The sequence below is a fragment of the Lathyrus oleraceus genome, chromosome 6, assembly GCF_024323335.1.
Source record: "Lathyrus oleraceus cultivar Zhongwan6 chromosome 6, CAAS_Psat_ZW6_1.0, whole genome shotgun sequence".
Lineage (NCBI taxonomy): Eukaryota > Viridiplantae > Streptophyta > Magnoliopsida > Fabales > Fabaceae > Lathyrus > Lathyrus oleraceus.
Genome location: NC_066584.1, coordinates 112,518,044 through 112,590,132, shown reverse-complemented (window position 1 = coordinate 112,590,132; position 72,089 = coordinate 112,518,044). Strand labels below are relative to the sequence as shown.

The following is a 72,089-nucleotide window of genomic DNA, read 5'->3' as shown; positions in this document are numbered from 1 at the left end:
TTCTCTTGCTCTAGATGCTCCATAATTTTGAGATGATTGGCGCGGGTGTTGTACCGATGAGTCCGCTTGGCTAAAGCACAAAAGAAACACCAATAAGACATATGGCGAAAGAGAAACCTGCTTATGCAAATGATGCATGAAATGCAATGCTTGATTATTTATTTTTGTTTTCAAGGAACTTATGATGCGGTGTTTCGCAAGTATACGAACGCGTCAGAGTAATATAAAAGATTGTCGAATCCACAGAGATCAAATGTCAATCTATCGTTATCTGTCGTTATGGTGTTTATCAAAGGCAATCAAAATATGTGTTTTTTGGAGTGTGCAATGAAAAGTAAAGTGTTGAATAAAGATTAATTAATAAAGACAGGGTCGAATGTAATTCACGTAATCAATTAATAATCCAAGTACTTGCTAATAGAATTACTTATGGGCAGTGTTTCTTACTTTAAAAAGAACTAATTTAACAGGAACTGTCGCTTTCGGGTATTCAGAACCGAGTTGTACTCCCTAATCAAACCCTCTTATTGTCACTTATAAAAAGGCGCACATTGCATTAGAGTAGTAAACCTATTTTTAAGAAATATAGTATCTTGACTAAGTTGAAAAGTATTATAACCTGGATTTCTTTACCAAAAGAGGTTCTTACGAACCAGACTCTAAACTTATAAACGGGTCCGAAAATAGTTTTAAAATCTCTTTTCTTCTTAAATTAAAAACTCCTAATGAACTAAACAAAGCGCTTTCGCTGTTTATGAAATAGTTAAAAACAATTAAGTTTAGATAGACGTTGGACGACTTTCGATCTTACCCAACAGAATTGAAGTGCGGGAAAACTTGAGTTGAAAGTTAAAATAGCCCTTAAGTGTTTCTACGAACAATTGTACGGATTATCGGTTCAATTACGATCCTTACATTCTAACCTTATAAATTTAGTTAGACATGGTAAAGTAAAAGTGCATTAATTTAAATAAAAGTAGTGCGAGTGCGAGAAATAAATAAAGTAAAGCAAGTGCGAGGAAATAAATAATTTAAAGCGAGTGCGAGGAAATAAATAATTTAAAGCGAGTGCGAGGAAATAAATAATTTAAAGCGAGTGCGAGGAAATAAGTAATTTAAAGCGAGTGCGAGGAAATAAATAAGATAAAGACAAGTAATAAAAACCTGCTCCAATCGGAGGGTTGAGTAAATTGCAAAGCGGAAATGAAAATGGCGGCAGGATTAACTTCCTTCCAAAGTGCTCCAAACTCGATTACAGACTCTATCACAGACTTGATTACACAATTGTGGTAACACTCCAATGCGAAGCGATTACCACTTTAAAATACTGAATATATGCCTAAGTGAAACAAAGTTGCTCTGAGTTTTCCTCTGTTCTAAGTTTGGATGATGGTAAAAGTGATTTCGAGTTTCTATTTATAAGCAAGTAAAAAGATGGAAATGACAAGGATGCCCTTCAACTTGAAAATGGGAGGAAAAACTTTTCCTCTTGTGGCGCCCGCCACAAGGCCAATCTGAGGCGCCTTAGTGGAAGTAGTGGGGAACGTGGCAGTTGAGGGAAGTTGAGCTTGGACACGTCATGGTAGGGTCTATGGCGCCAACCATGGGGTAGGCCACAAGTACAAAATGCTGAATTTTAGGGTTTTTAGCTCTTTTTCACTCCTTTTCTCGACCGGGGCTCCGATTAAAGTAAAAACCTGAAAACAAAGGAAAACATGGTAATAACACAACAAAATAACAATAAAACAACTAGAATGCATGTGAAATCGGAGTCGAAAATACGGTAAATTTCAGTGTTATCAAACTCTCCCACACTTAAACCTTTGCTTGTCCTCAAGCAAAACATTGAAAAGCTCATAAAAGAAAAACTGGTGTAAACGAGTGCTTCAGGTAAAAAAATCTAAGTTCAAGTCGGGATGCAGTGATAGGTACTAACTGAGTGAACTATGGGTATCATGATGACACTAATCCGCAAATACGAACATAAACTTCATTCCTATATTAACCAACCCATATTATCCCACAATACCTAGGTCTGCCTCTTCATCTCTTTTCGTGTCCTTTTCATTCAGGCGCAATCACATTAAGGCCGTTATCCATACATGCTTCATAGTAGAGTGACCTGTTAGTGATTATGACCTGAGCATGAGGTTTCTGGCACATAAATATGAGTAAACCCTTTTATTGGACCCAACTGTAGATGTGGGGGATCAGATCGTAATCCGCCCTACCGAGTTCAGTGCCAGATACCTCTGAACCAACTAACAGTGGGTAAGTTTTTCTTTTTCTTTTTTTTCTTTTTCCTTTTTTTTTTCTTTTTGTAGCAAATTTCTACAATTCTTTGGTTTAAATGACTTTGTGAGGGTCACCTATACCGGAGTTGCCTTTTTGCTTTTTTTTTTTTGCTGGATCATTCACTTATTTGCATCGGTCCCCTACGTAGAGGATGTGTAGGCCGGAGCTGACTGCTGAGATAAACTACTGAGGACTTATACGGAAATGATGATTAAGGCCATGGTATATGGGGTTTCGGGAGTGGTTCCTATATTTACGAAGTCTATGGTGCTAAAATAATACTGATGTTTTGCAAAGTTCTCCCAAGTCACCGCATCCTTACTCAAAACATGTCTTTAAAACCTGAAAACTTTCAGAATAACACTATTTTCTTTTGCAAAAAAAATTTCGGTGGGGCTAAAGGTATGGGGAGGTAGGATTGTACTAAAGATCTACTATATTTGGTGACTCGTCAGACTCATGCATTGTACTAAAAGGCAAAATAAACAACTAAAAATAAACAAACTATCTAAAAACAGCAAAAGAAAAGCGATAAAGAAAAGACGAGAAAAACAATAAAGAAAAGACGATAGAGTCTCCTCCCACACTTAAATCGAACATTGTCCCCAATGTTTCGAAATAAGATAAGGGAAGAGTTACTTGACAACCTATTGCTGACCACTAGTGCCCTCGCCATCCTGAGGTGGACGACGGGATCGGGTACGACGACGGTCTCTCTGATCCATCCTCGCCTGCAGGGCATCCTGAGCGGTCCTCACCTCTCGAAGGTTACCCATAATGGAACCTTGAGTGGCTTCAATGAGTGCCATGTGTCTCTGGTGGTAGTGTTGCTGACGGGCTTGTGATCTGTGATCGTTTGCAGGGACTGTAGAACAGTGTCGTAGGACCTGTCTGTCCTCCGCTGCGACTCTTGCATGAAGCTCATGTTATTCGCCAACTGTTGTTGGATGGTAGAGAGTAGGTCGTCACATCTCTGCTCTCTAGCCATGTGGTCACGCCACATCTCCTCCGTAATATAAAAGCCAGGAGTGGTACCTGCAAAAGAAGAAGATGGTGCGGTGTGTGGTGGTGAAGGATGATGGGGGGATACATGGGGTACGGGAGATCTCTCTCTCCGATCATATTCATCATCAGTGTCATGTCCCGCCTCATCAGGAATGTTAGGAGGAAGAGGACCCAAAACAGGTGGAGCATCTAAAACGTAGGTCCAATTCCTTTCATCTCGTACATCTGTACGTCTAGTGCACGGTAAAACAACAGATGGGATGGCTACACCATGATCCATAAGCATATAGCCTTCTTTTCTCCTCAAATGGCACAATTTCATGTCTCTCAGAAACTTTAGGTTAATTGTGCGAGGAGGTAAGGGGTCTAGGGTAGCCATCTCATTGTTCAGGTTAAGCGCCCGAGCAATAGATGTAATCAATCCACCAAAAGAAATCGGTCCCGCTTTATTCAAAGTTAAAGTAATATGAGCAAGCATGAACGGGACCGAATTAATTCGTCTATTTGTGAGGCTTCCTTGTAAAAATAGAAGCTCTATAGCATTAACCTTATTTGGATTCTCCCGGCCAAAAATAGTGCATTTGCCAACAGATATCTAAAAACTCTGATGGTCGGCTTATGGATAGTTGAGGCAAGAACTCCTTCAAAAGAGTTTATGGAAGTGTTTAATAAACGCTCCCAGAAGGAAAATACCTCAACTGACCACTCTGAATCCAAAGGGGCCTCACAAATAGCACCTTCCCCATGAGGGATTGCTAACAAGCTGGCTAGTTCGTCGGTACTAAATTCATATTCAACAGCAAACATTCTAAATCTGACAGTACCAATTGTGCTAGCAGTGTTAGGGTTGACAATATAGATTAAGGAACTCAAAAATTCAATTGTCAGTCGCTCATAGGTGGGTTCTTTGTTGGAAAAGAAATTATGCAAACCTAAGTTATCTAATAAATGAAATATGCTATGATAGATACCTAAAGTGTAGAGACAGTTTTCGTCAACATACGTTGTCGGGAGGATTTCCCGATTTTGCAACCGTTCGATGATTTTTCTTTGTCTATCCCTCGGTTTCCCTCCTCGAAGAATGAATCCATTAAACTCCATTTGGAAACTCTGGAAAAGTGACGAAGAAGATGAAGTGGAATGTGAAAAGGTTGGATTTTTACGAAATCCGACGGATGAAAATGAAAATGGAAATCGGAAAAATGATTTGTACGGTGTGGTGAGTAGAAAGGTATGAGCTTTTTGTGGGTTCAAGGATGTTTTTCCAAGGTGAAAAAATGGGTTTGGAAGGTTGTAAGGTGTGAAAATGGTGAAGAAAAGGGTTTTGCCCCGACCTTTTACAGACGTTGTGGCAGGCGCCACAGGGTCTATGGCGGGCGCCACAAGGCAAAATCTGGCTGGGCCGGATTTTGGTCCTTTGGCTTGGGCTTCTCTTGTCTTTTGGCTTTGAGGGGTCCGGATAGCATTTGTCTTGTGATTTCCTAGTATCATTGGCTTGTATAATTTTTTATAGAAGTAAAAATAAAATAAAACAAAAATTAAATATTAGACAAATAAATAAATAAACAACTAAAATAAAATAAAAAATGCAAATGAAACAAACATAAGACATATATAGATAAAAGTAGAAGTATTAATGTATAGACATAGTTTATATAATATTCCAAATGCGATAATATAAGATGAGTTATGTAAATACGAGAAAAAAATAAAATAAAAGAAAGATAAAATAAGTTGGAATGGTGAGATCATATAGTAGGGATGTCGTCTTCCTGAGAGGATCCACGGAGCATGGCTACCTCCCGCCTGAGCTCTACGATCTCCTCATATAGACAGTCGACTTCAGTAGCATGGGTGAGATCAGACACTCCCATCTGTAAAGTGAGGTCAGCCACCTCCTGTCTAAGCTCTGCGATCTCTCTACGACACTCAGCAATCTGGGTGCGAATGTCGGGGGTCTGCAATGAAAGATTATTAGAGAAAACAGTGATCCTAGGAGATGGTGGTGAAGGCGTGTATTCAGCAATGGGTGGTGATCTCGTCTCCTCGACGGTCTCTCCCTGGCCCTCTAGAGCATAACTCCAATTCGCTGGATCATGCACACTAGTCATCATAGGATCTGGCAATGTGAAATAATGGATAGCCTCGCTGTCGACCAGCAATCGAAACTGACATGGGTGGAAAGAGGCTCTCCTCATCAACCCTCTGGTCAAACAGAAGTCGATATCCATGGTAGTGTACCCACAGTAGATCCGGAGATGTGACAGCTTGCGAGACAGACCTAAAGCGACAGCAATCTGCGTGATGATTCTGCCCACATTGATGACTCCTTCGGTAGATCTGGAGACACCGCTGAGACTGTATAACAAAAAGTTCCCACATGCTACTGGGCGAGACTAGGATGCACAAAATAATAGGAAGATCTCCTCTTCACTCAGTAATGTCTCTGCATCCGGTCTTCCTAGGAAGGAATGTGCTAATATCATCTGAAAGTATCTAAAGGCGGGGTTATGTATAACACGAGATAGCTACGTAGATGGATCTTGGCTTCCGCCACCTGATATATCACTCTAACACTTCTCCATCTCCTTACCCAGAAAATATCCCATAGGTGTCTCCAGGATAGCATCAGGAGTGGTCTGGAAACCCAAAAGGTCGCCGAACTCTTTCTGGCTGAAAGAGTACTCAACTCCAAAGAGCCTGAAAGCAGCATACCAATCTGGTCCAGAGTATGGGTCATAGTCGAATGAACTCAGGAACTCCAATGTCAGGTTCCTGTAGGTGTTACTCAAGTCGCCGGCAAACTCGTCCCAGTGAAGCTGGTGGCTAAGGAATCAGATACTCGGCTCGATGCCTAGTGCCTCCATACAGTGCTGATCAGGATAACGTGTGGGTGCCATAGGGCGCTGATACAGAGCGATGTAGCGCTCTCTCTGAGCATTATCTCTATAGGCCACGTGCATATCATCGAAATCCTGCATCCTGTAAAAGTTAAGAAAGTGATCCTGAAAATGCAAACCATTCAAATTTTTAGTCTCGATGCAAAATATGATAAAATAAAATAAAAATAAAATTAAATAAATACGAAAAAGTAAAATGAAAGAAAAACCATGGGTTGCCTCCCACGTAGTGCTTGTTTAACGTCATTAGCTTGACGATTAGAATTTATACACTTGTAGTAGTAGGAATTGGCGGATCAATCAGGGTGTGACTTGAGTAGTATGCTGGAATGTCTCCTCCTTCGTAGAGCTTCAGTCTTTGTCCATTTACAACGAATGGACTACAGGTTTCGTTCTTGATTTCTACGGCTCCGGATCTCAGAATCTTGGATACTTCGAAAGGACCAGTCCATCTCGAACGTAGCTTTCCAGGGAAGAGTCGTAACCTAGAGTTGAAAAGGAGAACAGGATCGCCTATATTGAAGTTTTTCTTTACTATTCTTTTGTCGTGATAGGCTTTTGTTCTTTCTTTATATATTTTTGCATTCTCGTAGGTAGATTGCCTAAGTTCTTCTAGTTTATGAATGTCTAGGGTACGCTTTTCTCCAGCGGCTAGGTAGTCTAAATTCAAAGTTTTAATGGCCCAATAGGCCTTATGCTCTAATTCGAACGGTAAGTGACATGATTTTCCATAAACTAGTTGGTAAGGAGTAGTTCCTATATGGGTTTTGAAAGTGGTTCTATAGGCCCATAATGCTTCTTGAAGCTTCTGAGACCAGTCTCTCCTAGAAATAGAAACAGTTTTCTCTTGGATTTGTTTTATCTCCCTATTAGATACTTCTACTTGGCCACTAGTCTGTGGGTGGTATGGTGTTGCTACTCTATGCCTAACTCCACATTTTCTTAAAAGTTTGTCAAATATTCTCGATATAAAGTGTGATCCTCCATCGCTTATGACTAAACGTGGTGTTCCAAATCTAGGGAATATATAGTTTTTAAATAGTTTGATCACTACCCTAGTGTCATTTGTGGGTGCAACTATAGCTTCAATCCACTTAGACACATAGTCCACAGCTACTAAGATATACCTGTTCCCTAAGGATGATGGGAAAGGTCCCATGAAATCTATACCCCATACGTCAAAGAGTTCTACTTCCTGAATGTTTCTTAGAGGCATTTCATCACGCCTTGAAATGTTTTCAGTGCGTTGGCATCTATCACACTTGACAATGCAAGCATAGACATCACGCCACATGGTAGGCCAGAATAGGCCAGCTTGAAGAATTTTGGCGTATGTCTTAGAGGTGCTCGCATGTCCACCATACGGTGCAAAATGAAAATGCTCGATAATACTATTTACCTCTTCTTCTGGAACGCAACGGCGAAAAATGCCATCTTTACCCCTTTTGAAAAGGAGCAGTTCGTCCCAATAGAAGTTTCTCACATCGTGGAAGAATTTCTTCTTGCGGTGGTAGTCAAGATCAGGGGGTACTATATCAGCAGCTAGGTAATTAACGAAGTCTGCATACCAGGGTATGTTACTTATTGCTAAGAAATTTTGGGAGTGCTCATAAGGATCTAGGTTATTATCTTCAATGGTTTCTACTCTAGCTATCAGTCTATCATAGGCGAAATCGTCATTTATGGGTACTAGTTCAGGTTTTAGATGTTCTAGCCTAGAAAGGTGATCGGCTACTAGGTTTTCAGTGCCTTTTTTATCTCTTATATCTAAATCAAACTCTTGTAGTAATAGAATCCATCAGAGTAACCTGGGCTTGGCATCTTTTTTACTTAATAGGTAACGAATGGCAGCATGATCGGTGTAAACTATAATTTTTGCTCCTACTAGATAAGATCTAAATTTGTCTATAGTGAAAACTACAGCGAGTAATTCTTTTTCAGTTGTTGCATAGTTAAGTTGGGAAGCATCTAGGGTTCTACTGGCATAATAAATGGCATGTAATTTTTTATCTTTCCTTTGTCCTAGAACGGCTCCAACTGCATAATCACTAGCATCGCACATTATCTCAAAAGGTTCCGACCAATCGGACGGTTTCATAATAGGTGCTGAGATCAATGCTTGCTTTAAAAGATTAAATGCGTCATTACATTTTTCATCGAAAATGAACTCAGCATCTTTCATTAAAAGTCCAGTTAAAGGTTTAGTTATTTTGGAGAAGTCCTTAATAAAACATCGGTAGAATCCAGCGTGTCCAAGAAAGCTTCGGACTTCTCTGATGGTTTTTGGTGGTTTTAGGTTTTCTATAACTTCTATTTTGGCTTTATCTACCTCTATACCTTTTTCGGAAACTATATGTCCTAAAACTATTCCTTCGGTCACCATGAAATGACACTTTTCCCAGTTTAGCACGAGGCTCACCTCCACGCATCTCTCCAGGATTTTCTCAAGGTTAGCAAGACAATTATGGAAATCAAATCTGCAAACCGAGAAATCATCCATAAACACTTCCATGATACCATTTAGGTAATCTTCAAAGATTGACGTCATGCAGCGTTGGAAAGTAGCTGGGGCATTACAGAGGCCGAATGGCAATCGTCTGTAGGCAAAAGTTCCATAGGGGCATATAAAGGTAGTTTTTTCTTGATCTTCGAGGTGGATAGGTATTTGGAAGAATCTAGAGTATCCATCTAGATAACAGAAGTAAGAGTGTCTGGCTAGACGCTTCATCATTTGGTCTATAAATGGTAAAGGGAAATGATCCTTCCTAGTTGCTTTATTTAATTTTCTATAATCTATACACATCCACCATCCTCCTTCTAAACGTTTTGCTACATGTTCGCCTTTATCGTTTTGCACGACTGTGATGCCTCCCTTTTTAGGTACTACATACACAGGGCTCACCCACTTACTATCCGAGATCTGGTAGATGATACCTGCCTCAAGTAACTTAAGAACTTCCTTTTTACTCATTATAGGGTTTATTCTTCTCTGATGTTCCCTGGAGGGTTTTGAATCTTCTTCGAGCGAAATCCGATGCATGCATACGGATGGGCTTATACCTTTCAGGTCAGAGATATTATATCCTAATGTCACATTACGCGAAAAACCGGCGGGAAAACAGAACAACAGAGCCGCCACCGTGCATTATTTATCCCAAAAGAGGGAAAGGAAACGCTCGAAGTAAACCTGGAAAAAGCATGGTCTCGCGACCAAAGAGAATCGGATCGGGAGTCGGTTATGCGAAGGGGAAGGTATTAGCACCCCTACGCATCCGTCGTACTCGACGGGATCCACGCACAAAAGGAAGGAAAATGGTTGCTAAACGCTGCTCATAAACAAACAAACATTGGCTGAAGAAGAGACACAAGAAAACAAACGAAACTGACTCGGCAGGATATCGCATCCTGGGCCTACTTAGTCTATCAAGCATAGACATCAGAGTCGAAGTAGTTCGGACTAGGGAGAACACATGCTCGCTAGGATGTCGCATCCTATCCATACGTATTTTCTTGGACTAAGAAGAATCAGAGCATCCGTAGCTCGGCTCACGCACGCCAAACAAAACAGACACATGCAAACGTGGAATCCGAATGCCAATCGCTGGGCTTACATCAGATTCCAAACCAAAACACACCCACACTGGAAACCAGATGCCACTTGATGGACTTATACCGGACTCCAAGCACACAACAAGAGGATACGGAATGCCAATCGTTGGTCTTACATCCATCTCCTAACACACACAAAGACAAAACAAAAAGGGCGCCCGGAGAGATCAGCTCATCTCCTGCCTACGTACCTCATCTGGTATGAGGATCAGGGCGACGTAGTTCCCCTACGCAGGGACACAGGACTAGCCTAACCAGATAACAGAGGGAGACACAACTAGGGAGACTAACTCGAGCCTAGATGTTATTATGCATATCATCCCTAAGTCAAGGTTGCTATCTAACTTGTTGGATAAATAAATCCAGCGTCACCCTTAGGGATTCGAATGGGCTTAACATCCCAACCCATGGCGCTTAGAGGGAGCTTACAAACTTCGCTTTAGGTGCAGCCCCTGAAAAAGCTCATACTATAAGGAAATAAAGTTGCACCCTCACTAACAGCAATTGCTTTTAGCTCAGTGGTAAGCGCTTGATCCTTCAATTGGTATCAGAGCTCCGGCTCTGTTATTGATTTTCTAATCAAACACTTAACAGTGTAGAGAGATCCAGAAAGAGAAAAACTATGGCCCACACAAATGAAAAGGATAGTTACAATGCTAAGCCTCCTGTCTTTGATGGAGAGAAATTTGATTACTGGAAAGATAGAATTGAAAGTTTCTTTCTAGGCTATGATGCTGAACTCTGGGACATTGTCACAGATGGATACAAACCTCCTGTCACAGAGGATGGAGCTGAAGTTCCCAGAAGTAAGATGTCAGATGATCAGAAACGAGTTTTCAAGAATCATCACAAGGCCAGAACCATACTCCTAAATGCTATATCTTACAACGAGTATGAAAAGATCACCAACAGAGAAACAGCCAAAGACATACTTGACTCTCTAAGGATGACTCATGAAGGAAACTCTCAAGTCAAAGAGACAAAGGCTCTGGCGCTTATCCAGAAATATGAAGCCTTCAAAATGGAGGATGATGAAGCCATAGAGGCAATGTTCTCTAGATTCCAAACTCTGATTGCAGGTCTCAAGGTTCTAGACAAAGGATACACAACTGCAGACCATGTCAAAAAGATAGTCAGAAGTCTGCCAAAGAAATGGAGACCTATGGTTACTGCTCTGAAGCTGTCAAAGGATCTGAACAATATTAGCCTTGAAGAACTTGTCAGTTCTCTCAGAAGCCATGAGATAGAACTAGAGGAAGATGAGCCTCAGAAAAGGAACAAGTCTGTAGCATTAAAGTCCAGACCTGAAAGACGCAAACTTGACAGAACCAAAGCGCTCCAGGCAGAAACTGAAGATGCTGACAACTCTGAACCAGAAGACTCTGATGATGAAGAAGAATTGTCCCTACTAACCAGAAGAGTTAAGCAACTCTGGAAAAAGAGGAACAACAACTTCAGAAGACCAAGACCCAGAGGGGATCGATCAGAATCAACTTCAAAAGATATCCTATGCAGCAAAGTTCAGACACCAGTCATGGTACCTGGATTCTGGATGCTCGCGACACATGACGGGAAGAAAGTCTATGTTCCAAAGCCTGGAACTTAAAGATGCTGGATTCGTAGGTTTCGGAGGAGATCAGAAAGGAAGGATCAGAGGCTCCAGAACTATTGGTAATGGTACTCTTCCCTCTATATCTGATGTTCTTTACGTAGAAGGATTAATGCATAACTTGTTATCCATAAGTCAATTAAGTGATAACGGTTATGATGTAATCTTTAATCAAAAAAACATGTAAAGCCATTAATCAGAATGATGGCTCTGTCCTTTTCACAGGCAAGAGGAAAAACAACATTTATAAAATTAATCTTTCTGATTTAAAAGAACAAAATGTTAAATGTCTGATGTCTGTTCATAAAGAGCAATGGGTATGGCATAGACACTTGGGCCACATTAGCATGAGGAAACTTTCTCAGCTAACTAAACTCGAGTTAGTCAGAGGCCTACCTAAACTGAAGTTTTCTTCAGATGCTCTGTGTGAAGCATGTCAGAAAGGAAAATTTTCAAAAACTTCCTTTAAAAAGAAAAATGTTGTTTCTACCTCTAAGCCTCTGGAACTTCTTCACATTGACTTATTTGGTCCTGTGAAAACAACATCAGTTAATGGAAAGAAGTATGGACTAGTCATTGTTGATGATTACAGTCGCTGGACATGGGTAAAATTCCTAAAGCACAAGAGTGAGTCTCACTCTGTATTCACTAGTTTCTGCTCCAAAGTGCAAAAAGAATTTGATGCTAAAATTGTTAGAGTCAGAAGTGATCATGGTGGAGAATTTGAAAACAAAGATTTTGAAGAATTATTTGACTCTAATGGAATATCCCATGATTTCTCCTGCCCTAGAACTCCACAACAAAATGGAGTTGTAGAGAGGAAGAATAGGACACTCCAAGAGATGGCTAGAACCATGATCAATGAAACTAATGTGGCAAAGCATTTTTGGGCAGAAGCTGTAAATACAGCGTGTTACATTCAGAATAGAATCTCTATAAGACCCATTCTGGAAAAGACTCCCTATGAACTGTGTAAAGAAAGAAAACCAAACATTTCATATTTTCATCCTTTTGGATGTTCTTGCTTTATTTTAAACACTAAAGAACATCTGAACAAGTTTGATTCCAAAGCACAGAAAGGTATTATGTTAGGATACTCAGAACGCTCTAAAGGCTACAGAGTATACAACACAGAAACCAAAATTATGGAAGAATCAATTCATGTCAGATTTGATGATAAGCTTGACCCTGAGAAGTCAAAGCTAGTTGAAGATTTTGCAGATTTAGAAATCACCCTTGCAGGTTCTGATAAAGCTCCAGAAGCAACTGTCACTCAGAACTCTGAAGAAATTAAAACCCCAGAAATCCCAAAGAAAGTTAAAAGTCGTATCAACGTATCTGAAGATTTGATTCTGGGAAACAAGGACGAACCTGTCAGAACCAGATCTACCTTCAGAACCTCTGAAGATACTCTTCTGGGACTAGTGTCTCTGATTGAGCCTACGTCCTGTGATGAAGCACTTCAAGATAACGACTGGGTTTCAGCCATGCAAGAAGAATTAGATCAATTCACAAAGAATGATGTCTGGGATCTTGTTCCAAAGCCCAGAGGCACTCACGTTATTGGAACCAGATGGGTATTCAGAAACAAGCTGAATGAGAAAGGAGAAGTTGTCAGAAACAAAGCTCGACTAGTAGCTCAAGGTTATAGTCAACAAGAAGGTATTGATTATAATGAAACTTTTGCTCCAGTCGCAAGGTTAGAATCTATTTGTCTTCTTGTATCTTTTGCTATTAACCATTCTATTAAATTATATCAAATGGATGTCAAGAGTGCATTCCTTAATGGTTATATATCAGAAGAAGTGTATGTCAACCAACCTCCAGGTTTTGAAAATCCAAACTTTCCAGAACATGTTTTTAAACTTAAAAAATCTTTATATGGACTTAAACAAGCTCCCAGAGCTTGGTATGAACGTTTAAGCAATTTTCTTCTGGAACACAATTTTATCAGAGGGAAAGTTGACTCCACACTTTTCTGTAAGAACCTTAACAATGATCTCATGATATGCCAGATATACGTTGATGACATTATTTTTGGTTTAGTTAACGCCTCTGTTTGTCAAGAATTCTCTAAGTTAATGCAGGCAGAATTTGAAATGAGCTTAATGCAAGAACTAAAGTTCTTTCTGGGAATTCAAATTAACCAAACTTCAGAAGTTACATATGTTCATCAAAGCAAATATATTAAAGATGTTCTGAAGAAATTTGACATGGCTAACTGCAACTCTGCAAAAACTCCAATGCATCCAACATGCATTCTTGAAAAAGAAGAAGTAAGCTCAAAGGTTTGTCAGAAGCTCTATCGAGGTATGATAGGCTCTCTTCTCTATCTGACTGCTACTCGTCCTGATATTCTCTTTAGTGTCTGTCTCTGTGCCAGATTCCAATCAGATCCTAGAGAATCTCATTTAACAGTAGTTAAGAGAATTCTTAAGTATCTGAAAGGAACTCCTAACCTGGGCCTGATGTATAAGAAAACATCAGAGTATAGACTTTCTGGTTACTGTGATGCAGATTATGCAGGAGATAGACTAGAACGAAAAAGCACATCTGGAAATTGCCAGCTTCTGGGAAACAATCTAATCTCCTGGGCTAGCAAAAGACAGTCAACTATCGCTCTATCAACTGCAGAAGCAGAATATATCTCAGCATCACTGTGCACAACTCAGATGCTCTGGATGAAGCATCAGTTAGAAGATCTGCAAATTTTTGAGAGTAACATTCCTATCTTCTGTGATAATACTGCTGCCATTTGTCTAAGTAAGAATCTCATTCTACATTCCAGAGCTAAACACATTGAAATAAAACATCATTTTATCAGAGACTATGTTCAGAAAGGGATAGTAACATTGAAGTTCATTGATACAGATCATCAATGGGCAGATATCTTTACTAAGCCTCTAGCTGAAGATAGATTTCTTTTTATCTTAAAAAATCTGAACATTCAAAATTGTCCTGAATGAATTGTGCCTCTGAGAATGTAAAATGAGACTCTGATGTAAACAAATGTACTTCTGCCTCTGACTCTGATACTTCTACCAAGTTAAGAATATATCTGAGTTAGAAATCTTCAGAAACCAATCCTTTGGTATTCCTGAAGATCAAATACATCAACACGTGGAGCACTTAGCGTCCAACCCTAGAACTTCTAGACAGCTGTCCAGAAGAAGATCAAAGGTGAAACGTTTGAGATCTCCTCGAGCAGTGTGCGTACTGTTGGGATTAGACATTCATTAATTAGCCTTAATCATTTCTCCCCCAAGCGTGCTTACTTGAGCTTTGTGCTAACGCATTATTGTGTGTCGTTTTGCATGTGTTTTAACTTAGGGTATTTAAACACTTTTCTCACTTTTCACACACTTATCACTCTCACTCACTCTCAAACCCTCTCTAAAACCCTAAACCTCTCTGAAGCATTTCTGCAAACTCTTCATCTTCTTCTTCAATCATGGACGCTCAACAACAAGAAGTTTTTAACTTCTCTCAACAAATGGAATCCACCACCACTGCTCAAACTTCAAGCATTCCAACTCCAACTGTTACAGGAGTCTCCATCACCCCAGTTTACAAAGAACCCCATATCCTTGATCGTTTACCTCACATCAATCTATCAACTCCCTTTGAGGGATTGGATGTGTTATGTGAAACACTGGTGGATTTTGACAACTTGAGAAGAAATGGAGTTGATCTCACTGAAGAACTTCGTCAACAAGGTTGGGGAAACTACTTCCAAAGGCTCTATGGCCCTGTTTACCCACTTTTCATCAAGGAGTTCTGGAGATTTGCAGATGCTGATGACCATTTCATCGTCTCCTATGTTTTGGGGGTAAAGATAGTAATTACTGAAGAGTCAATTGCTTCTTTGTTGAACATGGAGAAAGATGGAGGAAAAAGGATTTACAACATCAACCCTAGATCAAGGCGCGTTGCTGAAGTAATCAATCCAACCATCTTCAAACCCAACACTGAAGGAAATCCTTCAAAGAACAAAGAGCTGCATCAGAACCTCAGAGTGTGGCTCAAGATCATTCTGGGAACTATTCACCACCGCCCAGCATCTAACTCCTCTGATTACATCAATGCAGATCAGAAGTGCATTTTGTATTGCATTCACAAGGGTGTGAAGATCTGCCTTCCTGCACTACTCTTCAGATACCTAAGAGACTCTGTCAGGGAGACCAAAAACAACATGAAGCCCAGATCCTACATCCCTCTGGGAAGATTGTTATCTGATGTTTTCATCAAAAATGGGCTGGTAGATCATCTGGAGAAGGCCAAGCTGATGCTAGATCTGGCAATAGATACTGGGAAGCCTCTGAACGCCAGAAATCTCAAGAGTATGGGAATAATAAAGAAGATTCAAGTCAGACCCACGCTGGACACATCCTGGGATTCCTTGAAAGATCAGAGGAAGTTGCCTCATGGTCTTGCTAGGTTCTACAAGAATGAACCCAGAGATGCGATTGCTATCTATCTTAATCGTCTGCTGGATGAAGGTGTTGATATCTCTGACTTCAGCCTCGACGATTGTCTAGATTCAGAAGAAGACTTCGTCAGGTACAAGAGAGGTCTCTCTGAGAAGAAGATAACATCACAGGCAAAGAAGGCAAGACTTGGAGAATCTTCTGGAAGCAGATCTCCAGCTCCTCTGCAAATTTCTACTGGTACGTCTGTTCCTCCTATTTCCTCTGAACCTCTGATGGTTTCCTCTACTCCTTCCTCTAATCCTCTCCCAACACCACCCATTTATACAACCTCTGAAATCCCACCTTCTACAACCAGAACCTCACAACCTTCACCAATTTTAAATATCGCCCGTTCATTCATACCTCCTTCTGAACCTGAACAAATGAACCAAAGCACTTCCTCTTCATCATCTTCAGAACCAGAATCACCACCATACCTTCAAATCTCCTCTGACCAAGAATACTCTGACCCTGACTCTCCAACCTTAGCCCAAATTCAGGCTCAAAACCTTGCTTCACAACAACAAACACAAACACAATCTGAAGCAACTTCACCTCCACCAGAACAAACAACCAACATTACTTCTGAGGACCAACCCTTTGAAACTCAACCCTCTAACTTCCACACCTCTGATATCACCCCTCCAAACACCTCCACTGAACCTGAAACTGAACCTTTAGACTTAAACCCTCTTTACGCTTCACCCCAAAGCTCTGAACCTCAACCTGAAGCAGAATCTGAACCTCTCACATTAAATCTCAGCCCTCCAACATCTCCACCTCATACCTCTGAACCTGACCTTTCTATACCTACCCTTGAGGAAGCCATCATGCTGGTCGCAGGGGCTTCAGTACAAAAGGTCAAGTCTCTGACCACTAACTCTGAAGTCAGTGATGATCCTGACTCTGTAAGGACACACTGGAACAGAGTCATTGGCTGGATGACCTCTGAGGCTTTTAGACTGAAGAACATCTCTGAACAAGTCAGAAATGGCTACATCAGAGATGCTGAGGCAAGACTTCAGGAAAGACTTGCACGAGAAGCTGAAGCCAGAAGGCTAGAGGAAGAGAGACTAGCAAGAGAAGCTGAAGAGGAAGCTAGAAGACTGGAAGAAGAAAGAGCAAAGGAAGCTGAAATCCTAAGGATAAAGGAAGCTGAAGCTAAGGCTCTGGCGGATGCAGAAGCACAAGCTGCTGCTGAAGCTGAAGCGCAGGCTGCTGCTGAAGCACAGCAGGCTCTGACTCTGGGGGAGTCCTCTTCTGTTATCCCTATGGTTCTCCAGACGCTGAAAGAACTTAAGCAAGATCAGAATGAACTCCGTGCCAGAATGGATAAGCAAGACACTATCAACGACAACATTCAGAACATGCTGGCTATGTTGCTTTAGAGAATGCCTCCGCCTCCGAACCCCTAGGCACTTAGGATATTTTTTTTTGCTTGCCTGTTGTTTTGTTTGCTTACTCTGATTCTGATGTTTTCCTGTTCTTGTTGCCTTTGTGCTTTTATCTGAATACAATGTTTTTCTCTTGAATTCCTTATTTTTTTTGCTATGTCTTTTTGATTCTGACAAAAAGGGGGAGAAGTCATTAATAGCTCTGATGAAAATATTTTCTAAATACCTTAAGCATTCTACAACATATTTTTCTTAAAAATAAATTTATCTAACCTGGACTTAAGAAATTGCAGAAGGTATCAAGAAACCTCTTTACTTAGAAGCTCTGGTAAGAACTTCTGAACTCCCTAGCACTATCTCAGGGGGAGCTCTTATCTATCTGATCTGATATTATTCATGTTTCATCTACTAATTAAGATTGTTTTGTCATCATCAAAAAGGGGGAGATTGTAAGAACAAAAATTGTTCTACAACAGATTCCTTGATTTTGATGATAACAAAGGATGAAACCAAAAATGACACCCTAACGAAAAGTTTCTAAGTGTGCAGGGTTCTAAAGAAAGAAGGAAGAAATCTGATGATGTCATCAGATACAGAACCAGATCAGATACAAATTATCAGAAGATAAGAAGCATCTGAAGTAGAAACACGTTCAAGAAAGTCTAACTCTGAGCAAAACAGCAAAGTATCAGAAGCATCTGAACAAGAAGTAAGCTCTAGAAGTTCTGACTCTGATCAACGCTATCTCTAAACTCCAGAACTTATCAGCGCTATCTGAAGAATCCATCAGAACTCAAAAGAGATCAACATCAGAAGCAAGACTCCAAGATTCTCAGATACACGAAGACTCTGATCATGGAAATACTAATGATGAAAGAGTAACGTTAAAGTCAAGTAAAGGATTGCAAATGGATTTCCTAATACAGAAAGAGACGTTAATCTCCAATTTCAATAAAGAAGATACTATATGTGGTAAGTAGTCATTTCAAGGAGAGAAAGTTATCCTGCAGAAGCTATTTATGTTATGGCGTAAATTCATTTTATTACTCATCAGTTTCAACTACTACCTCACTGATCTATATAAAGGACTGCAAATCAACATTTAGTACACAACACATACAAGCAAAAATTATACAAAAACATCAACGCTCAAGAAAGCTCTCTCACTCTCTAAATCTTCACGAAGCTTTTGCTTATAACGTGAATCACTTTTGTTCTTACTATTGTAATATTTGCTTTCTTAGAAGCACTCTAGATTACATAAATCTTTTATCTGTTGTTTGTTTATTTCCTCAAGTGACTCTGTGTAGTCTGTATACTTGAGAGGACTAAGAGATCTTTCTCTTAGACGTTGTTTGTAATCAATCTTTCAAAATTAGTGGATTAAGTCCTTATTGAAGGCGAAATCACCTTGGCCGGGTGGACTGGAGTAGCTTTGTGTTATAAGCGAACCAGTATAAAAATCCTTGTGTGATTTTCATTTTGAAAAAGCGCTTATTTTCCAAACAATTCAAACCCCCCCTTTCTTGTTTTTCTCACCTTCAATTGGTATCAGAGCTTGGTCATGGGTTCGAATCCCCCCGGCTGACACTGGGGGGGAGATTGTTGGATAAATAAATCCAGCGTCACCCTTAGGGATTCGAATGGGCTTAACATCCCAACCCATGGCGCTTAGAGGGAGCTTACAAACTTCGCTTTAGGTGCAGCCCCTGAAAAAGCTCATACTATAAGGAAATAAAGTTGCACCCTCACTAACAGCAATTGCTTTTAGCTCAGTGGTAAGCGCTTGATCCTACATAACTTGCACAGGGAGCAAGCTAAACCTAAGAAGCACAAACAATCACAAATAGCACACACTATATACACACCAAGTGGGGCCCAAACAAAGGTTAGGCTGCAAGAGCAAGCCAACTGTATCAGGGTGACGTTAGCTCTTAACCTTGACATTGAGAGTCAAGGTGAAGCTGATGAAAGGTGAGTGAAGATGGGACTTCACAGCTCTTATCCCTGGCCTGGGAGAGCTTCAGACAATGAAGTGTGGGTCCAGAAAGTGGGAACCCTTCTACACTTATGACACTGACTCAACATAGATCTTGGGGTTAATGTCCACAAGGCATCAACATGTGATGTGAGCCAAGGGACGACTCAACAGAATAGCAGGAGATGGATTGCACATCTCTTGTGTCTACCAATTGCCTTATCAAAGGTCTTTTCCTGCTTGGGGACAAAAATAAACAAGCACAAACATTGCCTCTTAAGGAGGACTTCAGACAGGTGCCTGGCCAAGTAACAGGCCAGGTCTTCCAGACTACATGGAGAAGAGATCATTATACCTCAATGCTCAAGCTAGCAAGCAAAGCAAACACAAGTTCACAAGGGAACTATAGCAACTAAGGTACCTTAATTGAAGATGCAGATCTGGAATCGTGGTTCCTTGGCCTTGTAATGGTGAAACAGAACTTCTTTGATGCTTAGGTTGATGAATGAGTGGAGATTCGAAGCTCAATGCTGCTTGATGATGCTCTAATTCTGATCTGCCATTGATGAAGCTCTATGTAACAGTTCCAAATCTGGCTCGAATGTGGTGATTCCTTGCTTCAATCTTCTTCAGAAAAGCTTGTGGATGATGAATCAATGAAGAATCAATGTTATGTTCTTGGAGAATTCGCAGAAAAATTAAGAAGAAAAGTTGAGAGAATTTGCTATTTTTGGATCTAGATCTGTTTGAATGAAGTGTTAATCAGAAATTCGGTTAGGATTAGGAATATATAGGTGCTGCTAATCATCTTTGTTAATCAAGCTTAGCCAAAACCAAAGGGATTAAGTGAAATGCATTTTTCATGTTAAATGGCCAAAGTAACCTCATGTATGCAATGCCTTGCCACAGTGCACGAATTATTGGCCAAACACCCTCCAAATAACACTTCAGACCAATTGCAAGTGGAATTATGTGTGGAAAATGCATACTCTTGAAAATGACTTTTTTCCCTCCCTTTTTCAAATTCAATTCACCTTAAAAATGCCATTTTTATGTGATGAGTTTTAATGAAATGTAATGAATGATTTGGATAGAGCATGTCAAATGGAGATTGTAGCAAGAAACCCCACTCAATTTGGCCAAATGGTGTGAAAGTTATCCAAGTTTGAAGTTCAAAAATTCTTGATAATGATTTGATCATAACTTGCCAACCACATATGAGAAATGGATGTTCTTGGACTTTTTGGAAAGGTGAGAGCAAGATCTTCAACTTTCATGTTGGACAAAATTTCATTTGAAGCTTGTATGATGATGTAAATTTGGGGAGAAGACCTTTCCATTTTGGGCAATTTGAAATTACAGGTCACTTACTATTTTTGGAAACTTTTCATCTGACCTCAAATTCTCCAATCTTGATCTTTGAAATGTCAAATGAGACTTGTATGGACATGAATGAAGCCTCTCAAACCATCTCCCACCTTCAAATCCATGATTTCAGGCACAGTTGACCACAGTTGACCTTCTAGGGTTTCAGATGAAATTCAGCTTGACTGTTGAGCTTTGATCATCCAATCTTTGGCCAAACCATTTCAAAATGATCCCTAGGTCATATGAACTTGTTGAACCAACCATAGGGCTTTGCTTCAATAGGAAATGCACTTGCTTGCTTGCTTGACTGAATCTCCTGACCAGTCTTGACTGATGACTTGCACTTGGGCAAATGGACAATGCAATGTTGTGCAGTGGACAATGTTAATGTTATGACCTAACATGAAAATGAATGTACAAAATGGTAGGTGCAAATTTGAGGTGCTACAGCTGCCCCTATTCAATCAACTGGGAACCCGAATGGATGAGAGCAACGGCTGTCAGACTTTCAGGGTAAACAAGGATTGAATACCGAAGAACCGTAGAAATTTGCACAATGCGGGGATCCACCAACGGAAACGTCCACTGGGATCTGATCCTTATTACTGAGGATTTTGGTTTTTTTTTCTCAAAAAGGTACAGTCACATCCAGACATCACAAAACGATGAATGGGAATAGAAATCACAACTAGATGCCAACGGACAACTAGGAAAAACTCGACGTTTACCAAAACCAACGGAGAGGTAGCTCTACTGGGGACGACCAGGAAAAACTCGACGTTTACCAAGACCAACGGAGAGGTAACCAGACATCAACGGATGAACTGGGAAGACTCGACCAGACGTCAACGGACGAACGGGAGAAGCTCGACGTTTATCGACACCAACGGAGAAGGAGAAGACTCGACCAGACGTCAACGGACGAAAGGGAGAAGCTCGACGTTTATCGACACCAACGGAGAAGGAGAAGACTCGACCAGACGTCAACGGACGAACGGGAGAAGCTCGACGTTTATCGACACCAACGGAGAAGGAGAAGACTCGACCAGACGTCAACGGACGAAAGGGAGAAGCTCGACGTTTATCGACACCAACGGAGAAGGAGAACACTTCATTAAGGAAGGGATGTAACAACCGAAAACCGAATAGGGCGCCACCGACGACTCTACTGGGGATTCTGGCTGGGAATCAACCAGACATTAACGAATGACTGGGGAATAGGATATACAATCAAACGTCAACGGACGAATGAGAAAAACTCAACGTTTATCGAAACCAACGGAGAGGTAACTCTGCATGGGGAAATATATCACAAACAACAGTCAACAGACGATTGGGAAAAACTCAACGTTTATCGAAACCAACGGAGAGGTAAATCTGAGGGGAACCAACAGCCATTAACAAATAATCTGCGGGGAATAAACAAATATACATCATCGGACGCATAGGAAAAACACGGCGTTTATCGAAACCAACGGAGAGGTAACTCTGTGGGGATAGTGACCCTGTGGGGATAGTGATCACAACCAACCGTCAACGAACGACCAGGAAAAACTCGACGTTTATCGACACCAACGGAGAGGAGGACTCTTCTGGGGAGAGAGAACAAGACTCAACCAAACGTCAACGGACGATTGGGAAAAACTCGACGTTTATCGACACCAACGGAGAAGGAGAACTCTTCTGGGGAAGGAGAACGACGTTACGAACATCGAAAGATGATGTTTACGAACACCAAAGAAAACCAGACATTAACGAATGACTGGGACATACTCGATGTGTACCCCGAAAGATGGTGTTGACCGACACCAAAGAAAGAACACACGCGGGTGCTGACGTGGCACCGACCTGTACCACAAGATGACATCTACACATGTCAAGGCAAGGCTAAATACTTGCTGGGGTCTCACTGGGGAGAAACAAACTTTCCTGTCACCAACGGATGAGGAAATAAACCTCTCTGGGGGAAAAATATCCTGAATGCTGTCAGGAGCAACTGTAGCAAACATGCTGTACAGATGTTGAACAACGATCCGCCTCTGTCGGGGATATGGTCTGACTGGTTTCGAACACCTGAATGCATATGTTTGAATTTTTCTATGGCGTAATGCTCCATATGAATGGAAATGCTACGCGATTTTGAGGATGCAATGATCACTATATGCAAAAATGCAAAATGACGAACTCCGGCTAGGGAGCCAACTGATCAGATACTCCGACTCTGTGGGGAGACTCTGCTTGAGGAAAACTCTGCGGGGAGAGCACCGACTTCTCACTCATGCCGGAGAAATAACGCTGTTGCTGAGGAAAGGATAGACTCCACTGGGAACATCCTTCACAGGACCCAATCCACTTGGGGACTCCGCTCGGGGAAACAAACAATACAAACTTTGCTGAGGACTACCCAACGGCGACTACGCTGAGGAACCAACAATACGACTTCATCGGGGAGGTAAACAAGGCAACTCTCTGGGGAGTCATGACAATTTGCTAGGGATAACCAGGCGACTTCACTGGGGAGAGCCAACCAATCCACAAATAGGATAAACTCTGCTATGGGGAATAAACACTATTCCACTGGGGACGACCCAATCCAATCCATAGGTAGGATAAACTCTGCTATGGGGATGCAAATATCATTCCACTACGGGAAACTCATCCAATCCACATGTAGGATAGCTGCTGGAGTTAAATTTCATTGAACCCGCTCCACTCGGGGACTAGCTGGGGAAAAGCAATCAACACAAATCTCTACTCGGGAGATCTGCTAGGGAAAGCAACTCTATTGGGAATAACACACCAACTCTGCTGAGGAAGAGCATAACTCTGGTGGAGAACGCAAATATACCAGACTCTGTGCTGGGGAGAAACATCCATAACCCTGCTGGGGATGAGCGCTCACGACCACGCTGGGGGATAACAATATTACAAACCCGACTGCTGGGGAACAACGCTCCACTGACAACTCCGCTGGGGGATACAACATCCTTCCAACTCAGTGGGGAACTCTCCTGGGGAAAACACCTGCCAGGCACTCAGCGGGGGATCTCAACTGGGGAAGTACTCGTTGGGGAATACACCCACTTCCAGGCCTGCTGGGGGATAGGCAATCCTTAGATTTGTTGGGATAGAAGGCACCATCCACAGATGTCTCTGCAGGGGAAAATGCAGCTCTGATAGCTCTCAAACTTGCTTGGAGAAGTATTTGCTGGGGAAGCATTCTCACAGACAACGACCTGCAAAACAGCACAACAAAATGCCCTAGGGGATACATGGACAAGATACGCTCAAGTGTCCTCAACATTCAAAATGATTTTCAAATGCTTTATCTTTCTGCAAGTTATTGTTTAGCCTTCATGTTTTTATATGCAATGTTTATCAAAAATTCAGACGTTTTTGCAAACAAAACAGTAAAATAAAAAACAAGAGAGCTATTTATCTGAATAACGACTTTTATTGATTGAAAATGTGCCTGAAAAGGCGAATACATTGGGAAGCAATTCCTAGAAAGAGGTAATTGCGCACAAAAGGAAAAAAACTGTCCTAATGGCAATGTGAACACGGCATCCACTATTTCCCAATTCTGTTATAACTCACAGATCATCAGTTTTCCTCCCACCTTCCTTGCTTTCTAAGAAGAATGACTGGCCCGATCACATCTTTGGAGATGGCAGACGATAAAGCGTGGTGATGTACAGATAACTCAGACTGTAGTCTTCGCTTTAATCCCTCTTTTTCCTGGATCGCCCTTTCGGGTTTTCAATCCACCAGGATACCCATTTTTGCCTAAGCCTCCCTTGCGGGTTTTCGACTTACCGGGTGTACAAATTCTTTTCATTTTTTATCCCTAATTTTTGCCCGAACCTTTTCTTTCTGTTTTTTGGTTCGCCGGGATGCCCTTTTTTGCCTGGACTCCTTTATTCTTTTTGTCCAGCGGGTCCATCTACGCGAAGTATTTTTTGACTACATCTGAGTTAACAGGGGACGGAAAATCTTCACCATCCATAGTTGTAAGCATCAAGGCTCCACCGGAGAAAACCTTCTTCACAACATATGGACCTTCGTAATTAGGAGTCCACTTGCCCCTGTTATCTATACTGGGAGGAAGGATCCTCTTCAAAACCAGATCACCAGTCTGATAGCTCCGAGGACGCACTTTCTGATCAAAGGCTCGCTTCATCCTTCTCTGATACAACTGCCCATGGCACACAGCTGCTAGCCGTCTCTATTCGATAAGGCTTAACTCATTAAACCTTGTTCGAATCCACTCGGCTTCGTCCAACTTAACATCTAACAATACCCTTAGAGAAGGGATTTCCACTTCAACAGGTAGGACTGCTTCCATACCATACACAAGGGAGTACGGGGTTGCCCCGGTCGACGTACGTACTGAGGTACGGTACCCATGCAAAGCGAAAGGCAGCATCTCATGCCAATCCTTGTACGTCACGACCATCTTCTGCACAATCTTCTTGATATTCTTGTTTGCCGCCTCTACAACACCATTCATCTTTGGTCTGTAAGGAGAAGAATTGTGATGTTCAATCTTGAAATCTTTGCAAAGCTCTTTCATCATCTTGTTATTGAGATTCGAACCATTGTCAGTGATGATTCTCTCAGGAACTCCATTACGACAGATGATTTCTTTCTTGATGAACCGGGCAACCACTTGTTTGGTAACATTAGCATAGGAAGCTGCTTCCACCCATTTGGTGAAGTAATCAATCGCAACCAGGATGAAGTGATGTCCATTCGAAGCAGTAGGCTCAATCTTCCCAATCATATCAATGCCCCACATGGCAAACGGCCAAGGTGAATTCATGACATTCAGAGGGCTTGGTGGTACATGCACCTTATCAGCATAGATTTGACACTTATGGCACTTCCGAGCATACTTGAAACAATCGAATTCCATAGTCATCCAGTAATAACCGGCTCTCAACAATTTCTTCGACATTGCATGACCACCAGCATGGGTACCAAACGAACCCTCATGCACTTCTTGCATCAACATGTCTGCTTCTTGTCTATCTACGCATCTGAGCAGAACCATGTCAAAATTCCTCTTATACAGCACATCATCCTGATTCAAGTAAAAACTTCCAGCTAGCCTTCTCAGGGTTTTCTTGTCATTCTTTGATGCACCTTCAGGATATTCCTGACTCTTGAGGAAATTCTTGATGTCATAATACCACGGCTTCTCATCAATCACAACAGACTCGGCTGCAAACACATACACAGGCCTCTCGAGTCGATTCACCGCAACATGTGGCACATGATTCCACCAATGAACATTGATCATGGAAGATAAAGTAGCCAAGGCATCAGCCATCTGATTCTCATCCCGGGGGACATGATACAACTTCACTTTCTTGAAGAACATCAGTATTCTTCTGGTGTAATCTCTATAAGGAATCAGATGCGGCTGGTTCGTATTCCAATCTCCATTGACCTGATTGATCACTAGAGCGGAATCTCCATATATGTCGAGCGTCTTGATTCTCAAATCAATGGCTTCCTTTATCCCCATGATACAAGCCTCATACTCAGCTTCATTGTTGGTGACGTCAAAAGTCAATCTGGCAGAAAAGGGTATATGAGCACCTTTTGGATTGATAAGCACTGCACCAACACCATTACCATTTACATTCACAGCCCCATCAAACATCAATGTCCACTTGTCATCAGGATCCGGTCCTTCCTCGACAAGAGGCTCTTCACAATCTTTCATCTTAAGATACATGATGTCTTCATCAGGGAATTCAAACATCATAGGCTGATAATCATCAATCGGTTGTTCGGCGAGATAGTCTGACAGAACACTACCTTTGATGGCTTTCTGAGACGTGTACTGGATATCATATTCTGTTAAGATCATCTGCCAACGGGAAACACGTCCGGTGAGAGCCGGCTTCTCAAAGATGTACTTCACTGGATCCATCTTAGAAATCAACAAGGTAGTATGGTTCAACATATACTGCCTCAGTCGGCGAGCAGCCCAGGCCAAAGCACAACAAGTTTTCTCAAGCTGTGAATATTTGATTTCACAGTCGGTAAACTTTTTGCTAAGGTAGTATATGGCATGCTCTTTTCGACCAGACTCATCATGCTGTCCCAATACACACCCCATCGAGTTCTCAGTCACTGATAGGTACATTATCAATGGTCTCCCAGGAACTGGAGGTATCAGGATTGGAGGTTTCTGTAAATACTCTTTTATCTTGTCAAAAGCTTTCTGACAGTCATCGTTCCACCTGATTGCTTGATTCTTTCTAAGCAATTTGAATATAGGTTCACACGTGGCAGTTAGGTGAGATACAAACCTTGCAATGTAGTTGAATCTCCCTAAAAACCCACGAACCTGCTTTTCTGTTTTCGGTTCAGGCATTTCTTGAATAGCTTTGACTTTTGCTGGATCAACCTCAATCCCTTTCTCACTGACAATGAAGCCTAACAGCTTCCCGGATCGCACGCCAAACGTACACTTGTTTGGATTCAGCCTCAATTTGAACTTTACCAATCTGTCAAACAACTTCTGCAAATTGACCAGGTGCTCCTCTTCTGTCTGCGACTTCGCAATCATATCATCCACGTACACTTCAATCTCTTTGTGCATCATGTCATGAAAGAGAGTCGTCATAGCCCTCTGATAGGTAGCACCGGCATTCTTCAGCCCAAATGGCATCACCTTATAGCAAAACGTGCCCCAAGGTGTAATGAATGTCGTCTTTTCCATGTCCTCTAGCGCCATCTTGATCTGATTATAGCCCGAGAATCCATCCATGAAAGAGAATACCGAGGATTGAGCCGTATTATCCACCAATACATCAATGTGAGGTAATGGGAAATCATCTTTCAGACTCGCTCTATTCAGATCCCGGTAATCGACACACATTCTGACTTTGCCATCCTTCTTCGGCACAGGAACGATGTTGGCTACCCACGGTGGATAAGTTGTCACTGACAAGAAACCCGCATCGAACTGCTTCTGAACCTCTTCCTTGATCTTCACTGCCATATCAGGACTCGTTCTACGAAGCTTCTGCTTGACCGAAGGACAATCTTCTCTGAGAGGTAGTCTATGAACCACAATGTCGGTATCCAACCCAGGCATATCTTGATAAGACCAGGCGAATATCTCTACATACTCTCTCAGCATCTCAATCAACCTGCTCTTGACCTCTGTCTTCAAAGCGGCCCCGATCTTGATATCCCTTCTGGCGTCCTCAGTACCAAGATTCACAATCTCCAACTCCTCCTGATGAGGTTGGATGACCCTTTCCTCTTGCTTCAACAATCTAGCCAATTCTTTCGGGAGCTCACAGTCTTCCTCACTCTCCTCTTCAGCTTGGTAGATGGGATTATTGAAATCATACTGAGCCATAACAGAACTGTTCATAGTAGATGCTGTGAAATCACTTTTGCATGTTTAATGCTTTGTTTTAGAAAAAAGAATTCAATAAAGTCACAGAAAACAAAAACATTGCCATTTTTATTTTGAAAAAGTGAAGACAAAAATAGAAAGACAGGGATCACAAAATTGTTTGCAAAACGTCCTTTATTAATGATAAAAATTGTAAAACATGATGTGGCCCTACAATGAACCACTACGTCTTGGGCAGAACATAGGGTTTTGTGCAGAATGAAAAAACAAAAGAAAATTACTCTGTTTGAAGGTAACTTGGACTATATCCTCTGCTGTCCAATTGTTGATCTTCTCCCCTGGCGCACACGGGCAAACCCAGTCGTCGAGATCATAATCATTGTCACCATCTTCAACATCAGCTGCAAAGACGTCACCGTGATTCATCAGCCCAACGCTGGTAAAGGTACTTGGACCTGCTGGCACACCCTGCTCCGCTTGCAAAGGTTGATAGCCAATACCAAATTTATCCTCTTTGACAGGCAAGTCCACCATCTTGCCCCAGCCTTCAGCTCTACCGGAGTCAACAACCTCTTTGGCCTGCTTGTACGAAGCAATCGAAGCACCCGGCCTTCTCTGATCAGCACATGCCACACCCTCGAGAGCAACAGTCTCGAATGCCTGGCATAAGGTTTCGTGGATCTCACCATCCACCTCGACATACTTGAACGAGGATAGGTGACTCACCAAGATATCTTCTTCACCGCACACGGTCACGATCTGACCGTTCCAGACATACTTGAGTTTTTGGTGGAGAGTCGACGAGACTGCCCCTGCTGCATGGATCCATGGTCGCCCCAACAAGCAACTGTAGGCGGGCTGAATGTCCATCACGTAGAAGATGATATCGAACACCTCTGGACCTATCTTCACAGGCAAGGTAACTTCACCAAACACAGAACGTTTGGATCCGTCAAAAGCACGCACGATCAGGTCACTAGGAGTAAGCACAACCCCTTCAACAGATATCTTCTTCAGGATTTGCTTCGGCAGCACATTCAGAGAAGAGCCAGTGTCGACCAGCATATGTGACAAAACAGCCCCCTTGCACTCCATCGTGATATGCAAGGCCTTGTTATGGTTTCTCCCTTCAGGCGTCAGATCAAGGTCCGTGAACCCCAAACCATGTCTGGTGCTTACGTTGGCGATCACCCCTTCCAACTGGTTGACGGAAATCTCTTGAGGTACATACGCCATGTTCAACATCTTCAGCAAGGCGTTACGATGTGCCTCAGAGCATAACAGCAAAGAGAGGATTGAAATTTTGGACGGAGTTTGATTTAGCTGATCTACGATCTTGTAGTCACTCTTCTTAATGATTCTCATGAATTCCTCCACGTCCTTCTCAAACGAGCCACCAGGCACATCCGTCTGAGCAGGTTCCTCGTCAACCACGGCCTGTTTTCCCTTTGATCTAGCAGATGCCTCAGCATTGGCATCCCTCAACGGTTGAGGCGCAAACCGCCGTCCACTTCTAGTAAAGCCTCCCGGTCCACCAACATTGTCCACAACAGGACTCACAACAGCGGGAGTTCTACTAGGTGCAGCAATAGTTACTGGAGCCTGATTGGTCGGCCTGACCCGATTCTCAGCCCTTCGATTATTCCGGTAGGCATTGTCGTATCTCCAAGGCACAGCCTTACTATTCTCAACAACAGGTCTTCTACCTGATATGGAAATAGTAGTTGGAGTGTTGACAGTTACTGGTGCGGAAAGGGTAACAGGATTACCACTCGTTGCAGGCGCGCTGACCCTCGAACCACGTCCTTCAGACGGTTTGAAAAAGATAGTGACAGTAGACACTGCCCCACGATCTCTATTATCAGCCCGAATAAACTGGACACAGCCCTCGTCAATCAGCTTCTGGATACCAGCCCGCAATTGTTCACAACCATTATCTGACTCTGCACAGCCCATACAAGCTTCATCACAACCCGGGCAGACACCCCCATTCAACAAACAACCCTTGACAACAAGCAGAGAAGTCTGAATTTCTTCCACCCTGCCAAGAAGATCTTCAGCTTCAACCCCTTCAACACAGTTCACCCGGTGAGCACCATGCGCAGGCATAGGGTTATTCACGACATTCGGTACAGGAGCGAAATTGATAGTCTTGGCATCAATCAAGTCCTGGACTTTATGGTGGAAAGCCCTGTAGTTCTCTATATGGTGGCCAGGCGCACCAGAATGAAAGTCACAACGCACATTGGCATCATACCCAGGTGGTATTTTTGTCAATGACGCCATAGTCCTCAATTCAACAAACCCTAACTTGAGTAGTTCGGGTAACAGTTCGGCGTAAGTCATGGGTAGTGGGTCGAAACGCCTATCAGGCATTCTCTGCCTTGGCTGATACGGACGTTGCTGTTGTTGTTGTTGCGGCATTTGTTGTTGAACCCTCTGTTGTTGCGGTTGTTGACGTTGTTGAGGTGCAGGAATGGTTACCGCGGCAACCTGATGGTACTGACTTCTGTTCGGAACTCGGCGATGTTGAACAGCATTAGTATCACCCTCTCTACGGCGAGGTGCCCCAGAGAACGGTTTCTTTGAAGAAGAGGAACCAGCATCTTGGATCTTACCAGCCTTGATCAAACTTTCTGTCCTCTCTCCACATATGACAACATCAAAAAAGCTTCCGAATGGGCAGCTTCCCATCCAGTCCATAAACACACCCTGAAGAGTACTGATGAACATATCTGTCAACTCCCTTTCCAGCATAGGGGGTTGAACTCTCGCAGCCAATTCACGCCACCTCTGGGCGTACTCCTTGAAACTTTCACTGGATTTTTGGCAAAGACTCTGCAGCTGAGTCCGGCTAGGCGCCATATCCATGTTGTGCTTATATTGCCTTAAGAAGGCTTCACCCAGATCCCTCCAGCATCGGATCGAATCTCTCTTCAATTCCATGTACTAGTCTAAAGAAGCCCCAGAGAGACTATCTTGGAAAAAATACATCCACATCTTTTCATCGTTTGTATACGCAGAGATTTTCCGATAATATGCCTGCACATGAGTGCGAGGGCAAGAAGTACCATTGTACTTGTCAAAAGAGGGTGCCTTGAATTTGTATGGGATTCTCAACCCCTCAACCAACCCTATATTGGTCACATCGAAACCAAGAGAGTTCTGGCATTCCATAGCACGGATCTTCTCAGCCAGGGCATCCACCTTCCGAACCCTATCCTCAATTCTTCCCACATCACCGTCATCTTCACTCAGCAGTGTGAACATGTCCTCTTGTCTGTCGACAATAGGAGCTGGATGACGAACAGGAGCCCGGGTAGCTCTGACATTGACAGTCTCAGCAGCAAGAGGTTGTCCATTAATTCTTATACCCCTGAGTTCATCCCCCACAGCATAGTCATGAACGGGAGCAGCAGCAACATTCTCAGGCACAGGGATACCAGCAGGTGAACCACGGTTAGACGCCTGAATCACGGTCTCTTGTCTCTGAACCAAGGCTCGAAGCTCCTCCTGACCTTGCGCAACCCCTTGCATCATAGTCATAAACTGGGCCATGTTCGCCCTCATCTCAGCCAACTCGGTCTGAACCTGATCCATACTTCTTTGTTGATTGAGTCTGGTTGAATACCGGTGCGGTCTCTGATCAGCTATCCTGCCTGACACAGGAACCAGAGTGAGAAGTCGGGAACGAGAACACCTGTCATGCAAAATGATATGTGTATGATGTGCGTGATGTGTATGCAGGTTAACTTTTTTTTCATGCATTATTTTTTTGGAAAATAAACATGCTATGATGCAAATGATGGAGCCAAGACTGGTCGACTGAGTATCACACGGCACAGGATCAAATCTTCGGCTTGAACTCTGGTATCACAACTTCATCTGAAACCCAAAGTCATCTGAACCAAGTCATCTGAACCATATCCATATCTGAGCATCCTCAAATTCAGCCCAGGGATCCGAAATAAACGGAACCCTCCGATCAATACCAGGATCAAACCTCCGGTGTCCAAAAATAAATCCATAAATCCGACTTATAAATATGACTCTGATCAACAGCTGTACCAATAGTCACCAACAAAGTCACCATCAGAACATGCATCAGTAAGAATCAACCCTCCCCTCACAGGTAAATTCTAATCAGGTCATCCTAAGGCGGATAATGGTCTTGACAATCGGGCCAAGATACTCAACGGGTTTGCCCTTTCGGGTGTGCCGTTGCAGCTCTCTTAAGATCGTCTCAATCAAAGATCCGGGAAAGAACGGTCACCGAAGTCAACAGCTCAGATGAGATCATCCAACCTGAGTGGAATAACTCCAAACAGAAGGACTCCCTCAAATGAACCTCGTCCGGCTGTGGTGACACGTTGCAACAACATGCTGATACAGCAAGTGAGGAACGCGAGACCACACTAATCCTAGGTGTATACTCGGGCCTGGTTTTTAGCCCCACCCAGAACACCCACCCCAAACAGAGGAACCACCTGTACAGAAGACAGCTCAATGACAGTATGATGCATGCAAACAGATATGCACATATATACAACATAATAATCATGAATGCAATAAATAATAGCAAATAGCAACCAAAATCATAACCTAGAGAGCGCTAGGAGAGATTCGCTTAGGGAAGATAGACCAGCAAGAGGTCAACTTCTCTTTATCCCCAGCAGAGTCGCCAGCTGTCGCATTACGCGAAAAACCGGCGGGAAAACAGAACAACAGAGCCGCCACCGTGCGTTATTTATCCCAAAAGAGGGAAAGGAAACGCTCGAAGTAAACCTGGAAAAAGCATGGTCTCGCGACCAAAGAGAATCGGATCGGGAGTCGGTTATGCGAAGGGAAGGTATTAGCACCCCTACGCATTCGTCGTACTCGACGGGATCCACGCATAAAAGGAAGGAAAATGGTTGCTAAACGCTGCTCATAAACAAACAAACACTGGCTGAAGAAGAGACACAAGAAAACAAACGAAACTGACTCGGCAGGATATCGCATCCTGGGCCTACTTAGTCTATCAAGCATAGACATCAGAGTCGAAGTAGTTCGGACTAGGGAGAACACATGCTCGCTAGGATGTCGCATCCTATGCATACGTATCTTCTTGGACTAAGAAGAATCAGAGCATCCGTAGTTCGGCTCACGCACGCCAAACAAAACAGACACAGGCAAACGTGGAATCCGAATGCCAATCGCTGGGCTTACATCAGATTCCGAACCAAAACACACCCACACTGGAAACCAGATGCCACTTGATGGACTTATACCGGACTCCAAGCACACAACAAGAGGATACGGAATGCCAATCGCTGGTCTTACATCCATCTCCTAACACACACAAAGACAAAACAAAAAGGGCGCCCGGAGAGATCAGCTCATCTCCTGCCTACGTACCTCATCTGGTATGAGGATCAGGGCGACGTAGTTCCCCTACGCAGGGACACAGGACTAGCCTAACCAGATAACAGAGGGAGACACAACTAGGGAGACTAACTCGAGCCTAGATGTTATCATGCATATCATCCCTAAGTCAAGGTTGCTATCTAACTTGCACAGGGAGCAAGCTAAACCTAAGAAGCACAAACAATCAAAGCAAACAATCACAAATAGCACACACTATATACACACCAAGTGGGGCCCAAACAAAGGTTAGGCTGCAAGAGCAAGCCAACTGTATCAGGGTGACGTTAGCTCTTAACCTTGACATTGAGAGTCAAGGTGAAGCTGATGAAAGGTGAGTGAAGATGGGACTTCACAACTCTTATCCCTGGCCTGGGAGAGCTTCAGACAATGAAGTGTGGGTCCAGAAAGTGGGAACCCTTCTACACTTATGACACTGACTCAACATAGATCTTGGGGTTAATGTCCACAAGGCATCAACATGTGATGTGAGCCAAGGGACGACTCAACAGAATAGCAGGAGATGGATTGCACATCTCTTGTGTCTGCCAATTGCCTTATCAAAGGTCTTTTCCTGCTTGGGGACAAAAATAAACAAGCACAAACATTGCCTCTTAAGGAGGACTTCAGACAGGTGCCTGGCCAAGTAACAGGCCAGGTCTTCCAGACTACATGGAGAAGAGATCATTATACCTCAATGCTCAAGCTAGCAAGCAAAGCAAACACAAGTTCACAAGGGAACTATAGCAACTAAGGTACCTTAATTGAAGATGCAGATCTGGAATCGTGGTTCCTTGGCCTTGTAATGGTGAAACAGAACTTCTTTGATGCTTAGGTTGATGAATGAGTGGAGATTCGAAGCTCAATGCTGCTTGATGATGCTCTAATTCTGATCTGCCATTGATGAAGCTCTATGTAACAGTTCCAAATCTGGATCGAATGTGGTGATTCCTTGCTTCAATCTTCTTCAGAAAAGCTTGTGGATGATGAATCAATGAAGAATCAATGCTATGTTCTTGGAGAATTCGCAGAAAAATCAAGAAGAAAAGTTGAGAGAATTTGCTATTTTTGGATCTAGATCTGTTTGAATGAAGTGTTAATCAGAAATTCGGTTAGGATTAGGAATATATAGGTGCTGCTAATCATCTTTGTTAATCAAGCTTAGCCAAAACCAAAGGGATTAAGTGAAATGCATTTTTCATGTTAAATGGCCAAAGTAACCTCATGTATGCAATGCCTTGCCACAGTGCACGAATTATTGGCCAAACACCCTCCAAATAACACTTCAGACCAATTGCAAGTGGAATTATGTGTGGAAAATGCATACTCTTGAAAATGACTTTTTTCCCTCCCTTTTTCAAATTCAATTCACCTTAAAAATGCCATTTTTATGTGATGAGTTTTGATGAAATGTAATGAATGATTTGGATAGAGCATGTCAAATGGAGATTGTAGCAAGAAACCCCACTCAATTTGGCCAAATGGTGTAAAAGTTATCCAAGTTTGAAGTTCAAAAATTCTTGATAATGATTTGATCATAACTTGCCAACCACATATGAGAAATGGATGTTCTTGGACTTTTTGGAAAGGTGAGAGCAAGATCTTCAACTTTCATGTTGGACAAAATTTCATTTGAAGCTTGTATGATGATGTAAATTTGGGGAGAAGACCTTTCCATTTTGGGCAATTTGAAATTACAGGTCACTTACTATTTTTGGAAACTTTTCATCTGACCTCAAATTCTCCAATCTTGATCTTTGAAATGTCAAATGAGACTTGTATGGACATGAATGAAGCCTCTCAAACCATCTCCCACCTTCAAATCCATGATTTCAGGCACAGTTGACCACAGTTGACCTTCTAGGGTTTCAGATGAAATTCAGCTTGACTGTTGAGCTTTGATCATCCAATCTTTGGCCAAACCATTTCAAAATGATCCCTAGGTCATATGAACTTGTTGAACCAACCATAGGGCTTTGCTTCAATAGGAAATGCACTTGCTTGCTTGCTTGACTGAATCTCCTGACCAGTCTTGACTGATGACTTGCACTTGGGCAAATGGACAATGCAATGCTGTGCAGTGGACAATGTTAATGTTATGACCTAACATGAAAATGAATGTACAAAATGGTAGGTGAAAATTTGAGGTGCTACACCTAAGGCTGAGGGATATCTTCGTAAAACGTCTAAAAGTTGGTTCGTTTCCTCTTGGCTCATGGTAGCACTAACTATAACTAGACGGTTCATCTCTTCATCGAGGAACTCATATCTCAGGTTCTTAGGCAGTTCCTTAAGTTCTAAGGTTGGTTTCTTAGGGCATGGCATAGGATCTGGGGTAAGGGATAAATATTCGTAAAGGTTATCATCGATGTAGGTTTTCTTAAAGTCATCATCTTCCCTTATGAGAGTTGATGGTAACTTAATTGTTTTTATAATTTCTTTTTGTTCTAATTCTCTAACACATTCATCAATGATATCTAAGGCATAACACGAGTCTCCCATCACAGGTGCCATAAGAAATTTCGAAAGTATAAATTCTATTTTCTCGTCACCTACCTCAAATGTCAACTTTCCTTTCATGACATTTATTATGGCTCCTGCAGTCGATAAGAATGGTCTACCTAGAAGGATTGGTATATCATTGTCCTCTTTGATGTCCATGACAACAAAGTCAGTAGGGATAGATAACTGACCTATCCTAATAGGGACATCTTCTAAAATTCCTATCGGATATTTAACAGATCTATCAGCTAACTGATGTGACATCTTAGTGGGCTGTAATTCTCCTAAGTTTAACCTCTCACAAACTGCTAAAGGAATTAGGCTCACACTAGCTCATAAGTCTAGAAAAGCTTTTTCGATGACATGATTACCCAAAAGGCAAGGAATAGAGAAATTTCCAGAATCTTTATCTTTCTTTGCTAATTTGTCCTCGGAAATAGCATTACATTCCAAAGGCTTCGGATCGTCAAGTCTATGTTTGTTGGTAAGGATGTCTTTGAGAAACTTTGCATAAGAAGGTATTTGGGTGATGGCTTACGTGAAAGGGATTTCTACATGAAGTTTTTCTATAACTTTAATAAATTTTTGATACTATTTATTGATCTGGGTTTGTTTGAGTCTTTGCGGATATGGTATAGGTGGTTTATATGGCGGGGGTGGTACATAAGTTTTATCTTTAGGTTCTTCTCCTTTTTCTTGACCTTCCTGGTTTTCAGATTCCTCTGGTTCCTTTACTTCGTCCAGGGGCTTGGTACATTCCTTAGAAGTTTCGGGTTCACTCAATCTAGGGTTTGGTGGCTCATCATAAGCGTTCCCACTTCGTAGGGTAATGGCATTGGCTTGTCCTCTCGGATTTTGTTGAGGTTGTCCAGGGAATTGTCCTCCAGGTGTAGTCTGAGGGGCTTGGTTTAAGGCTACCTGAGAGATCTGGGTTTCAAGTATCTTAGTATGAGTAACTATTTGGTCAACCTTGGTTTCTAACTGAGTAATCAATTCGTTAACATGAATGTTTTGGTTCATGAACTCCTTGTTTTGTTGGGTTTGAGCGGTGATAAAATTTTCCATAACTTTCTCAAGGCTCGGCTTTGGTGGTACAGGTTGCATAGGTTAATTTGGTCTTGGGGCTTGATAACTAGGTCTCGGAGGCGCATTATTTTGGATAGGGTTATTGTTTTTATAGGAGAAGTTCGGGTGATTCCTCCATCCAGGGTTATAGGTATTCGAGTATGGGTTCCCTTGGGTGTAGTTCACTTGCTCGGATTGGGTTTCGTTTAATAGACTGCATTCTGCAGATTGGTGTCCTTTGGTCCCACATATCTCACAATCCGACGAAATTGCCGCTACAATATTCGGGTTTATGCACATATGCTCGACCTTAAGGGCTAATGCATCCATTTTAGCTTGCATCATGTCTATAGAGCTTAGTTCATGCACTCCTCCTTGGGCTTCCTTCTTCTCAATTGTCGCTCGTTCGACTCCTCATGATTGATGGTTTTGAGCCATATCTTCGATGAGGGCACTAGCTTCAGGATAAGATTTGTTCATCAGAGCACCGCCTGCAGCAGCGTCGATGGTCATCTTGGTGTTATAGTGAAGTCCATTATAGAAGGTTTGAATGATTAACCAATTTTTTAAACCATGATGTGGGCATGCTCGTAACAACTCTTTATATCTCTCCCAAGCTTCGAACAGCGATTCTCCTTGGTTTTGGGTAAATCTAGTTATATGGTTTTGAAGAACGGCGGTCTTACTCGGGGGAAAATATCTAGCAAGAAATACTCTTCTAAGGTTATCCCAAGTCGTAATGGAATTGGGTGGAAGGGTATCTAACCATGATAGGGCTTTATCTCTGAGGGAAAAAGGAAATAATCTTAAACGTATTGCCTCAGGAGAAGCTCCATTGGTTTTAAAAGTGTCTGCTAATTGAAGAAATATTTTTAAATGATGGTTTGGCTTCTCAGTAGCGAGACCTGCGAATTGTCTCTGTTGCACTAGTTGCAACAGGGATGGTTTAAGTTCAAAATTATTAGCTGGGATGGTTGGGTTTACTATACTAGAACTAGGTTCTTCATTTGATGGTTGAGCGAAATCCTTAAGAGGTCTTTGGTTCTGATCTTCGGCCATAGCTCTCTTAATCCTATGAAAGAATAAACGTGCACGAGCGTAACGTTCAGGTTCCGCCAAAGGGTATACTAAGCTTAAACTTCCGGTGCTGCGAGTTCTTCGCATTGACCGGCAGGAAATAGCCTAAGTCTAAACGATATAACAATAGGAAAATGAAATTTGACGAAATTGGTCCCCGGCAACGGCGCCAAAAACTTGATACGGTGTTTCGCAAGTATACGAACGCGTCAGAGTAATATAAAAGATTGTCGAATCCACAGAGACCAAGTGTCAATCTATCATTATCTGTCATTATGGTGTTTATCAAAGGCAATCAAAATAGGTGTTTTTTGGAGTGTGCAATGAAAAGTAAAGTGTTGAATAAAGATTAATTAATAAAGACAAGGTCGAATGTAATTCACGTAATCAATTAATAATCCAAGTACTTGCTAATAGAATTACTTATGGGCAGTGTTACCTACTTTGAAAAGAACTAATTTAACAGGAACTGTCGCTTTCGCGTATTCAGAACCAAGTTGTACTCCCTAATCAAACCCTCTTATTGTCACTTATAAAAAGGCGCGCATTGCGTTAGAGTAGTAAACCTATTTTTATGAAATATAGTATCTTGCCTAAGTTGAAAAGTATTATAACCTGGATTTCTTTACCAAAAGAGGTTCTTACGAACCAGACTCTAAACTTATAAACGCATCAGAAAATAGTTTTAAAATCTCTTTTCTTCTTAAATTAAAAACTCTTAATGAACTAAACAAAGCGCTTTCACTGTTTTTGAAATAGTTAAAAACAATTAAGTTTAGATAGACGTTGGACGGCTTTCGATCTTACCCAACGGAATTGAAGTGCGGGAAAACTTGAGTTGAAAGTTAAAATAGCCCTTAAGTGTTTCTACGAACAATTGTACGGATTATCGGTTCAATTACGATCCTTACATTCTAACCTTATAAATTTAGTTAGACATGGTAAAGTAAAAGTGCATTAATTTAAATAAAAGTAGTGCGAGTGCGAGAAATAAATAAAGTAAAGCGAGTGCGAGGAAATAAATAATTTAAAGCGAGTGCGAGGAAATAAATAATTTAAAGCGAGTGCGAGGAAATAAATAATTTAAAGCGAGTGCGAGGAAATAAATAATTTAAAGCGAGTGCGAGGAAATAAATAATTTAAAGCGAGTGCGAGGAAATAAATAATTTAAAGCGAGTGCGAGAAAATAAATAAGATAAAGACAAGTAATAAAAACCTGCTCCAATCGGAGGGTTGAGTAAATTGCAAAGCAGAAATGAAAATGGCGGCAGGATTAACTTCCTTCCAAAGTGCTCCAAACTCGATTACAGACTCTATTACAGACTTGATTACACAATTGTGGTAACACTCCAATGCGAAGCGATTACCACTTTAAAATACTGAATATATGCCTAAGTGAAACAAAGTTGCTCTGAGTTTGCCTCTGTTCTAAGTTTGGATGATTGTAAAAGTGATTTCGAGTTTCTATTTATAAGCAAGTAAAAAGATGGAAATGACAAGGATGCCCTTCAACTTGAAAATGGGAGGGAAAACTTTTCCTCTTGTGGCGCCCGCCACAAGGCCAATCTGAGGCGCCTTAGTGGAAGTAGTGGGGAACGTGGCAGTTGAGGGAAGTTGAGCTTGGACACGTCATGGCAGGGTCTATGGCGCCAGCCATGGGGTAGGCCACAAGTACAAAATGCTGAATTTTAGGGTTTTTAGCTCTTTTTCACTCCTTTTCTGGATTGGGGCTCCGATTAAAGTAAAAACCTGAAAACAAAGGAAAACATAGTAATAACACAACAAAATAACAATAAAACAACTAGAATGCATGTGAAATTGGAGTCGAAAATACGGTAAATTTCAGTGTTATCAACTTAATATATCATTTGCAAACATATATATCAACAATTATAAGAATTTTTATATGACCAAAAATCTCTTTTCATTTATAATTGGAAGAATTACACTGAGTACAATTTCAGCAACCAAATGAAAAATCCAAGAGAAAAGGAGACTAGTCATCCTAAGGATCCCTAACAACGTCAGAAGACCTAGCTGAAGGCACATACTTCCTTCAAATGCGTCCAATCTCGGTCTCAAAAGAAGCCTTCATTTGAGTCTTCTCGAGGACAAGCTGATCAACAATCTTCTTCCAAGAAATGGAAGGTTAAGGCATGCTAGAAGATGAAACCTCTGGCTCTCTCCGGCTCTTCGTCACCCAGTCTTCAAGTAGCTCAATAAGTGCATCTTTGTCCTTAGGCTCCAACTGCAACTCTTCATGCTTCTTGCTTAAATCACGGAAATGCTCTTCCCACATATCCTTCTCTTGCTTCATCTTGACGAGCGCGTCTTCCAACTCCTCTATTTCTTGGTTAGGGAGAGTTAATGGCTCAACCACAACCATAGACATAGGTCTTTCACAAGGATAAGGCATCTTCAACTCCAAATCTCTCTTCTTCACCCAAATAGTTTAAGCTTCCAAAGCTACACAATTACGCGGACCAAGCTCGGATCTTTCTTTCCTATGCACATTATGCCAAGCATGCACAATCTTCTGCTTCAAATGTTGGGGATCTTTACCCTCTTAATAGAAAAGACCTTCTAACAAAGTGTTATTAGGTTTGTCTCTAAAGGGGAACCCAAGTTGACGACGAGCCAAAGCAGGGTTGTAGTTAATTCCTCCTTGTATACCAATGAGAGGCACATTAGAGAATTCACCATAACTATCAATAATCTCCAAACTGCTCAAAGAAGGATCATACCAAACTATATCATCATTAGTGAGAGACATAAGTCTCTGAGACCACCTTAAACATTGTTTGTTCTCCACAAAAGCAGGTGTCTGAGGCAAGTAGTTCCACCACCCTTAAACCACTTGTATAGAAGAGGAATAAAACAGACAATAGTTCCACCACCCTTAGAATTCCTTAGATGCAAAGAGAAATACATATCACCCAATAAAGTAGGCACATGATTCCCAATCAATAAAAGTCTAATGGCGTTAACATCAATAAAACCGTCAATGTTAGGGAACAAAGCTAATCCATAAATGAGCAACACAAAGATGGCTTCAAAAGAGTCCACACTACCGACTTGAGCAAAAGCAGTAGCTTCCTTGATGAGGAAATCAGATGGCAACCCAAATAATCCTCCTTTCTTCATCCAATGAGCCTCTATCTCAGACTTCTTCAAGTGAAGAGCTTCAGCAATAAGATGAGATCTGGGAATCTCTTCCAACCCACTAAATGGCACTCTACTATAAACAGGTATCCCCAAGAGATGAGAATACTCCTCCAATGTAGGCACAAGCTAAAAATCCGGGAAAGTGAAGCAACGGTAGAGAGGATCATAGAACTGCACCAATACACTCAAGAGTCCTTCAACTACATCAGCAGACAAGATAACTAGAAGCTTCCCATGGCGTTGTTTGAAGTCCAAGGGATATAATACAAAAGATGCTAGCTTCCTTAACTCTTTCAAGTCGGGACATCTGAAACTGTACTTCTTAGTGTTCCTTCGTCCACAATCCATGGTCTAAAAATATTTGCAAATAATACCTCAGTTCCTTGAAATTTTCGTGTGATGAATGTTATGATGCGCATGAATGCATGAATGCAACAATCACAAATAAGGGATCACACACAAGGAAAACAAAGGTCAAAGGATGAATCAAGTCATTGTCAAGATCAATCATCCATTTTGGTGGATTATTCTTTACACCTTATCAACACCCAAGTTCCATTGATATTGACAAGACTTGATTGGATTATTCTTTACACCTTATCAACACCCAAGTTCCATTGATATTGACAAGACTTGATTATATCACACATACATATATACAAACATCACATATATACAAATATATACACACAAAAAGTAGGCTAAACCCATTGGAGACTACTCCCCAGCAGAGTCGCCACTTAATTTCTGTAGCGGTAAATTCATGATCATCAAGCTATGGGTAAGCTAGACATCAAATAACAAGAGTCTCCACCGCGTTTTTACTGTTTCCAAGGGAAAAGGGAAAAAGTACGAACAAAACCAAAAAGTAAGAAGTTTTCAAATCAAAACTAATAAAATGTCAGAGATTACAGGTAAGGGGGTTGGTTACACAGAGGGAAGGTGTTAACACCCAAAGTATCCTAGGTACTCCTAGGAAACCCTTTTTGTGTGCATATGTATTTGGTACAAAAATGATGTTTACAAACAAATAGAATAGGGGGATGAGAAAATAATTCATTAATTATATTTTTGTGCTAGACAAGACCTTCGGACTTGTGCCTACGTACCAACATAAAAATGAGGGATCAAAACCTCGTAGTTCGTGATACAAATTTCAAAGTGGGTGCATTGCTTTTAACAAAAATTGAATTTTGAAAGGCACAAAGGCCTAAAAAAGGTTTGAATGGGTTAGTTATTTTTGGCTTTTCTGAAAGTTTAAGTTAAGTATAGTAAAGTTTATTTACAAATTTGATTTAAGAAAAGAAGTTTGAAAGTGCAATGGCATAAGGCCAAAGTTTCTATCTTTTTGCAAAGTGGTCAAAGTTTAGAACAAAATAAGTTCAATCAAAGAAGATTTTGAAAAGGAGGGAGGGATTTTGAAATTACAGAAATGGGGAGAAGATGAAGAGACTAATTCTATGCACAAAATTAAAAGTTAAGAGTTGAAAAGATCTGACCAATGGGTAGCAATCCAATAGATAAGAATGTCAATAGAAACCCAGAATTCCCTTGGACATTCAGAATCAAGCAACACACAAATGCACAATTATATTATCTTGAAGAGCAAAGGCATCAAATAAAGATAGCCACATCCAAGCTTAGACACTCCATGATATTTTGTAGATGTTTAATTGGCTGCATTGTATGGTAAAACACTAGCTGGATTCTAATGTCTTGACTAATGTCATGACATGCTGTGGAGATGTTTGTTTGACTGCATTGTATGTTAGAATATCTAGTTGTACTCTGATGTCTTGGCTGATGTCATGACATTCTGAGTAGTGTACTGCAGGATTAGCTAATACAGGATTCATTGAATGTCAAACTGGATGTTATGACATTCATCCCTGTCAGCAGATACTGAGGAATAGAACAGTTGGTGTTCTGTTAGAACTCAGTATTTATTTTTCAGTCTGGTTATCAAGGAAATACCAGACCTGGCATAAGGCCTACTGTCTGAATGTCAAACTGGATGTTATGACATTCATCATTGACAGCATATACTGAACAATAGGCAGAGTGGTTTTCTGCTACACGTCAGTATGTATCTCAGTCTGCTCTTCAGGAGGATAACAGACCTGACATAAGGCTAATTGTGTGAATGTCAAATTGGATGTCTTGACATTTATTAATGTACGCTGATACTGAGGTATGGACAGATTGGTCCTGTACAGTTCAGCAAATTTGTACTGTCTGTTTTCAGGAAAAACAGACTTAGCATATGGTCCTTGATTTGGATGTCAAACTGAATGTTGTGACATTCATTCCTGACAGCGTATGCTATATTGTAGGTTGTTTAGTTTTTCCGTTTCAGCATTTTTCTCAGGCTATTCTTCAGGGATTCAACAGCTAAGAGAAAATCCAGGAAACCAACAACCAAGCTACATTTAATGAACCTAACAAATAGCCTATTTGTTAGTAACCTAGATGTGGAATTTAGGGGAACTCGCGTGACCTTAAATTCAGGAGAATACAAGTACAAGGCCTAAGTGCTGCAATATAAAAGGATGGCAATCCTTCATTCAGAACTAGGGTTTTTAGACGTGAAGATTTTATTTGTCAAATATACTTCACTGCTGTATTTTTATGTGTCTTGTATTAGACGTATCTTGTAAGCCAAGCTATTATCACATAGATGATTGCATTGGTATAGGGTGTTCATTGAGTTGTAAGTGTTGTGTCACTCTAAGCTTTTAAGCGTGAGTGCTGTGTATCTTGATTAAAGCTGTTAAGCACAATCAAGAGTTGTTTGAAGTGTGACTTCATAATTGTCTTTAATATTGATTAAAGGTAGTAATCACCGAGGTGATTGAGGGGGAGTGAGTAGGAACTCTGATCTTAGTGTAAGATTGAAATTGCATTGGGTAGGTATTAAGTGATAGGGTTAAACAGTTGGCTTAAGGTCTGAATTAATACTACTAATAGTGGATTTCCTCCCTGGCTTGGTAGCCCCCAGACGTAGGTCATGTTGGACCGAACTGGGTAAACAATTACTTGTGTTATTTACTGCACTTACATTTTAAGTTCTGCATAATTCTTGTCTGCGCAGAATTGGATGTCATAACAACCCCTGTGACATCAGAAGTCTGTTAACTAGAATTTCATATTCTTCAAATTAGCCCATGTAACAGATGAATTCAACAAGCCACAGGTTCAAAATAACAGCTTCACAATGATTATGTTGCAGACGAACTCAAAGGTATCTTGAATGATGTATCAGATGAAGTTTCAAATTGCAAGCACTTGTTTTCATAGAAAGTTGGCATTGGCCAAGTCCTTTAGCATAAGAATGTTGCCTAAGTTCTAAGTCCATTTGTCCAAGATCAAGCCAACAGTCCACACAAAAGTTTTTTAGGGTTTTTGTTGTTATTATGTACATTAACAAGATATATCACAAACAAGCAAAGTATACACAAACAAGATATATCATACAATATAGTCCAAATGGACAAAGTGAAAAATTGCATTAACATAAACAATTAGAATGGTATGAATAATGGCAAATGAATAAAAGCTAAAATTAAATGACATTAAAGTAAATGACTTGAAATTAAAAGTTAGTAGTTAATGAGTTAGAAGTTAGTATTGTTTTGCTTTTGCTTTTCATCTTTAAGTCATTCTTTGGAGAACACTCAACCCACTTATCACAAGCATGGATCCTTGAGCCAAGACATCTTCTAAAGGAAGGAAAAAAGGCCAAGTTTCCACACAATACCATGAAAGAGGGGAGACTTACAATCTCACTAACTAGAATGCTATGCCTTTTATGTCACAAATTTAACGCTATGTTAAGCAATCGTAATTGGACTTATGTAGAATTCATAACTATTTGAGACCGGTCAATAGAATTTTGGTGTTAATGCATGTTTGAGACATAGTATAATGGACTATTCTCATGAAACATACCACACACAAAAAGAATATGCAAAAGAGGTGGCCTAATCTCATCCATACTTATGTTTATTTTTCAATCAACTAGGCTTAGGACTTTGAGATATCATAGGCCAAATGAGATGGATGCATAAGGAAGGGGAACGAGATGAAGAGGGAGGGGAATTGATCAAAACTCAAATTGGTCAAAAGAGGACTTTTACCAAATTAATATCATTCATTCATTTTGGGAGATGGAATGTGCATTCCATCAATCCCCTAAATCCAATGATATTAACTTGACAAAGTCAAATCAACTTTGACCAAGGCCCAACAACACAAGTCAAACTCAAACAAATCATCACAATTGGTCAACAAAATTATTTGGCATTTATTCAATTAAAAAAAACTAAAATAAGGCATTTAAATTAAATATGGTTTGTCAAATTCCTAAAACCTCATCAAAACACCAAAGAAATGGCCATGGGATTTATCATAGGTCAATCAAGGTCAAAGGACCTTGGAGAAAACATTTCAGAATTTTTAAAGACTGAAAAGTATTTTTAAACAATTAAAAATAATCACAAAATCAATTAAATCATGAAAAATATTAATAATGATCCAAAAAATGATTTTAATTCAGAATATGAAAGAGGAAATTAATTGAATTTTTTTGGTGAAACTCTCATATTTTTTGGGATCAATATTAAAATCAATATGAATTAATGAAAATAAAAGGAATAAAACAAAAATCAGAAAATATGAAAAAACGTGAGCCACTTGATCTCACTCATTAATTGAGGTGGCAGATCAAGTGGCCTATAACGCGCGTTCTATGATGCACTGCAGTCAATGCGGCATATGCTTGGTAATCACAATGGACGCATGAGATTAAAACATTTTAAAACAGATCAATGGATCTAAACACTTCCAGTGCATCACCGGAGTCCAAAGGCCGATCGTCTTCTCCGATGACCCTGGCCGGACTGGTTCACTCATCACCATTAAAAAATGAAAAATGAGGACATGATCTGAACGAAAAAATGGCGTAGAGCACGAATCTGACCTCAATTTTAACTAACTCCACATATATAGAAAGATATGAGGAGTTGAATTTTGAGGTGTGTCAACTGAGTTGCTTCGATTTGACCTCTAAGCAACTCAATCTTCTTGCCTACATTGGTAAGACTTCAGACAACCAAAGATCCAAGAGAATCGAGTAAAATTGAGAGATACTCGAAGAGATGAAGTTTTCTGAAAATTACCTTCAATGCTATGCAGTTCTTGATGTTGCTTGCTCCAAACACGATTTGATCACACTTGAGAAGCTAGCTGGAAGTGATTAGAGAGGTTGCAAGGCTTTGGATCTTGGAGTTTTTGAATCTTCAACAATTCAGATTCAAACTCAAATTTCAAATTGAAATTTCTCAGGTTTTCCTTTAGAATATGAGGGTTTTAATGGGGGGCAAAGCTGGGGCTCAAGGTGTGATTCAAATGAGCACAGAGGTCATGTATTTATAACATGAATGAATGATATTTGCACACTTTAAAAATATGTCCAAAATTAGCAATGTTGATAGCATGAGTGCATGGGCATGTGCATGCCAATGATGCAATGCAAAAAGGTCCAAAATGATTCCAAATGAAGTCTGAATGGAAGCTTGATTGGCAAGGCAAAGTGAACTGAAGTTTTGAAGTTTGATTCTTTCCAAAGATGCAGCCGTTTAAAGCCATGCGCAGACCTAGCAAACCTCATCTAAAATGCATGAACTTGGGTTATTTGGAAATCTTGGATCAGGGGGAACAAGTTTGATGTTAAACACCTTTTCTTTTGGAGCTTGGAACATGGAGAATTTTGAGGTGGAAGTTGGGAAATTCCAACATGTTGAAATTTTTTCTAAGTGTCAAGCCATATATCTCAATATTCCACCTTGCTTAACTTTTTATGTGAGCTTCAAATGAAAAAAATGTCTTCATAAACGTTGTATCTCTTTCAAATACCTCCAAAATGGTCACCAATTTCATGTCATTTGTGTAGCAGGGTCTTCGTTACCTTTAGGTTTATTGACTAAACCAAAAGTCAACATACAATTCGAGTCGCCACCGCACTTTTATTTGTCCAAAGGAAAGGACAATCCCATACACACAAAGAGCCAGCACAGCATTGAAACCCCTCTGGTCACCATCTTCCAGTTTCTTCTTTGCTTCTCCCAGTAAGAAACTCAGATGAAAACCATTAACTTCTCCCTTCTGACACATATTAGCCTTCAAGACTGATTCCCTCAAATATGTGGTTGAAGCAACCATGCTGAGATCGGGCAGACACTCCGAGCTGTAGAATAGCAACTGTGACTTGACGGGAACTCTGAGAAAACTGGCAATCTCCTCCAAAGTAGGGACCAAAACATAATCCGGGAATGTGAAGCACCTCAATGGAGGGTCATAGAACTGCAGCAGTGTGAAGAGAGCATCATGTTGATCTTTGGAAAGAATCGTGACGAAACTTAGAATCAAACCGTAATCCTCCCGGAATCCTTCTAGAGAACCAGGATCCATTAACTTCATTAACTGTTGAATGGGCTCCAGACAGACCACCGGAAACTTGTAGGCGACGAGTCTCTTTCTGTCAATATCCATCTTAAGAGAACCAGAAAACCCCAACCGGAATCAAGAAGAAGATGTAAACCCCCTAGAAATGGATAAACATGTGTTAAATGATATGAATGCAAAATGATGTGATGCAATGCAGTGACATGGAAATCAAGGTTGCTGTATCCGCTTGAACATCTGTCGGGTTGCACTGTCTGAAGAGAAAACCACTGAAGAATATAACACAAAACCCAAAACTCTGCTCCAGAAAACCGGGTTGGTTGGAGGTTAAGGTTTCCTGAATTTAGCCCGCCCCTCACTGGTAGGTTCTAAGAACAGAAGTTTGTCAGCTTCAGCCCTTCAGTCGAGAATAATACGTTTACCACTGAAGGTTTGGCATTATTACGGGATAAAAAACCTCTGCTGACTCCCCTCAACAAGACACCCTAAAGCAAGTTCCCAGTCTCGGGGTCCTCGGATTGATCAGCGAGAATGCGCCCACCAGAGCTAACATAATCACGTCTCGGAGGAGAGGCCTCGACTGAGTTCTCGGAAAATGGTCACCAGAGTCGACAATTTCTAGAGGAACATCATGTCGTTACGGAACATCCGTAGGACATAATATATCCAAGAGAAACCTCGTCTGGGTGTGGTTCTTCACGAACGACTTAACGTAGCAACATGCCACGCAAGCCTCATGAACATCCACTCTAAAATCTGTGTGTACACTCAAGCCTGGGTAATGGGCTTACCTCTCATAGAACACCCCACCCCAACAAACAGATAAACGGCAGCAGATACAGCAAACATATGTACATGAATGCAATAAGATAAAGCAGGTAAATGCTGAAAATAAATAACTGTACAAAAGAATAAACACCCAATAAACAAGAAACCTACAAAATCTAGGAGGGACTCGCTTAGGGAAACCGTGTCCCCAGCAGAGTCGCCAGCTGTCGCAACCCGAAAAATACGGTCTGCGAAAAAAACAACCGGCGAAGAAAGAAATGACAGAAGAGTCGCCACCGTGCGTTATTTATCCCAAAGGAGGGAAAGGAAACGCTCGAAGTAAACCTGAAGAAAGGAAAGGAAAAGACAAGGTCTCGCAACCAAATCTTGGGTTCGGGAGTCGATTATGCGAAGGGAAGGTATTAGCACCCCTACGCATCCGTAGTACTCTACGGGATCCACTCTTGTTTGTTTCTTGTCTAAAGGGTGTGTGTTTATCTAATGTACTATTTACTAAAAGGGTCAAGAGAAAAGTGACTCGCACGGATGTCGCATCCACTGCATACGTATCTCATCTGATTATGAGAATCAGAGTCTTCGTAGCTCGGCTACCTAAGGGTTAAGGATAAGTGTGCTCGCAAAGACATCGCGTCTTATGCCTACGTATCTCATCGGGAATGAGAATCAGAGCAAAACGTAGTTCAAACTAGCTACGGGAATAAGGGTCTCGATTGCAACTAGGGCAAGAGAAAGGGAATGTCTCGATCGCAACAAGGGCGAGAGAAAGGATCGCAACGAGGGCGAAAGCAAATAAGGATTAGTTGTTAGTCGTTAGTCAAACTCGGCAAGACATCGCATCTTGTGCCTACGTATCTCATCTGAACATGAGAATCAGAGTTGCCGTAGTTCGGCCACACGCACACAAACAAACACAGGCAAAGGCAAACGTGGAGCCTGACTGCCAATCACTGGACTTACATCAACATCCGAACCAAACACACACAAAAGGGGCAAACGTGGAGCCCGACCGCCAATCACTGGACTTACATCAGCATCCGAACCCAACAAACACAAAGGGGCAAACGTGGAGCCCGACTGCCAATCACTGGACTTACATCAGCATCCGAACCCAACAAAACTCACACTGGAACCCGAATGCCACTCGATGGACTTACATCAGCTTCCGAGCACACACAAGGGGGGTTGAGACACAAAAAGTTGAAAAAGAAAAAGGGGCGCCCGGAGAGATCTCGCACGATCTCCTGCCTACATACCTCGTCTGGAACAAGGATCAGGGCGATGTAGTTCCCCTACAGAGGGGTTGCCATCTGAACATGGACTTAGAAAAGGAGGACACCAGTTGTGTCAAAAGAGAGTGGGCAATGTGTTCACATCCTAGCAGTAGGTGTCGCAGCTCGCTGAATCGAGTCTTAGGCAGTTACCTCTTTGCAATAGAACGGACTACATGCCACAAGATCGGAGACGCTCGGAAAGGTCTAGAAGTGGGGGAAGCTCTGCCCTAGAGTTGTCATGCAATGTGTACTTAAGTGTTTAGGACTTACAAATGGGGATATCTACCTAATGTTAGCATGCAAAGAATATGGGAATTCTACCTATGTTATCATACAAAGGGTTCTATCTAATGGGTGCTACCTAATCGGAACAAGAATCGACGAATGGAGCAAGGAGAAGTGTTAGGGATGAGGGTAGATGGCGATGCATGAAGCAATCGACTTACAAGGTTGATGGCGATGCATAAAGCAATCGACTTACAAGGGGTGGATGAATACGTGCTGGTTCTGTTAGGTTTTGAAAAAATGATTACTCGACGTTGGATCGAGGTTTTGATCTTGTTTTGAAATGGTTATCGAATGTTCATTTTAATTCTTGTATTAACAGGTGAATAAAGAATGAAAGAATAAATATTATACATTTCATGGGAGAGGGGTACATTTGTTATGAATGGGGGTTGTCATGGCAATCAAGCGATATAAGTATATGCCCCATACACCATACAAGTGGGCCACAGTTAATCACACAAATAAGATATAAACAAGTACATGATCAAATCAAATAATCAAAGAAATGAAACGAATGAACATTAAACAACGTATGAGTGTAAGTGTAAGGGAACCGGCTCATTGTAAGAAAGCCCAAGAGTAAGCTATGTGAGGTTGATGGCGATGCTTAAAAAGCAATCGACTTACAAGGGTGTAAAAAAGGGCTCGATATTGAATCGAGAAAAATATAATTTTATAGTTTAAAAATGGTTTTGAATAAATGATGAAATTAAAAAAAAAAAAACAGATTTGTGTTATTAAATAATAATAAAAAAAAAAAAAAAAAAAAAAACTATAAGTATAAGAGGAAATATAATGACACATAAACATAAAAAAAAGAAAGTTAAAAGAAGTAAAATACTATATATGGGTGTCGAACCCACTACCCAAAGGGAGGTGAGACCACTTCTCCTCCACTGAACCACCAATGGTCGACTGTTACTTTAACAGTGACCCTACCACATAAAGAAGAACCGAAAAAAAAAATAAATAGAAAAAAAATAAAAATAAAAAAGGGCTAACTAAAGGTGGGTGGTGGGCCACAAGTACTTGGGCCGGATGAACATTCAACAAATCCTTTGGACTATTTAGGTTCGGGTCGGGTGAGACCCGCTCCAGCTTGGCCCGAGATGAGGTGGCACCGGGAGTACCAAACACGCCCTAGCCGTGTGGCTGTTGGGCAGTAATCAAAGGGATGCTGCTAGCATTAATCATCAGCTGGCAAATTTCAATGAGAAGCCAACATAAAGGAAAAGACAGGTCAAACAGCTATTGAAGCACGGGTATCCATTCCCAACGCAAGTCTTTAAGTGCTTTAAACAATATTAAAGACGTATATTACTATTCTCTTTTTTTTAACAAGAGGAGATGAAACAAAGCATCACAACCCACATATAACCATTCCTCAAGTAGGCAAATGACCACACAGGAAAAATGAAAGAGTTAAAAAAATGAAGGTAAATGCACAGCAACACTCAAAGATAGTACATCAAGGAAAGACGATGATGAAGCTTAAGTTGAAAGGAATAGAGAACAAAGACCAGACCAGAACTAAGTTTTAGGCTTACCTTTCCACGAAGAGATCGACGGTGATGTTGGGTCCTCTCAACTCCGGCGCGTTTGATTCTCCGACGGCATTCAAATGGAATCTCGTGTCTTCTTTGCGGAAAAATAGCGCCAAGGCTAGGTTGCCTCCCCCTTCTCCTTCTTGATTTCGTTAGGGTTTTAATATTCTCTTCGCCGCCTCCAATGAGTCCTAGGGTTTTTCGGCCGCCCCTATCTGATTCCTCTTTCTCTCTATTTATGCTCTGCAGTTAGGGTTTGGGGATCAAAAGAGGTCTCTGCCAAGGCCTTTCTGTGCTCAGAAATTGGAGTGGTCTTTTTGGTGTATGGTTCGAAAAAAGGTAATCTTAACTTCCACTTTCTTCCCTGAATTTTGTTTCTACCCCAATTTGGGAATTTTCTGATATTTTGAAATTTACTGTTGGCTAATGATGTTGTTACTGCAGTGAAATTGGCTTGGTTTGATTTCAAAATCTGAAGGATGGTTAATTGATTCTTGGAGCTGCCACAGTTGTGTTTGTTGTAGTAACCATGCCGACATTCACTTACGGTAAGCTTTTTCTTCTTTGTTCATGCCATCTTAGTACATCGAAACTTGGTGAATTTACGCAAAACTCGTTGCGTTTGATGCTGCAGGAGGAGATGCTGAGTTAAAGGAGATAACGGTGTCATTCTTGCTTGAACATGACTTTCTAACTCATTATTGTAGTTTTTTATCTAATGGTTCACTGAGTTTTCTGATATTTTCAGTTCTGTTTGCTCAGCTCTTCGAGCCTGGATTTTTTTTTATTCTTCCAGCGAAAGGGTTGTCGCACGCTTGAGGAAGAATTTATTCAGTCACCTTGTAAACCAGGTAGTTTGTTTCTCTTCATCTGTGTTACTTTGGATACTACAAACTTTCATGTTCATGACATGCTTGTTTATTAATTTATTGTTGATGGTTTTTCCAGGAAATAGCCTTCTTTGATGTTACACGGACCGGTGAACTTTTAAGCAGGCTATCTGAAGATACACAGATCATTAAGAATGCTGCAACTACCAACCTCTCAGAGGCCTTGAGAAACTCGTCAACTGCATTTATTGGTCTCGGTTTCATGCTTGCAACATCATGGAAGTTAACATGTGAGTATCATGTCACTTCTGGTTTTTAATGGTTTTAAACTGGTTGAACATGTTCTCTGATTGTCGGGATTTTCGGATTGTCTAGACCATCAACCAGTTTATCCTAACCTGTGCTCTCTTTCTCTCTTGACAAATTCTTATAGTGCTGTCTTTGGCTGTTGTACCTGTTATTTGGGCTGGGTATCTAATGCTGCATCTTTCTCCTTCCTTTACTGAGCGCCATGTGCCTTTATTGCAGTGGTATATTCTTCCTCAATAGATTTTGCCTTGTCGATTACTTCTTGAAAATGATGAACCAGAACATTTTTAACTGAGCTTCTATCGGTACCCTGCTTTTGTTGTACAAGAAACTGATCATTAAAATCCTTTATGGCTTTGAAATTTTCAGAAACCAGCTGCCGCATTTCTTGAGTAACAACAGAAAAACGTGAAGAGGCCATTGCAGTGACAGCTTTTGCCCCCCCCCCAATTAGGTAACAATCTAATGATTCCTTTGATTTACAGAACACTGGTAAGAAATCTTCAATGGAAGCACTCATCATACTTACTGAAAGGCTTGTTTTTTGACAGGTGCTTAAATGGCTATTTTTTAATATCCTGAGTAGAAGCAATTCTCCATATCTTCCTTAGTAACCTTGGTTCTGTATATTCTGCAATGATTTGCACTAACAGAATTTGAATCAATCTGGAAACGCACATTTTCTACTAACCGTCTACGGCAGCGCTCATCAGCAGGTTTATGCTTGGCCATTGACGACACTTGTGGCATGTTGGAAAAATTTCAAGGCTTGACCACATTATGTTGCTGGAACTTTGTTTGTGCAAGTTGGGTATTACAGCAGTTGGTGCAGTTAGATGAATTCCCTTATGTTAGTTCTGACAGTTAGAATTAGGTTCATTTAAATGGTTAAAATGTTAATTGATATGCTATGTATGTTAACTGTTTTGTTGCCTGCTTTTGTGGCTGAATCCCTTTAAGACTGTACAGTAGAAACAACGTCATACCCAAAGCCATGATCAACAGGCCTCCATACCACTTCTTCATTTCCATTAAACCTTGAAGTAAACATAGGTGCTTCCAGTCATTCACCATTGAAGGATGCAAAACGTTCCAAAAATCTGAGATGTGAAACGCTGAAACTACTAGTCACCATTTTCATCAATAGCACTTCCATTATTACCAAATGTACACTCCAAGTATATTGTGATCTTGCAAAATGTACCCTTCAAAGAGTAAGATTCTCTAAAGCTAATCCATTCTCAAGGACATACTTGACCATTTAAAGGAAATAAATAATGCCGGCCATTGATTCATTCAATACGCTCTAATCCATAATACAATAGAGTGATCAAAACATCAACAAGGATTATCTATTTATTAGCGGGATTATTTTTCTTTCATCCTTAACAAATATTCATGATGGCTCAAATTCCAAGCACTCAACCCAAAACCAACTTTCCTCCGATCCAACACTACATTGAAATCAACTTTCCCCTGATTCAAAACTACATTATGGTACCTGATATACCAACTCGTCCATAGGACAACACAAAACTTAAATCCAATCAAGCCTTGGGCCATCATCTGAGTGTGAAGCAAAATTTTATGACCTTACAGGTGATTGACTGGGAAAAAATTTCAAGGTCAAAATCGGGGTATGACAGTTGCCCCTATTTAAGCGTCTTCAACTAGAGAATATGAAGCAAGACGTTCTTCATATTATCATAGTGGGAGATGGTTAAATACTAAGAAGACCCGGATTTTGATCCCGAATCCCTATGAAACAATTAACAATGCCTGTCAGAATCGGCAAAGAAGCAATCTCAAAAGAAGAATCCGTCTGGTACGGTGAAAATCGGCCGGAGTACCGAAACAGAAAGTTGACCTGGATACCAAAATAAATGGTAACGCGGGAATACCCATGGCCTGAATGCCACACATTAGTCTGAACATTAAGCATTGGAATATGAGAGTATCAATGTTGGTCTGATCACCGGAAATCTGGTCTGAACACCACCTTGATCTAGAAATCGGAAACTGGCCTAAACGCCACATCGGTCTGGATACCGCCTCGGTCTGAACACCGGAAAACTGGTCTGAACACCATAAGTTCTTCGTCCTGATTGTTGAGAACTTCTTCGATCTGGAATCGGAAACTGGCCTGAACGCCACATCGGTCTGAATACCGCCTCGGTCTGAACACCGGAAAACTGGTCTGAACACCACAAGTTCTTCGTCCTGACTGTTGAGAACTTCTTCGATCTGGAATCGGAAACTGGCCTGAACGCCACATCGGTCTGAATACCGCCTCGGTCTGAACACCGGAAAACTGGTCTGAACACCATAAGTTCTTCGTCCTGATTGTTGAGAACTTCTTCGATCTGGAATCGGAAACTGGCCTGAACGCCACATCGGTCTGAATACCGCCTCGGTCTGAACACCGGAAAACTGGTCTGAACACCACAAGTTCTTCGTCCTGACTGTTGAGAACTTCTTCGATCTGGAATCGGAAACTGGCCTGAACGCCACATCGGTCTGAATACCGCCTCGGTCTGAACACCGGAAAACTGGTCTGAACACCACAAGTTCTTCGTCCTGACTGTTGAGAACTTCTTCGATCTGGAATCGGAAACTGGCCTGAACGCCACTTCGGTCTGGATACCGGGAAAACTGGTCTGGACACCACAAGTTCTTCGTCCTGATTGTTGAGAACTTCTTCGATCTGGAAATCGGAAACTGGCCTGAACGCCACTTCGGTCTGGATACCGGGAAAACTGGTCTGGACACCACAAGTTCTTCGTCCTGATTGTTGAGAACTTCTTCGATCTGGAAATCGGAAACTGGCCTGAATGCCACTTCGGTCTGGATACCGGGAAAACTTCTTCATGTCTATCATCATCGGCGAAGATATCAAAACAGTGATACGTGAGCCGGCACGCATGCCAAAGGCCTATGCTGGGAATAACAATCGAAAGATTGGCCAAGGAGTGCATGAGATATATTATCTATAGCCGTCAAAATGTAGATAATACACTCGCATGGAAGATTATCCATAACCGGGTTGCAGGTTGTTAAATGAATAATCGACCGAAAAGAATGGCATCAGGGTACCAGGACTAGGCACGCAAAAGATGACCAATCAAAAGAGGATAACGTTGCTAACTCGGAGCAAATACCCAAAAGAAAGGGAAGACCCAATGGGGACAATACTGCTTGATCAAGGCAAGTATCCAAAGGGGAAAAGAGTATCACTACCGCAAAGAGGGGATTACATCTACCGGTTTGTAGGCAGAAAACCACAGAAAAGTAACCAGTCATCGACCAGGATGAGCACAAAGGGTTAACTCTTCTAGGGGATGAAAGTGGGATTTTACAGCTACCAGTTAATGGGTAGAAAACCACAAAGATAGGACTTACAACTACCGGTTCGTTGGTAGAAGCCACAAACAGCATGAACCACAAAGGCTACCTCTGCTAGGGGGTGAAAGTGGGATTTTACAACTACCTGCTAGTAGGTAGAAAACCACCAAGATAGGACTTACAACTACCGATTTATAGGTAGAAGCCACAGATTCCACTGAGGATGAGATGAATGAGTGCCGGTTAGTGAGCGACTATTCATTTATGCCCCAGGGAAGCACGGGCGACAGCCAACAGGAAGCCAGTTTAGGATCGACCCAAAAAGGCAGTCTGAATCAGGACTCATCCTAATGAGGAAAGAACTCAATAGGGAAAACCCATCCCATTAGGGAGGGAACGGAAACAACCGTCATCCACGAGGATGTAACTCAGTGGGGAGCGCAGAAGGAAATGGTAGACACTTTCTGCTTAAGGGGTAGACTCTACATGGAGAGATCAGACACACCCACTTCTGCTAAGGGAATGGACCCAAGCTTGCAAGATGCTAACAATTGGGGAGTAACACTGCTGGGGATACCCACTCGACTAAGGAGTCACTTGTTGGGAAAACAACAACTTCTCAACCATGCTGATGAACCCAATTCTGAAACCGATCCAATGGCGCGATGCTAAACTCTTTCCAACAACCCAAACTCGGCTGGTCACCACGGCCTAGGGCTAATGGACATGTTTGCAATGTTGATGCATGAGTTTTTTGTTTTACACAATGCCCCATGATCATGGAAATGCTATGCACTAATGATGCAATATGCTATGCTTATCTAAATGATGAATGCATAAACACACGTCTCCTCCAGAGACAACACCGGGGAACTCCAGGAACTGTGCTGAGGATCCTATAATCACGTCAACTTCCACCCTGCTGGGGAAAGACAAACCTTGCTGAGGATACACTCCATCGAATCTGAACCGCTTGGAGATTACCCTGCTAAGGGAGGCAACCCATTCTTATCTCTACTGGGGATGATTTTCTCCAAAACCCGATCCGCTTGGGGATAATAAGTCATGAACAAACTTCAGTCTGAGCACTGGAAACAAACTTCTGGCTTGTCACTTGAAATACCGAGAATGTTTTATGCTTGCATGCGTATGTTTGAATTTTACGATGGCGTAATGCTCCGTGAAAACGGAAATGCTACGCGATTTGGGAGGATGCAATGCAATATGATTCTACATGCAGGGATGCGAAATGCTGGGGAAAATGCCAAGCTGAAGCAAGGAATCCCGTTGGGGAAATGATGATAATCTTCCGGACCCTGGCACTACTGTTGGAGATGCACAGCATAATGAACTATGCGGGGAGATGATCGGCCGCGCGGTGTTCTAGTAATGGCGAGATACCGAGGCTCTGACTGGGGAGAGAATGACATTGGAAGCCTGCTGCTGAGGAAAGCTACAATGGTTCTGGCAACCACGATTTGCGAGAGATGACTCAGCAGGGGGAGCAAACACTGATACGGTATCGAGGTTCTGCTTCAAGGAAAGAAACCATGGATCTGGCATTGGGATTATCGATCTGGCATCGAACTCTAAGGAGCAGCCACTTCTGCTGGGAAGATACAGTCTGGCACTGTCAACTCCGCTGGGGATATATAGTCTGGCACTGTCAACTCTACTGGGGAGTGTATGTCCTGAAACAAACGCTTGGGGAAGTACAGTGGTGAGAAACTGCTGGGGATTGAAGAATCCAACGCTCTGATCGGCTCTGCAGGGATAAGACACCAGATTCGTCTGTTGGCGACTTCACTGGGGAAGATATTCACGATCGTCCGCAGGGGATTTTAATGGAATGCCCCGAGGGTATCTGTTCTGAATAGACGATCCAAAGCACTTAAAATTTACAGTAATTTTAAATGTTTATTAAGCATGTACCTGTAAAGCCCTTATGTGTCATGATGCAATGTTTATCAAAAATTCGGACGTCATTTTTGCAAACAAAACAGTAAAATGAAAATGAAAACAGAGATATACTGAATAACATGATTTTATTGATTGAATGGCCTCTGAATAGGCATTTACATTAGGAAGCAATCCCTGGAAAGAGGTAATCGCACAATAGATAAAAACAGAAATTAATCTAATGGCAATGTGAAATGGGTTTCTATTGGGTTCCAATTCTGCTATGACTTGCTCGTCTTCAAGATCCTCCAGATAATCAGCCTTCTGAAAGAGTGATTGGACTGTTTCCTATCCTTCAAAAATTTCTAGTCATTGGCACGAGATGAGATTTAGAACTACTCAGAACGCAGTCATTCGCTTAATCCCTAACTTTTGCCTGGATCGCCCTTTTCGGGTTTTCGATCCACCGGGATACCCATTTTTGCCTAAGTTGCCTTTTCAGGTTTTCAACTTACCGGGTGTACAATCTTTTTTTTATTTTTTGATCCCTAATTTTTGCCCGAACCTTTCCATTTTCTTGGTTCGCCGGGATGCCCATTTTTTGCCTGGACTATTCTTTTTACTGTCCAGCGGGTCTATTTTATGCGAAGTATTTTTTAACTGCGTCTGAGTTCACAGGGGAAGTGAAGTTTTCACCATCCATAGTTGCAAGCATTAAAGCCCCACCATCAAAAACCTTGGTGACAATATACGGTCCATCATAGTTAGGAGTCCATTTGCCCCTGTGATCTGTCTGAGGAGGAAGGATCCTTTTCAACACTAAATCTCCGACTTGGAAACAACGAGGACGCACTTTCTGGTCAAAGGCTCTCTTCATCCGACTCTGATACAACTGCCCATGACAAATGGCTGCCATTCGCTTCTCTTCGATAAGACTCAACTCGTTGAACCTTGTTCGAATCCATTCAGCTTCGTCTAGCTTGACATCCAACAGGACTCTTAGAGAAGGAATCTCCACTTCAACAGGTAGGACTGCTTCCATACCATACACAAGGGAGTAAGGGGTCGCCCCGGTCGACGTACGTACTGAAGTGCGGTACCCATGCAAGGCGAAGGGTAGCATCTCGTGCCAATCTCTGTACGTAACGACCATCTTCTGCACAATCTTCTTTATGTTCTTATTTGCTGCCTCAACAGCACCGTTCATCTTAGGGCGGTAGGGGGAAGAATTGTGATGCTGAATGTTGAAATTCTGGCACAACTCCTTCATCATTTTGTTATTGAGATTGGAACCATTATCAGTAATGATTCTCTCGGGAATCCCATAGCGACAAATGATTTCCTTCTTAATGAAACGGGCAACCACATGTCTGGTAACATTCGCGAATGATGCTGCTTCGACCCACTTGGTGAAATAGTCGATGGCGACAAGGATGAAGCGATGCCCATTGGAAGCAGTCGGCTCAATCTTTCCAATCATGTCAATGCCCCACATTGCAAACGGCCACGGCGAAGACATCACATTCAGAGGATTCGGCGGTACATGCACCTTATCAGCATAAATCTGGCATTTATGACACTTCCGAGCATACTTGAAACAATCTGATTCCATGGTCATCCAGTAATAACCCGCCCTTAACAATTTCTTAGCCATTGCATGTCCGCCGGCATGAGTACCGAAGGAACCTTCATGAACTTCCTGCATTAACATGTCTGCCTCATGTCTGTCCACGCATCTGAGCAAAACCATGTCGAAGTTCCTCTTATACAACACATCGTCTTTGTTCAAGAAGAAACTGCCTGCCAATCTTCTCAAAGTCTTTCTATCATTGTTGGATGCCCCTGCAGGGTACTCTTGATTCTTCAGAAAGCATTTGATGTCGTGATACCAGGGCTTGTCATCAACTACCAGTTCAGCAGCAAACACATATGCGGCCCTATCAAGGCGCATAACATCGATACTAGGAACATGGTTCCACCGGAACACCTTGATCATGGAGGATAGAGTAGCAAGAGCATCTGCCATCTGGTTCTCATCACGAGGTATATGATACAACTTTACTGTTGTGAAGAAAGTCAACAGTCTTCTCGTGTAATCTCTGTAGGGGACCAGAGTAGGCTGGAGAGTATTCCAATCACCATTCACTTGATTGATCACTAGAGCTGAATCTCCAAAGATGTCCAGAGTCTTGATTCTCAAATCAATGGCTTGCTCAATTCCCAAGATACAGGCCTCGTACTCAGCTTCATTATTGGTGCACTCGAAAGTCAGACGAGCGGTGAAAGGCATGTGGGCACCTTTCGGAGTTGTAATGACAGCACCAATTCCACTTCCTCTGGCATTGACAGCCCCATCAAACGTTAAAATCCACTTTTCATCTGGATCAGGTCCCTCTCCAACAACTGGCTCTTCACAGTCTTTCATCTTGAGGAACATGATGTCTTCATCCGGAAAATCAAACTTCATTGGCTCATAATCGTCAATCGGTTGTTGAGCAAGATAGTCTGACAGAATACTCCCCTTGATGGCTTTCTGGGATGTATACTGGATGTCGTACTCTGTCAGTACCATTTGCCAACGAGCAACTCTTCCGGTCAGAGCTGGCTTCTCGAATATATACTTGACTGGATCCATTTTGGAGATCAGTAAAGTTGTGTGAGTCAGCATGTATTGTCTCAATCGCTTAGCAGCCCATGCAAGTGCACAACATGTCTTTTCAAGCATCGAGTATCTCGACTCGCAGTCCGTGAATTTTTTACTCAAGTAGTAGATGGCATGTTCTTTCCTACCTGTCTCGTCGTGTTGACCGAGAACACAACCCATGGAATTGTCGAGTACTGTCAAGTACATAATCAGCGGTCTCCCTGGGACTGGAGGCATGAGGATAGGAGGATTCTGCAAATACTCCTTTATCTTTTCAAAAGCCCTTTGACAGTCGTCGTTCCACCTGATAGCCTGATCTTTCCTCAGCAATTTGAAAATTGGCTCACACGTGGCTGTTAGGTGAGAGATGAACCTTGCAATGTAGTTCAACCTCCCTAAGAAACCACGGACTTGCTTCTCCGTTCTTGGCTCAGGCATCTCCTGTATCGCTTTCACTTTGTCAGGATCCACCTCAATCCCTTTTCCACTAACAATAAAACCCAGTAGCTTTCCAGATCTCACCCCGAAAGTGCACTTGTTCGGATTAAGCCTCAGCTTGAATTTCCTTAACCGTTCAAACAATTTCTGCAGATTCACCAAATGTTCTTCTTCTGTCTGAGATTTGGCAATCATATCGTCCACATAAACCTCGATTTCATGATGAATCATATCATGGAATAGAGTCACCATAGCTCGTTGATATGTTGCCCCAGCGTTTTTCAGACCAAACGGCATCACCTTGTAGCAGAAGGTGCCCCACGGGGTTATGAAAGTTGTCTTCTCCATGTCTTCTGGTGCCATCTTGATTTGGTTATAGCCAGAAAAGCCATCCATGAAGGAGAATACCGAGAACTGAGCTGTGTTATCCACCAAAACATCGATGTGAGGTAATGGGAAATCATCTTTAGGACTGGCTCTGTTCAGATCCCGGTAGTCGACACACATCCGTACCTTTCCATCCTTCTTAGGCACTGGAACAATATTTGCGACCCATGGCGGATAATTGGTAACCGATAGGAACCCTGCATCCAACTGTTTCTGCACTTCTTCCTTTATCTTGACAGCCATCTCTGGTCTTGTTCTTCTGAGCTTCTGCTTGACCGGAGGACAACCTTCTTTGAGAGGCAAGCGGTGTACCACAATGTCTGTGTCAAGCCCTGGCATATCCTGATAAGACCAAGCGAAGATGTCAACATATTCTTGCAACAGTTCAATCAACCCCTTCTTCACATCATCTTCCAAAGCAGCCCCTATCTTGATTTCTTTCTTGACGTCCTCGGTGCCAAGATTAATCACTTCAGTAGACTCTTGATGCGGTTGAATAACCCTTTCCTCCTGTTTTAACAGCCTGACAAGTTCTTCAGGGAGTTCGCAGTCTTCATCACCCTCTTCTTCAGCTTGGAAGATTGGATTTTCGAAGTCGAAGCGAGCCATAGCAGAACTGTTATCAATAGGATCCGGTGATGTGCATCTGCATGAGTGATGGTATGTGCTAGTGAGTGAAAACTAAACAAAACATTGCCATTTTTTTTTTTTTTGAAATTTTGAAAACTGTAAAAATAGAAAAACAGTGAACAAGATTTTGAATGCAAAAAGACGTCCTTCATTTATGATAATCAATGCAAGTGTCACATAGATGAGCCCTACAATGAGTCATTACGCCCTGGGCGGAACGTAAGACTTGGACATGCATGAATAAACAAAGAAAAATTACTCCTCTAGAAGAGTGACTTGGACAATTTCCTCGGAAGACCAATTGTTGATGACTTCACCCGGGATCCTCGGACGCACCCAGTTGTCGATGTCGCAATCACTATCCCCATCTTCATCGTTGATCGCAGAGATCTGGCCATATTGGATGACGCCAGCACTGGAGAAAGTAATCGGCCCCTGACGAGTCTGAAGTGCTGAAGTTGTAGAAGTTAGCGCTGGTTGATACCCAATCCCGAACTTGTCGACTTTCATTGGTAACTCCAACAGACGTCCCCAACCGGGAGCAACACCTGAATCCACCAAGGCTTGCGCCTGCTTGAAAGATGAGATAGGGGCGCCTGCTCTAACCTCTTCTACCGGAGCTGCATCCTTGATCTGAATTGACTCGAAGGCCTGACAGAGAGTCTCATGAATTTCACCTTCTACCTCTACGTACTTGAATGTAGCCAGGTTACTGACCAGGATGTCCTCCTCACCACAGACAGTGATAATTCGTCCGTTGACCGGGAACTTGATCTTCTGATGCAGTGTTGAAGAGACTGCCCCAGCATTGTGAATCCAAGGACGACCCAGCAGGCAACTATACGAGGGACTGATATCCATCACATAGAAAACGGTGTTGAAGGTTTGTGATCCAATCTGAATTGGCAATTCTACCTCTCCAAACACCGACCTCTTAGAACCATCGAAGGCTCTCACCATGAGATCGGAAGGTTTCAAGATCAAACCTTCTACTTCCAACCTTGACAGGGCTCTCTTGGGTAGCACATTGAGAGAGGAACCTGTATCCACCAGAACATGAGATAACACGGTGTCTTTGCATTCCATTGAGATATGCAAAGCCTTGTTATGGTTGCGTCCAGCTGGTGTTAAGTCAGAATCAGTAAAGCCCAGCCCATTGCTCGCATGAACATTTGCAATGATCCCTTCTAGCTGGTTTACTGAGATCTCCTGAGGCACGTATGCAGCATTAAGGACCTTCAGAAGCGCCTCCCTGTGTGCCTCTGAACACAACAGGAGTGAGAGAATGGATATCTTGGATGGAGTCTGAATTAACTGATCGACTACCTTGTAGTCGCTTTTCTTTATAATTCTTAAAAGCTCGTCCACGTCATTCGAGAAAGTAGGCTCCGATCCAGTCCGGGGTGCAGAAGTGCCCTCATTTACAACTTGTTTGCCTTTGGCCTTAGCCGCGGCATCAGCACTATCAGCTTGGGTAACGGGTGGCGAGAATAGTCTGCCACTCCTAGTGAATCGCCCGATTCCACCAACATTGTCCACTGCAGGACCTTCAGCTTCGACTTCAGACTTCTGACCCTCTTCTACCTTCAAAGGTCGTTCCACCCCATGATCGTGTGTGTATACATTCCCCCCATAATGCCACGGAATGGCCCTTTCACTGGTGAAGGGTAAAGGACCAGGGGTTGTGATTGTCATAGCGGCCGGTCGCACTGGTGGCACCGGTTGCGCTTCTGGCACACTGATCTGATTAGTCGGGTAAAAGATGGTGATTGTAGCGACATCATAGTCATACTCGGGAACCTCATTCATTGAAACAAAAACATCCGGAACACCGGAATCAAGGTCAGTTACATCAAAATCAGGCACATTGTTTGGTATATCATCAACAACATTTGGAAAATTAAATACATCAATGGGAAATACACAATCAGCAGGAACAACATCTGTGGATTCTTCAACAACGTCTTCAAATACCTCTTCAACTACCCCTTCAGCAAACTCTTCGACAGTCAAGTCTTCAACTTGGAGGGTACCATTGTCAAGCAAGACCTGGATACCCTGCTGCAGCTTCAAGCAATCCTTACCCTGTGTAGCGCATTCCGAACAACCTTTCCCACAACCGGGGAAGACATCGGCCTTCAACAAGCATTCCTTAATTTCCCACAACGGGGTCTTCAACTTCAACACATCCTTAACAGACTTGGCTTCTCCCTCCAGCATATTAACGTTTGCACCACCATGCTGTGGCATGGGATTGTTGACGACATTTGGAGCCGGTGCAAGGCTGATAGCCTTTGAATCAATGAGGTCCTGAACTACGTGCTTAAAAGCTTTGCAGTTCTCAATGTTGTGGCCAGGTGCCCCAGAGTGGAAGCTACACCTAGCGTTGGCATCGTATCCCACCGGAAGTCTACCCACAGGAGGAGCCAGAGTGCGTAGCTGCACCAGTTGTAGCTGTTGAAGATTGGCAAGCAGTTGAGCGCACGACATTGGAAGAGTGTCGAAACGCCGGTCCATCATCCTCTGCCTCTGTTGATAGGTGGGTCTGTTACCTGGTTGTTGTTGTTGTTGATACTGAGCTTGCTGACGTTGTGGTTGCTGTTGTTGGTATTGATTCTGTTGACGCTGTGGTTGTTGTTGTTGTTGTTGTAGTGGTGCTGCAGCCGGAATAGTCACAGCCGCAACATACGGTTGCTGACGATAGTTTTGAAAATTATTCCTCCTGTTTTGATATGAAGATGCAGAATTCACACCCCCTTCCCTCTGCTTCTGTCCTCCCATAAATGGCTTCTTTACCCCAGATGAAGATCCACCTCCATTGTAGCTCTTATAGGTCTTCAAGTAATTCTCTACCCTCTCTCCGGTAGAGACCACATCAGCAAAGTTGGAGGCATTGCACCCCACCAGACGCTCCAGATAAGGTCCAGGCAACGTATTCATGAACATGTTGGCCATTTCCTTTTCCAACATGGGAGGTTGAACACGGGAAGCTGTCTCCCTCCAGCGTTGAGCGTATTCCCTGAAGCACTCATTGCTTTTAAGAGACAGGTTCTGGAGTTGAGTTCTGTCTGGGGCCATGTCTGCATTATACTGGTATTGCTTCACAAAAGCCTCCGCCAAATCCTTCCAGCAACGGATATGGGCCCTATCCAATCTCATGTACCATTCCAGGGATGCCCCAGCTAGGCTGTCCTGGAAGAAATACATGAGTAGCTTCTCGTCGTCAGAGTACGCAACCATCTTCCGGAAGTAGGCTTGCACGTGGGTCTTCGGGCAAGAGCTGCCATTGTACTTGTCAAAGATTGGGACTTTGAACTTTGGTGGGACCCTCACGCCTGGGACCAATCCCAAGTCAGAAACATCTACCCCCAGAGGGTTTTGTCCTTCTACCGCCTTCAGCCTCTCCTCTAATCTCCTGAACATGGGATCCATGCCATGGCCCATGCCAAAGTCTTCTGGCAGCAAGAACTGATCATCTTGATCATCGTGGATGGGTTGATGATCAGGATTGTTATGTGGGATCGGGACAGGGCCCGGTCCATTAACCTCTGCATTTGGAGGATCAGTCACGACCTCTGGTTGAGTAGTTGCAGGATTCCTTTGTATCATTTGACTAATCTCCTGCTGTCCCTGCGCTACTCCCTGGACCACGTCCATGAACTGGTTCATGCGGACCCTCATCTCTGCGAGCTCTGCTTGTAGATTCTCCATTGCTCTTTGCTGGTTTCTGCGGGTACCGTACCGGTGAATTCCTGAATCGGCTATCCTGCTGATGGAACACCAAATAATATGAGAACACCGCGGCGACACCTGTTATGCAAGAATATGCAAAAATGAAATGTTAATGCAATGACATGTTTATCACTTCAAAAAGGTATTCTACCCCCTTGATTCCAGTCTCACGAGAAAATCGAGCCATAGATAAACTTCGGAGATCAAGATGCAATAGAGAGAAGGTCTTCATATAGATAAAATCAAAGAGAATGACCTTAGCCGATAGTACATCAAAAGAGGATTTCCACAACAAGCCTGTGGATCATCACTACACAACAATAAAGCAAAAGTAAAGGGAGGAACAAAAATCAGGACTCAGCCTCCTGTGTACAAACCATAAGGACTGCTCCTCACTTCAGCCAGTAATGCTATCGTGTCAGGATGATCTGGGAATTCTATCAAACGCCGGATAAGCAGATTTCTTTGGTGAATAACCCCATCCAACTCGTTGATGTGTTCTCTGTAGTAATTCCCATCATCTTCTCCGAATACCTCTTCAAGTTTGGACTTCTTCAAACCTGCCAATACCTTAAGTTCTTCAATCTGTCCTCGAGCCTCATTGAGTTGATCGGTGATGTAACCATTGGTAGAACGGGCACACAGAAGCTCATTGTTCTTCTCCTTCAGCAAAGTCTTCAATTTCTCCATCTGACCAGTCAGTTCGGTCACCATCTCCTCCTCCTTTGCCTTCCGAGAAGTTGAAAATGCATCCCATCGCTCTTGCCACCCAGCTAATTTACCATGAGCATCCATTAATTGTTGCTTGACTCGCTTCAACTCAGAACTGGATGATCCCAAGGCCTTGTCTGTCTTCCTGAAGAAGTCCACCTCCACAGCTAATTTTCCTTCTGCTTCCTCTTGCAATCTGACGGCTTCCCCCTTCTGATATTCTGCCTCATGGAATTGACGCATATAGTCTTGCAACTTCCCACTTAACTCCGAGTTTTCAATTTGAAGCTCCTCCATGGCTTTCTTCAATTTGTCATACTCCTCTCGGCTCACTACTGTTGACTGTTCAGGAGTAGGTGGATACAAAGGTTCTTCAATAGGAAACGGCAGACCAAACTCTTCAACTCTTCCTTGAAGCCACTCTTCATACAGAGGATAAGTCCTACAATCTCCTTTTCCAAGCACAACTCTTCCTCTCTTGATCACCTTGAGCCAGGCCCCAGCTGCCTTATGGGATATAGTCAAGTCAGGCGAAGAATGGAAAAACAGAGATTCTTCCACATCCTTTTCCAAAGGCGGAGTTCTTAAAGCATATCCAAACTGTCTGACTGCTAGAGAAGGATTATAGTTGATTCCTCCTCTTCTTCCTACCAACGGTACATTTGGGAAATTCCCACAACTATGAATAATATCTGCCCGAAGCAAACTCCTGTCAGACCACCAAGCAATATCTTCAGCCCTCAACCCCATCAATCTCTTCGACCAACTCAACGAGTCCTCGACATCAACGAACGCTCCTGATTTGGGTAGGTGAGAACTGAACCACTTATAAAACAAAGGCGCACAGCAATTCAACAATCCTCCTTTTCTATTCTCATTCCTGTGGTGCACTGAATGAAAGAAATCTCCTAGCAAGGTCGGCACTGGATTTCCCAACACGAAGAGGCGTATTGCGTCCATGTCCACAAATTTGGCAACATTAGGGAACAGGACAATCCCATACACACAAAGAGCCAGCACAGCATTGAAACCCCTCTGGTCACCATCTTCCAGTTTCTTCTTTGCTTCTCCCAGTAAGAAACTCAGATGAAAACCATTAACTTCTCCCTTCTGACACATATTAGCCTTCAAGACTGATTCCCTCAAATATGTGGTTGAAGCAACCATGCTGAGATCGGGCAGACACTCCGAGCTGTAGAATAGCAACTGTGACTTGACGGGAACTCTGAGAAAACTGGCAATCTCCTCCAAAGTAGGGACCAAAACATAATCCGGGAATGTGAAGCACCTCAATGGAGGGTCATAGAACTGCAGCAGTGTGAAGAGAGCATCATGTTGATCTTTGGAAAGAATCGTGACGAAACTTAGAATCAAACCGTAATCCTCCCGAATCCTTCTAGAGAACCAGGATCCATTAACTTCATTAACTGTTGAATGGGCTCCAGACAGACCACCGGAAACTTGTAGGCGACGAGTCTCTTTCTGTCAATATCCATCTTAAGAGAACCAGAAAACCCCAACCGGAATCAAGAAGAAGATGTAAACCCCCTAGAAATGGATAAACATGTGTTAAATGATATGAATGCAAAATGATGTGATGCAATGCAGTGACATGGAAATCAAGGTTGCTGTATCCGCTTGAACATCTGTCGGGTTGCACTGTCTGAAGAGAAAACCACTGAAGAATATAACACAAAACCCAAAACTCTGCTCCAGAAAACCGGGTTGGTTGGAGGTTAAGGTTTCCTGAATTTAGCCCGCCCCTCACTGGTAGGTTCTAAGAACAGAAGTTTGTCAGCTTCAGCCCTTCAGTCGAGAATAATACGTTTACCACTGAAGGTTTGGCATTATTACGGGATAAAAAACCTCTGCTGACTCCCCTCAACAAGACACCCTAAAGCAAGTTCCCAGTCTCGGGGTCCTCGGATTGATCAGCGAGAATGCGCCCACCAGAGCTAACATAATCACGTCTCGGAGGAGAGGCCTCGACTGAGTTCTCGGAAAATGGTCACCAGAGTCGACAATTTCTAGAGGAACATCATGTCGTTACGGAACATCCGTAGGACATAATATATCCAAGAGAAACCTCGTCTGGGTGTGGTTCTTCACGAACGACTTAACGTAGCAACATGCCACGCAAGCCTCATGAACATCCACTCTAAAATATGTGTGTACACTCAAGCCTGGGTAATGGGCTTACCTCTCATAGAACACCCCACCCCAACAAACAGATAAACGGCAGCAGATACAGCAAACATATGTACATGAATGCAATAAGATAAAGCAGGTAAATGCTGAAAATAAATAACTGTACAAAAGAATAAACACCCAATAAACAAGAAACCTACAAAATCTAGGAGGGACTCGCTTAGGGAAACCGTGTCCCCAGCAGAGTCGCCAGCTGTCGCAACCCGAAAAATACGGTCTGCGAAAAAAAAACCGGCGAAGAAAGAAATGACAGAAGAGTCGCCACCGTGCGTTATTTATCCCAAAGGAGGGAAAGGAAACGCTCGAAGTAAACCTGAAGAAAGGAAAGGAAAAGACAAGGTCTCGCAACCAAATCTTGGGTTCGGGAGTCGATTATGCGAAGGGAAGGTATTAGCACCCCTACGCATCCGTAGTACTCTACGGGATCCACTCTTGTTTGTTTCTTGTCTAAAGGGTGTGTGTTTATCTAATGTACTATTTACTAAAAGGGTCAAGAGAAAAGTGACTCGCACGGATGTCGCATCCACTGCATACGTATCTCATCTGATTATGAGAATCAGAGTCTTCGTAGCTCGGCTACCTAAGGGTTAAGGATAAGTGTGCTCGCAAAGACATCGCGTCTTATGCCTACGTATCTCATCGGGAATGAGAATCAGAGCAAAACGTAGTTCAAACTAGCTACGGGAATAAGGGTCTCGATTGCAACTAGGGCAAGAGAAAGGGAATGTCTCGATCGCAACAAGGGCGAGAGAAAGGATCGCAACGAGGGCGAAAGCAAATAAGGATTAGTTGTTAGTCGTTAGTCAAACTCGGCAAGACATCGCATCTTGTGCCTACGTATCTCATCTGAACATGAGAATCAGAGTTGCCGTAGTTCGGCCACACGCACACAAACAAACACAGGCAAAGGCAAACGTGGAGCCTGACTGCCAATCACTGGACTTACATCAACATCCGAACCAAACACACACAAAAGGGGCAAACGTGGAGCCCGACCGCCAATCACTGGACTTACATCAGCATCCGAACCCAACAAACACAAAGGGGCAAACGTGGAGCCCGACTGCCAATCACTGGACTTACATCAGCATCCGAACCCAACAAAACTCACACTGGAACCCGAATGCCACTCGATGGACTTACATCAGCTTCCGAGCACACACAAGGGGGGTTGAGACACAAAAAGTTGAAAAAGAAAAAGGGGCGCCCGGAGAGATCTCGCACGATCTCCTGCCTACATACCTCGTCTGGAACAAGGATCAGGGCGATGTAGTTCCCCTACAGAGGGGTTGCCATCTGAACATGGACTTAGAAAAGGAGGACACCAGTTGTGTCAAAAGAGAGTGGGCAATGTGTTCACATCCTAGCAGTAGGTGTCGCAGCTCGCTGAATCGAGTCTTAGGCAGTTACCTCTTTGCAATAGAACGGACTACATGCCACAAGATCGGAGACGCTCGGAAAGGTCTAGAAGTGGGGGAAGCTCTGCCCTAGAGTTGTCATGCAATGTGTACTTAAGTGTTTAGGACTTACAAATGGGGATATCTACCTAATGTTAGCATGCAAAGAATATGGGAATTCTACCTATGTTATCATACAAAGGGTTCTATCTAATGGGTGCTACCTAATCGGAACAAGAATCGACGAATGGAGCAAGGAGAAGTGTTAGGGATGAGGGTAGATGGCGATGCATGAAGCAATCGACTTACAAGGTTGATGGCGATGCATAAAGCAATCGACTTACAAGGGGTGGATGAATACGTGCTGGTTCTGTTAGGTTTTGAAAAAATGATTACTCGACGTTGGATCGAGGTTTTGATCTTGTTTTGAAATGGTTATCGAATGTTCATTTTAATTCTTGTATTAACAGGTGAATAAAGAATGAAAGAATAAATATTATACATTTCATGGGAGAGGGGTACATTTGTTATGAATGGGGGTTGTCATGGCAATCAAGCGATATAAGTATATGCCCCATACACCATACAAGTGGGCCACAGTTAATCACACAAATAAGATATAAACAAGTACATGATCAAATCAAATAATCAAAGAAATGAAACGAATGAACATTAAACAACGTATGAGTGTAAGTGTAAGGGAACCGGCTCATTGTAAGAAAGCCCAAGAGTAAGCTATGTGAGGTTGATGGCGATGCTTAAAAAGCAATCGACTTACAAGGGTGTAAAAAAGGGCTCGATATTGAATCGAGAAAAATATAATTTTTATAGTTTAAAAATGGTTTTGAATAAATGATGAAATTAAAAGAAAAAAAACAGATTTGTGTTATTAAATAATAATAATAAAAAAAAAAAAAAAAAAAAAAAACTATAAGTATAAGAGGAAATATAATGACACATAAACATAAAAAAAAGAAAGTTAAAAGAAGTAAAATACTATATATGGGTGTCGAACCCACTACCCAAAGGGAGGTGAGACCACTTCTCCTCCACTGAACCACCAATGGTCGACTGTTACTTTAACAGTGACCCTACCACATAAAGAAGAACCGAAAAAAAAAAAATAGAAAAAAAATAAAAATAAAAAAGGGCTAACTAAAGGTGGGTGGTGGGCCACAAGTACTTGGGCCGGATGAACATTCAACAAATCCTTTGGACTATTTAGGTTCGGGTCGGGTGAGACCCGCTCCAGCTTGGCCCGAGATGAGGTGGCACCGGGAGTACCAAACACGCCCTAGCCGCGTGGCTGTTGGGCAGTAATCAAAGGGATGCTGCTAGCATTAATCATCAGCTGGCAAATTTCAATGAGAAGCCAACATAAAGGAAAAGACAGGTCAAACAGCTATTGAAGCACGGGTATCCATTCCCAACGCAAGTCTTTAAGTGCTTTAAACAATATTAAAGACGTATATTACTATTCTCTTTTTTTTAACAAGAGGAGATGAAACAAAGCATCACAACCCACATATAACCATTCCTCAAGTAGGCAAATGACCACACAGGAAAAATGAAAGAGTTAAAAAAATGAAGGTAAATGCACAGCAACACTCAAAGATAGTACATCAAGGAAAGACGATGATGAAGCTTAAGTTGAAAGGAATAGAGAACAAAGACCAGACCAGAACTAAGTTTTAGGCTTACCTTTCCACGAAGAGATCGACGGTGATGTTGGGTCCTCTCAACTCCGGCGCGTTTGATTCTCCGACGGCATTCAAATGGAATCTCGTGTCTTCTTTGCGGAAAAATAGCGCCAAGGCTAGGTTGCCTCCCCCTTCTCCTTCTTGATTTCGTTAGGGTTTTAATATTCTCTTCGCCGCCTCCAATGAGTCCTAGGGTTTTTCGGCCGCCCCTATCTGATTCCTCTTTCTCTCTATTTATGCTCTGCAGTTAGGGTTTGGGGATCAAAAGAGGTCTCTGCCAAGGCC

At 42.2% G+C, this 72,089-nt stretch overlaps 2 long non-coding RNA genes and 1 other non-coding gene across 3 annotated transcripts in view; all 3 read left to right on the top strand.

The window, feature by feature from the left end:
• Positions 1 to 37,549: 37,549 nt before the first annotated feature.
• On the top strand, positions 37,550 to 37,656 carry LOC127098904 (small nucleolar RNA R71). Its single transcript, XR_007793588.1, has one exon. It is a non-coding gene; the product is annotated as a small nucleolar RNA R71 (small nucleolar RNA).
• A 13,577-nt stretch (positions 37,657 to 51,233) lies between these two features.
• LOC127093168 (uncharacterized) lies at positions 51,234 to 53,656 on the top strand. Its single transcript, XR_007792444.1, has 8 exons — positions 51,234 to 51,699; positions 51,827 to 51,916; positions 52,022 to 52,125; positions 52,212 to 52,428; positions 52,526 to 52,697; positions 52,841 to 52,937; positions 53,086 to 53,170; positions 53,268 to 53,656. It is a non-coding gene; the product is annotated as an uncharacterized LOC127093168 (long non-coding RNA).
• A 17,768-nt stretch (positions 53,657 to 71,424) lies between these two features.
• The window catches only part of LOC127093210 (uncharacterized), a 2,455-nt gene continuing 1,790 nt past the window's right edge, over positions 71,425 to 72,089 (top strand). Inside the window, exons 1-2 of the long non-coding RNA XR_007792479.1 lie at positions 71,425 to 71,924; positions 72,052 to 72,089. The exon at positions 72,052 to 72,089 is cut by the window's right edge and continues 52 nt beyond it. This is a non-coding gene — a long non-coding RNA (uncharacterized LOC127093210). The remainder of the gene's footprint in view (positions 71,925 to 72,051) is intronic.